Source organism: Nicotiana tabacum, chromosome 9, assembly GCF_000715075.1.
Source record: "Nicotiana tabacum cultivar K326 chromosome 9, ASM71507v2, whole genome shotgun sequence".
Lineage (NCBI taxonomy): Eukaryota > Viridiplantae > Streptophyta > Magnoliopsida > Solanales > Solanaceae > Nicotiana > Nicotiana tabacum.
The window spans coordinates 122,200,651-122,272,739 of NC_134088.1; the positions used below are offsets into that span (position 1 = coordinate 122,200,651).

The window sequence follows — 72,089 nt, forward strand, 5'->3', positions numbered from 1 at the left end:
ATTCAATACACCAAAAGACTCTTACAGACTCAATGGCAACAAATGAACAATCAAAAATGACTGCCAAGTAAAAGAAAACTCTGATCTTTGCGGGAGAATCCAACGACATCACTGTAGTCAAGGCACTTATTCCTGCGGCTGACCCCCAACATCATGGTATATCCTCTCTAAGTCTGCAGATATGTGACGGGCGATGTTCAATGATACTTCTGAAAATCGCTCAGGCGTCATTCCCTGGCAACTCCTGCATGCTCGGGAGGTGTATGTGGCTACCTCGAGGATCAGTACCTTAATGTGCTCCTGAGCCAAAATCGCTCAGGCGTCATTCCCTGGCAACTCCCCCTCCAACTGACTGATCATACTTTGGTAGTGATGTCTTTCTATTTCAAACTCTGTGATATGGCACTCCTTGCTTGACTCAACTTCCCCTATCTGATCCCTCAAACATTGGATTAATGAAGCAAAACCTCTACGTTCATGATCACGGACCACCTTGAACTGGCTTCTCTTTCTTGTTGTTGAGCAGTAGTGATCACTTTTTTCTGTCTAATTTGATCTTTGAGTGCTCGCCTCTCTTATGCGCACTGAGCCTTTTCCCGCTCGAAATTAGCTTGTTGTATGTCCATGGCTATCTCCAGAATGCCTTTATATTCTTGTAAAATGTCACTACGGGGTTGGAACTCTTGTGCCACTCCCCTTTCGGTTTCTTTAACTCTGGCCTCGATCTCCTCCTCCCAATCAAATGCATTCCGTATGGATTTTTCTGGCCTTTGCTCCGGGATAGCCTGGTTGTGAAACCACTCAAGGTATGTGATGCTTAAATCCCCACGTTCACGATCAGCTACCATCTCGTCCAAGTCGGAAAATCGACAATCGAACCAAACCTTTTGTGCATATGACTCCCTTGGAGGTTCCTCTCCCTTGAATTCCCACACGAACGGACGCATGTCCTCAATCGGGGGGGGGGGCTATTTTGCTCTCTCCCTAGCTGGCGCATGACGCGCATGGGTGTGTAGGGTTGGAAACCTCTGAAACCCATGAGTATGAAGAATGGGTGATACGTTGACATATGTATGACCCTAGCAGAAGGGAACTAACAATAGTTCCAAGTGATTCTATTAGCACTCAATGAACCAAGTAATGTCCGCCAGGCCCTCACCCCTTCTGGAAGATTACAACTCGCGGCCATGTATGGGTGACATCCAATGTAATTCAACCAATTGTCATTGAAATTTATTACTATTAGATGATGATAAAGATGCTCTACGAACCACATCTGCAGCAGAATGTTGCATCTCTCGAAGAAATCTTTACCCACTTGGCAGCGAGTCAAAGATCGAAAAATATCTCCCAGAATCATTGGAAGAATTGTATGATCCTCACTACTTTGCAAAAACAAAACTACCACAGCCAATCGAATTCTGACGCGCCCACCACACTCTAGAAAGGCCGTGATCCCCAGAAATAATATCATGAATGCGAAGATTCTTAACTCCCTCCAGGAGTCGTAACTCAATTGGTTGACGAATTCTGTGTCCGAGAAGTTCTCAAACCCTTTATCTTCCCCAAATCTGTCATAGAAATATTCCAACGGAATCCAACATTCGTCCAAGAAAACCATTGGAATTCGACGGAGGCATAATTTTTTCAAAAAGTTGTTCACACCAACTTTTCTCAGAGAAACATGCTTTTCCCACGAAGGTCTCTCCCTAATATGGTAAACCCACCTAGTTCTTCTAATGTAGGCGTCATTTCACAATCTTTGAACCTAAAGACATTGTTCACGGGGTCCCAAAAACCCACTAGGGCCTCGATTAAATCTCTGTTAGGCTTAATTCCCATGATGTTTGTGAGGAACTTGAGGTGCTTAAATACTTTATTTCGTTCCCATGTAGCATAATTAGCCTACCAATTACAGAGACTACTCGGGGTCTTATCTTTGATCAAGAACATAGGAGGTGTCTCGTCCCTTACCCTTTGCTGACTGCTTCTTTGTGGAGAACTCATGGTGAACCTAAGAATAAGATTTAAAAAAGAGGGGTAGGATTTACCAATTTAGGACTCGAACTATTTTTCATTATTTTATTTTTTTGAAATTAGCAAACACAAAGGGAGAAATGATAAAAACAAAGAAGATGGCTATTATTACGAAAACGGCCCTCTGATACTTTTGTGGAAGGCTTAAAGGATGTCTCGACAAAAACGGCCAAACATAGGGATAAAATGATAAAAAGCAGACAAAATAAATAAAAAGGCTATTTTTACGAAAACGACCCTTCGGTGCTCCTGAGAGAGGTTCAAAGGTTGTCTCGATAAATATGACCAGACAAAAATAGACAAAATAACCATTTTTATGAAAACAACCCTTGAGTACTTCCGTGGAAGGTTTAAGGTTGTCTCATAAAAATGACCGAAAAAATCTAGAAAAGATGGCTATTTTTGCAAAAATAGCCTTTCGGTACTTTCGTAGAAGTTTAAAGCTGTCTCGGCAAAAATGGTCGGACATAAGGGCAAAATAGTAGAAGTTAAACAAAGATGGACAAAGTAGCTATTTTACAAAAATGGCCCTTCAGCACTTCTGAGGAAGATTTTAAGGTTGTCTCAGCAAAATGGCCGGACAAAACTAGATAAGATGGCTATTTTTGCGAAAACGACCTTTCGGTACTTCCGTAGAAGGTTTAAAGTTGTCTCGACAAAAATAACTGGACATACGGGCAAAAATGGTTAAAGGATAAGAAAAAAAAAAGAATGGACAAAGCAACTATTTTTACAAAAATGACCATTCAGCACTTCCGAGGAAGATTTTAAGGCTGTCTCGGCAAAACGGCCCGATATGAGGGCAAAACAGTATAAGGTGACCAACAATAGCAATATTTTTTTTCGAAAATTTTATGCACAAGCGTAATTTTTTATGCTTCTTTTTTTTTAAAATGTAGGCCGAACCCAATGGAGGTTTCCTACATATCTCACATCCGGTGAGAATCAAACCCACATAGTTCGGTAAAAACCGACTATGTTCTCTTTCATTTTTATAAAAATTAATCCTTAAAACCATAGAACTAGGCCACATTCTCCCCCTTTTTTTAACGGGCATTTGTACAAAAATCGAAGAATTTCTCTCTTGTTCATTCAACATAATTTATCATAAAGCCGGTCAACATGCAAGCCTCCCAAATAATGTAACAGATAGCACATAACATGAACATATTGGTCTGAACAAGATACCTGTCCTAAAACATAACCCGGCTCATGTGCTGAGCGCTGCTAAGTCAAATGCACATGATGCAAATAAAGCGAACCTACTAGGGATATCCGGCATGAGGTTTGTTCTTCTAGGTTTAAATCATGGTGGAGAAGGTATCTAGACTCGCTTACTCGTGCAGACAACTCGAGCCAAGGAGGGTCAGCGTACCGGTAGCATTGCTTTCCAGCTTAGCTGGTGGTGTTCCCTGCCTAAACCATGTGTGACTAAAATCCTTCACCGGGTGACAAGCACATCAGCTATCTCAAAGAAAGCAGGCTATGTCAAACAAATTCCTAATGTGATTTCAAGAAGACTCAGAGGAGTGCGTGAAAAGATAGTTTATATGTACAGTTCAACAATATCAAAGCGGTAAAAAACGGACAGGTAGCACACTAGGCACAAATAAATCACAATATTTACAAAATTAATAAAGCCAAATAAAAGTCAACATATACAAGATCGAATTCTGGTTGTCCCCAGCAGAGTCGCAAGAGCTTTCACACCCCTTTTCTACCCCCAAAAGATATGTATGTGTTATGGATTATTGGGTTAAAAGAGTTTTGAAGTGACAAATTTGAGTAGGGTTTATTTTAGTTACAGAGTCGCCACTTGGAATTAATTTTTCGGTGTTCCAAGTCACTTTTTATTTGAATCCCTAGTCAAAGGAAGGTTTGACTCTATTATTAACTAGTCTGCAAAAAAAAAAAGCCTGGGTAAGGAATTCTGTTGATCGGAAAGAAGGTGTAAGGCATTCCCTCAGTCTCGTATTTCTAGCACGATCGCTTTATTGACTTAAACTTGGCTTGAATTAATTTTGGACAAAAATGTGTTTTATATGATTTTTATGTTTTACTTATCCACTTTTATTTCTTGATTATTAGAATTATTAAAAAAAATGATTTGGGTAATATTATGTTGTCATAACCACGCCACGTAAGCGAATGCATGATCGAATAACAAAATTTATTAACTTATCATAATTGTGCCTCGCAAGCGAATCCGAAATCATGACAATCAATTATTTGTAGTATTTTTGAGAAATTACTACATTTGAGAAAATTAAGTCTTGAAAATTATTAAAAGTCAACTATCGCGTTACGCAAGCGAATCCGCGATTTTAGCAAAGGATTAACTAAAACTAATGGGTATGGTATGAGATTATTAATTTATCAAACGTTAAACATCATGCTACGCAAGTGAATCCGTGAATGAAAAAGTTAAAATGCGCCTACTAGTTGCTTAGCGCTTTTGAGAAATATTTAACTAATTAATTTAAAAGTTCTTAAATTATTTGGCTAACTGCTCAAGCTAAAGCTTACATGGCTCAAATAATTCAAACTCGCCCATCACAAAGAAGTATTCATATGGAACAAACGACATCCAAAGAATGCTTACATAATCGAGTTGCAGGAATGAATTACAGCCAAAAGGAGCCATTTAAAGTTCTTAGTTTTCAAAGATTCAACAAAAAAGAACACTCCCGCTCCAATCAGGATTTTAACCAAAGGAGTATTTTTCTATGATCACAACTAATGTATTATTAACTACATTCTAGCATTTAACAAAGATTAAAATAAAATAATTAGCTCCATTTTTCTCAAGTATATGTGATATGTGTCTGATATGGTGTAACGACCTGACTTGTCATTTTGTGAATTAGCGTCTCGTTTAGTGACTTAAGGTCCCGAGCAGCTTTGTAATGTGTACTATGACTTGCGTGTGCGGTCGATTTTGGTTTTGGAAGGTTCAGAATTAAATTGGAAGAACAATCCTTAGTTTGAAAGCTTAAATGAAAAGAGTTAACCGGAGTTTGACTTTTGAGAAAACGACTCCGGAATCGGATTTTGATGATGCCAATAGCTTTGTATGGTGATTTCGGACTTAGGCGTATGTCCGGATTTGGATTTTGAAGTTCGTAGGACAATTTGACGCATTTTGGCGAAAATTGGAAAATGGGAGATTTTTAGAAAATTTGACCAGGAATTGACTTTATTGATATCGGGGTCGAAATTCAATTCCGAAAATTGGAACAACTCCATTATGTCATTTAGGACTCATATACAAAATTTGAGATCATTCCGAATTGATTTGATAGGTTTCAGCATCGAATGTAGAATTTGGAATTCGTTAGTTTTTATTAAGCTTGAATTAGGGTGTGATTCATGTTTTAGTGTTGTTTGATGTAATTTGAGGCATCGACTAAGTTCGTATGATATTTTAGGACTTCTTGGTATATTTGGTTGAGGTCCTCAGAGCCTCGGGTGGATTTCGGATGGTTAACGAAATTTAATTTGGATGTTTCATGTTTTAGGATGTTTCGACGTCGTTTCTTCAAGAATAAGTGGCATTACATTAATCAAATGAGCTACAAATTCAGTTTTGATTGAATCATTAGATCCGTATTGAAATTTTAGAGTCCTAGCAAAAAGAATCGTCGAATTCGGACATCGTATGAGAGAGTTATGCCCATTTCAGTGTCGGAAAATATATTTCCCGTCGTCGTCAGTGCCCAGGGTAGCGTGGGGCGCTATCCCTGGTGCTGGGACTTCTGAAGTTCTGGAAACGGCGCCACATGCAGTGCCCCACGCCACATGTGGCGCCACTGACATAAAATCCCCATAAAACAGAGAGTTTTGCCATTTTTGATAAAAACAGAGTCAGGGAGCTCGGTTTGGGCGATTTTCAGAGGCAAATTTCACCACACAACTTTGGGTAAGTGTTCTTGACTCCCTTGTGATTATATTTCATGAATCTATGGTTATATTCATCGTTTAATTCTAGTTTTTATGGAAGAAATTGAGATTTTTGTAAAATCTTTCAAAAACAAAAATTTTAGATTTGGAGGTCGATTCGTTATCGGAATTTGATGAAATTGGTATGGTTGAACTCGTATCGGAATGGGTGTTTGGATTTCATAAAAATTATGTCGGGTTCCAAGAGGCGGGTCCCACGTTGACTTTGGTTGACTTTTTAATGTGAAATTTTAAGTCGGCATTTTATTATCCGTAATTGTTTCCAATAACTTTTAATGAAGTTATAAAATCAATTTGGATAGATTTGAGCTGTCCGGAGGTCAATTCAAGCAAGAAGGCTATTTTGGAATATCATCCTAACTTCAAAAGGTACTATCTTGCCTAACCTTGAGTGAAAAATTACCCCTTAGGCATTGAGTCTTATGTGGAAATTGTATAATTGAAAACCATGTACGCGAGGTGACGAGTACGTACTTGGTTTATATGTGCAAATTATATCGGTTGAAATTCGTAGACGCCCTTATGTATTAAATTGGAAAATTGTTGGAACTTAGTAAATCCTTGATTTGTCATGCCTCAATCCTTGTTTGTCGAGTTTGTATTTTATATGATAATTTATTGTGATTGACACTTGAATTTTTATGTGAATTTCGTGTATTTGTTGATTTGATATTTCTTGGAAATAATCACATTATGGATTGTTTATCTATAAATAATTAAATAATTAAATAATTTTAAATTAAGGCTTTTATATATTTATCAAAAAGTTGGATTAAAGAAGGTGTTGTCCTGTGATGAGTTATTTTCCCATCCTTGTGGTTATTTTTGAGATTTTATATATATTGTGTTGAGCCGTGGACTATCTATTGTGAAATTAATTGACTTTATTATACCTTTGGAATGGTTGTGGCCTACGAGCAATTTGTAAAAATGAGTTGATAATGTTGTGCTGTTGTGATAATATTCTGTGTGAATTGTTGTATGATTTGGATTACTGTTATATGGCGTATAAGGTTGGCATTCCATCGTTGACATTATGCGGGCATAAGGGTGGCATTTCACTGTTGTTATGTGTGTTGGGATATTGTCCGGGCGGAGTGATAAAGGAGGCTATTAAATGGAGCGATAAGGGAGACTATTATATGAGCGATAAGGATAGCTATAGGAGCGATAAGTGTGGCTATTGATATTGTCAGGGCGGAGGGATAAGTGAGGCTATTATAAGAGTAATAAGGGTGGCTATATGAGAGATAAGGGTGGCTGTTGTCAGTGATGATGTAGGCTTATTGTGTTGGTAATTTTTATGTGATGATGTGGGGTTATTGCGTTGGTAATTTTCATGTGATGTTGTGATTTTTCTTGTGTTTATTTTTATATCTTGTGCAACTTGTCTTGTTGTTTCGGTAAACTTGATAATAGTCTGATCTATATTGAAATTGTGAGCATGTGGCTAGCGCCGAGCGGATTATGTTATATCGGATCGGGTTGCACGCCGCAACATGTATGATTAATGTTATATGGGATCGGGTTGCATGCCGCAACAGATATGAAATGTAGGCACGAGGTACCGGGGAAAATATGATGATTTTTATTATTGGCACATGAGTTGTTCGTGCGGTTTTGATAGAAATATGGGCACAAGGTGTCGTAGAAACATGAAAGTGGGTTGAGACCCATGTTATGAAAATATGAAAGTGGGCTGAGACCCGTGTTTTATGATTATGAAATGAGGTGTCATAAAGTGACTTTTATTTGAAAGAATTATATGTGAAAGATTTATATTTGAAGGACTGGATTAATTGGTTGAACTTGTGTTCCTTATTCGTTTGAGCAATAATTATGGTGTTCTTGTTGCCTTGCTGTTTATATCACTGGTTGATTTTTGTTGCTATCACTGCTAGTTATTTTTTAGTACTATTGTATACTGCTATATTGCACAAGTTATTTGACTAGTGAGTATCTTGATTGTACCTCGTCACTACTCTACTGAGGTTAGTCTTGATACTTACTGGTACCGACTGTGGTATACTCATACTACACTTCTGTACATTTTTATATAGAGCCAAGTATTGGAGATATGACTCGGACATAGTTAGTGTGTTGATCGCATGGATTCAAGGTAGTCGCAGTCCCTTGGAGTGTTTCTATTTTATTGTACTGTCAACTCTTATTCGAACAGTATTATATATTCGATCCATGAGATCATTGCATGTATTCATTTAGAGTTCGTGACTCAGTATTACCAGTCTTAGGAGGTTGTTATATTTGAATATTTCCGTTGTTGGTTTTAATTATCAAAAAATAAAAATGGCTTAAAATATAATTATAATCGGCTTACCTAGTCTTAGAGATTAAGTGACATCACGACGCCAGTGGTGGAATTTTGGGTCATGGAAAGTTGGTATCATAGCTCTAGGTTCATTGTTTCTACGAGTCACGAATGAGTTTAGTAGAGTCTTGCGGATCGGTACAGAGACGTCTGTACTTATCTTCGATAGGCTATAGAACTGTTAGGAAATTTTTACTTCTTTCATTCTTGTCGTGCGAATTTGTTGATTCTGGAGTTTGCGCCTTTGTATCTCTATTCTCTCACAGATGGTGAGGACACGTGCTACCGGGTCAGCTGAGCAGACACCCACGTATTCTGCTATGGCCGCAAGAGGTCGGGGCAGAGGAAGGGCATGTGCCACAGCTAGAGCACCTGTCAGAGCAACAGTCGAGGAGCCGCCAGTAGCCCGAAGCTACTGTCGAGGAGCCGCCAGAACCTTTCTTTTTACTTTTCTGAAAACAAATGTTTTAGGATGAAAGGTTGCTGAAGTTTCTTTTATCTTTTCTCTCAAACTTTCTGTATTTTTTTAGTGTAAGATGATGGCTAAGTCTGTAAAGATGAGTTCTTTAAGTAAGAAAAATAAGTAATTTTGGATAGATTTTGGTTCACCAAAAATCTGTCCAAAAGGACTAACTTTTGTGTGCCTAAACAGTCATCTTTTCACTAAATTCTGACACAAAGCAAAGCAGTTGTACCATAAGCATGCTTAAACAATAAAATATCCAACAACCATGTACTTTAAACTCAAGTACTCAACTTTTAAATCCACACGTGACTGAAATTCAGCAAACACTCATACTCAAACCAACAATAAACTAGCAAAGCAGAAACAAGACATAAAATGTAATCAAACTAGGTATTCACACAAACTAAACTAAAGCCAATCGATTTATGAGAATTAACAGTAGACGACTAAAATTAGGAAACGCTGCCTAAAATACAACTTAAATGAACATTGATAAACTATCGAACAATGACTAATAGCAACCTAAACAAACGACTAAGTACCTGATTCAAAAATATTAAGCAACGACTAACATTGAAGAATGCTAATGAAAGTAAATTTGAACAAATGATCACAACTTAAAAATTATTGAAAACGGAAAATTAAACTAAAACTTACACTCGGATGGAAAAGAAAAAGATATTATGAAAAAAATGGGTAAAAGATTAGGGTGCGAGCTTATACCAAAACTCCGGGACATCCGACGTCGAATCGAGCAATGAGACGATGCCGAGGATGCCAAGTGGTGTCTGTCCGACCCCGAGGCGCATGTTTCTTTTTGGCAGATGCTAAACCAATAGATTTTGGCATCTTTCCAAAAGGAAACAAGTGCCTTTGGGTCAAAAATATAAAAGACGGAGAAGCAGCGGCGGTGGCAGAGGCAGTGAGCAGTGGTGGTCGCAACAGTGAGGGTGGTTGGCCGACGGTGGTGGTGCTTTTAGGGGTGAAATTGATAGGAATGGATAGATTTATTTGATATCTATCCATTTATATAGGTGTTATGGTGTGTGGGTGACTAAAACTCGAGAAATGTTAAGGCGGTGGCGACTAAGGGTTTCTCGAATTTATGAAGATTGGCTGGGATTTGGAGGATTTGGTTCATGGATTTTGAAAGAGGAGAGTGAGAGGATGTTGTGGTCTGAATTTGGGGTAGATTAGAGGCGGTTGGACGATAGAGATGGGCGGCGACAGCTAGGTCTTGAGGAAGAGAGGAGAGAGTGAGAAGAGAGAAGAAGAAAAGGGGAAAATGGGGAAATGAGGCGAAATTTTGGGGAACTAGGGGTTTAAATACCTGAGTGGGGGATTAATCTTGAGTCATTGGATCATAGGAGCTTGAACGGCTGAGATTGCATCTCAATAACTTGGCCAAAACGACGTCGTTTTGGGTGTCTTACAAGCCAACCCATTTGGACCGGCATCTAGGCTGCTGGGCTCCGATTCTGGGGCCAATTTTAGCCCAAATCCAGCTAAGAACACAACTTAGCCCACATTCTTATTCTCTTTTAATTAACTATAAACAACTTCTAAATCCTACACATACACACATAATAAACATAAAAAGGAAAGCAAAAGAAAGTGCAAAATTAGGCATTTATAGATATTACCAGTGCATCATTATGCGGTTGCACGATGCCTTCAGCGTCCTCATCATTGAAAGAGATGGTCCCCTCCGGTATATAATCTCGGGTTCATTTTTCCCTTGTGATGGACACCTTAGTGCGCCTTAGCATTGGTCCTTGGGGGACGTCGAATCCACCAATGATCATGTTAATAACGTGCTGAGGTTCCTCTTGTACGGTCTATTTGTTGGAGTCCCTATTCCTGAAGTGATTTTTAGCTCGATCACTCAGAAATTCCCGGAGGTGCCCGTTATTGAATAATCGGGCCACTTCTTCTCTTAGTTTCAGCAGTCCTCGGTCCTGTGGCCATGAGTGCTATAATACTTACACATCAGGTTAGGGTCTCTTTGGGTATGGTCAAACTGCAATGGCTGAGGCCACTTGGTATATTTGATGCGCCCGATGGCATATATGATGCTGGTAGCATCGACATTGAATTTATATTCCGATAATCTCGGTGCCTCCCTAGCCCCGAGTGGCATGTCGAAATTATTTTTGTTCATGAGTCCCCAATAATTTTGGCCTCGATCGTTCCTTTTTTTCATTTCTCGCAGGGTTACGCCCGGATCCGCTACCCCTTTGATCTCCGCTATATAGTTGATATCGATCTTTGTTCGGTCTTTGTTCATGATCGACAACTCTATTAGATATGTCATTTGTTCTGATGGGATAAACGGACCCGAAGGGGGCCCCAAGCTGATCGTTCTCGACTATAATCTTTGATTGGTACCTGTTATGAACATCGGCCCAAGTTATCGTCGGGTATTCTAGCAAATTCTGTTTCAGCTGTTGTGAAGCCAAGGAGCTTTAGGGGTTGAGTCCTTGTGTGAACGCCTGAACGGCCCAATCGTATGCAACTAGAGGAAGGTCCATTCGTTCCATTTGAAACCTCGACACGAGATCCCTAAGCATTTCATTCTCTCTTTGTTTTACTTTGAAAATGTCTGATTTTTTGGTGTCGACCTTAATGGCCCCGACGTGCGATTTTATAAAGGCGTCTGCAAGCATAACAAATAAAATAATAGAATTAAGGGGTAATTTGTGATACCATATCATTACTCCTTTTGACAGGGTTTCTCCGAACTTGTTCAGCAAAACCGACTCAATTTCGTCATCTTCTAAGTTGTTTCCCTTGATGGCACATGTGTAGGAGGTCGCGTGTTCATTTGGATCCGTGGTTCCATTATATTTCGTAATTTCAGGTATACAAAACTTCTTTGGGATTAGCTTCGATACTGCACTCGGGGGAAAAGGCTTTTGGACAAATTTCTTGGAATCCAGGGCCTTGAATATTGGGGGCTCTCCTGGGATTTGATAAACTATGGAGTTATAGGTTTCCACTTTTTTGTTGTTGGCTTCAATTTTCTTCTCCCCCGATTCCACCCGCTTTGTTAGTTCCTCGAGCATCTTTATTATTTCGGGGCTGGTCTCGAGCTTAACTTCACCCAGCCTTTCCGTGATTTGTTCATTTCTTCGGGTGTTTTCCCGGGATGGTTCAGGCTCAACTCTGCTGGGGGCATGACTTTGGTTTTGTAGCTGGGCTATCGCTGCCTGTTAAGCTTGTAAGATTTCAAAGATCACCCGCAGATTGATCTCGTCGTCTTCACCGTCATGCATACCTCGAGTTGTTGATCGGGCCCCACAGCGAACGTTGTTCTCGGGGTCGGTCGGCAGGTTTGCATCGATGACCACATGTGAGTTGGCATCTATTGGGTCTGCAACCGGGACTCCGTTGGGGTCAGCAGGGGGCACCTCGTTGCTAGGTATTATATTGGTGTTTTCACCATGGTGGCCAAACTCGGAATCAACGTGCAAGTGAGCAAATTGAGAGTTTGACATTCTTAAGTTGACCTAGAATTAAAATCTCAAAGAACAAGCGTAAAATATAGTGTGTTATGGAAATTTGCATCAAATTACCACTATTATCCTTAGCTCCACGGTGGGTGCCAAATTGTTTACTCTTAAAAAATGGATAACAATTAAATTTATACGTGGTTTTAAGGATACGTGAGTTAATCCAATACAAATGATTTATGACATTAGATAAGAAATTAAAAGATAAAGTGAATAACCAAACCAATGATGATATTGAATCCGGGCTCGGTTATAGGCTTAACAAGAAGCTCGCCTTCGGTTCCGAACCAATGCTTATGAAAAACTAATGAACCAAAACAAGAACTTTAAACAACCTTTAGAAATCGAGAAAAATAGATGTATATTGCCTTGGTATGCGTGTTATAATGTATTTAATGAATAGTCAGCTTCCCCTTTATATAATAGGGGAGTTTTACCCTAAGTACAACTCTAAAAAAGGTAAAAATCTTCCTTTTTCGCTTATCACTGATCTACCGTTGATACGGGCCGAGATTCACGTCGTGATATCCGATTGTACAAGGATATCACAATGCTTTGTTAATCATGAGTGGTCGCTTGGCAATGCTCTCCGAGGTCTTGGAACTCAAAACAGACCGGGGGGACGTGGTCTCGATGGCCCCGAGGGCTGGTGTTTTGCTCGGGCCTTGATGCGAGAGGCTGTTGGCTTCGATTCCGATTCCTGCAGTTATGTCCTTGCCTCTTTTGTCCCGCCAAGAAATCAGGGTACTCACTACCCTCGGTTTTACCCGTATACACCACGTGTAGAAAAAAAGAAAGTCTAGTGATTCGCTTTAATTTTAAATATAAGTTGTCAATTTCTAAGATACATTCAAATCCTAGGCGTTCTTTTTTTTTGTGATGTAATCTATCGCGACTATATATATTACACAATATAATTTTGTAAATCAGGATACAAAGTCCATATAGTATAATAAAATAGAGAATAGATGAAATATATTTGGAAAACTATGACATGCAAATGTAACTAATATTAGGACTAAAATTATTTAATGTTAAAAGCGAAATATGCCTAAATAAAACAGAATAAATATAGAGAACTCATATGATGGACTCAAATTAATTTGGATTTAAGACATAATTAATCGATGGATTGTGACTGCACCTATTGTGCTGCTAATTTTGACTTTTATTTGACATTTTCAGTCTTCTAACTTTTATACCTAGATTGCCGAACACCAACAAAAAGGGAATATATATAATGTATATAGGTGTGAGTGTTTTGGCCCTTTTTTGGGCATGATCACGTGGTAGGTTAGGTTGGACATGACCAACCAAATTAACTTCACAAGAGGCTATTAAGTCAAAACATCAAAATTTAAATATTGTCGTAAATCTCATTTAAAATAAATGTAGATTTAGAAAGAGATAACAAAAGTAAATTACCTTTGTTGATGTTAAGATGTCTTCAAATGGTTACAACTCCTCCGGTTACTCAATACAGTCAGACCTCTCTATAATAGTATCGCCATATAACAACCATTCACTAAAAAAGTCAAGTTTCTTTTAGAACCAATTTCTATGTTATGTTATGATATGTGTTCTATATAATAGCACTACGCTATAACAACAAAAAATATATGAAACAAACGAGGTTGTTATAGAGAGGTTTGACTGTATCACATAATTTAGTTCTTTTGAACTCTATGTCCGATTCTTAGTAATTTGGATCGTTATTTTAAAATACAGTATTTGTAGCCAAAGTTTTAAAAATGTCTGGGATTATGAATTCATTCTTTCCGAAACCCGATCATAAGATCTAATCATCAGATGGTTACTAATATAGCAAGCTATATTAAAGGTTTCAAATTCAAATATTTGGATATAAATTATGTTCATTTAGTAGTGATATACTACACGAAACAAGTCCTTCTCATCAATATTTTTTTTTTTTGCTATATGTTTAATGTTAGTGTCAAAAGTATTTTTTACAACAAAGAATATTATTTTTTGTTGTTGCGACAAACTCCGAAACAAAAAATCTATGTAACAAGAACGGATATTGTTGCCAAGAATCTAAGTTAATGTAACAAATATGTTGTGCGATAAATTATATTTTGTCAAGAAGTCATATAATTATGGCTTATGAAAATATTTAGCGACAACAACAACTGTTATAGTCCCTTACTTACGATTAATCTACAAATATGTGAGAGTTTTAAACTTTGGGACAACACCCCTCCCGTCTTTTCCCTCTCGGCGCACGATATGTGCTCTTTTCTAACGTGCGCGGTCACCAGAAATGGCCAGAGGAAGGCCAAGGAAGACCATAAACGTCAACCAAGTAGTGGCGGCACAGGCTATTGCAAATAAATTGGAGCTATTGAGGCAAAAACAAAGTTGGTGGACAAAAATGAAGAAACAAAGGACTGGCCAAATCTTCCAACTAGGGATGTTGGGCAATCCTCGTCGCAACATGAGACCCCCCCCCCCCCCGCGGTAATTGTGGGAACCAAGGTGAGTTCTCAATATGAGCAAGCATCTGGAAAAATTAATTTCAAAACTAGGGTTAAGGATTTGGGAAAATCAATTGACGGACATAACACAACTGATGCTACTAAAAATCAATTGGGTACCCAAAATGGACCTAAATCATGGGTTAATATTGTGGGAGGAAACAAATTTGCGGCCAGAGGCATGGCATTGAAATATGTGGCCCCCATAAAAGATCGTAAGAAGGTTATACAATTAACGAAAGCTGATGTAAAATTAGAAACTGAAAAATGGAGGAATGTTATCATCCTGTATGTGGTAGGTGAATCGCCAACCATTGCTGCCCTGAAACGGTTCATTGCCTTCCAATGGAATTTTGCCGCCAAGCAAAAGGTGTATTACCACAATGAGGATTCTTCCTGGTGCGTTTCAATTGCGTTGAAGATATAGATGTTGTGTTGTACTCTGGCCCACATACCATTAACAACAAACTTGTTATTAGGATCTGGACACCTGATTTCAATTTGCATGATGGAATTTTGAAAACTATGCCACCGTGGATAAAATTGCCAAACCTTCCCCTCAATTGCTAGAGTAGTGAGGCATTAAGCAAAATTGCTAGTGGTTTAGGAGTTCCATTGTATGCAGATAATTGTACTACTAACATCTATAGGATATCATATGCCCGCTTGTTGGTGTAAATGGATGTAACAGTACCTCTACCTAAAGTGATTCAAGTAGAGGATCCAAATGGGATACAATTTGGGCAAATTATCTTGTATAATTGGAAGCCCGACTTTTGTGGAGTGTGCTTGCAGGTGGGACATGAATGCCAGAAAAAAAGGCCACAAAAACAGGAAGCAAAGGCTACCAAGCAGACCTACACAAACAGACCCCCACAACAACAGAAATGGCAATACAAAGGGCCAGTGGTAAAAAAATAAGAATAAAGAGAGAGGAAAAGGATAAGAATCCTACACAGCCCCAACAAGTAAGCAAGACAGTTTCTAGCTTGATTACCAGGTTGGAGACCCCAACAGATGATAAAGCACAAGGGGAAGGCTGGAAAGCGGTGAGAGGTAAATCTGCAGTAAAACCATCTCAACCAAACGGAGGACACATAGGGATGCATACAACTAATGGGTTCAACATACTTGAAGGAGGTAGCCAAATGGGACATACATGAGAAGGTCAGAGTAACAAAGGAAGTATTTCTGGTAACAATCCCTACTCTTCCCCACAAGTATGAATCTAATAACATGGAATGTTAGGGGACTGAATAAGCTTTAAAAGCAAAGGGAGTTGAAAAAAGAACATAAAGTTAGTTGCATAGCTATTACTGAGCATAGAGTCAAAGAAGAAAATGCAGAAAGCATAATAAAGAATGTGGCACCTAGGTGGAAATGGTACACTAACTACTTAGCAGGGAACATAAGCAGAATCTGGGTTCTTTGTGATCCAAATGCTATTGAGTTTATAGTAATAGACACACATGTACAACACATTCATGGGAGAATCAAACTCATTGCTTCAAACACTGCATTCCTTTTTACAGTAGTCTATGGGCTACCTACCGTTGAAACAAGAAAAGCACTATGGAATGAACTATCCAATGTACATAATGGAGTTATAGGAGCATGGATAGCTATGTGAGACTATAATGCAGTCCTGCACAAAGAAGATAGAGCATGTGGCAATCCAGTCCAGGACATGAAAATGCGGGATTTCAGAAACTTCCTTCAGAACACTGGCATGAGAGTTGCAATATGTTGGTACGGAATTCACATGGACGAACAATAATGTTTATAGTAGGATTGACAGGGCAATGGTAAATGATGAGTGAATGCTAACAATGCTTGCTCAGGAGGTACTGATAATGGACCCATACTTCTCGGATCATACTCCTCTATCTATCCAGATTATGAATAAACCAACAAGAAGACCAAAGCCTTTTAGATTCTATAATTACATGGCAGAGGATCCTGGCTTTCAAAATATGCTAGAAAAATACTGGTACACTCCAGTACGCAGTGATGAGATGGAAAAGGTTTGGGCAAAACTACAGATAATAAAGTAAAACTGAAACAAATCAGTATTACTACTTTTAGGGGGATGCAAACGAAGCTCAAAGATACCAAAGAACAACTTAAAGAAATACAGGCAAACATGAGAAACATTGGCCATGTTGTTGATCTGTTTGACAAAGAAAAAGAGCTGAAGAATCAATTAGAAAAATGGGGGAACCTGGAAGAAAGCATATACAAACAACAATCCAGAAATCAATGGTTAAAATTAGGGGACTCCAATACAACCTTCTTTCATGCTAGTTTCAAGGATAGGTGTACACAAAATAGGATCATTAGATTAGTGAACCAATTTGGGGATCTGTTGCATACAAAGGACCAGATACAAAAAGAAATTACAAGTTTATATAAAAGCTTACTCGGATCAACAACATCACAATTACCTTCCATAAACCCAACTGTGATACAAAAAGTGCCTATACTACATAGAGACTAACAATTGATGTTTTGATAAAACTAATTACTCCAAAAGAAGTTTACCAAACTCTTTGTGGCATAGATGATTTGAAAGCATCAAGCTGTGATTGATTTAATTCGTACTTTTTCAATAAGTCATGGACGGTGGTAGGATAGGAAATCACTGAAATAGTAATGAAACTTTTTGAAATAAATGAGTTATACCAGCCTATCAATTGTACCTCAATCACTCTTATACCAAAAGTGAAAAATCATATATCTATCAGAGAATATAGACCAATATTCTGTTGTACTGTGGTATAGAAAATTATATCAAAGCTACTCACTAACATGCTGCAAGATGTTATGGATTATTTAGTAGATGGAAGCGAGTCAACCTTTATACCAGGTAGACTAAGAGTAGACAACATCATTCTCAGTCATGAGCTGATAAAAAGGTATGGGAGGAAAGACATATCTCCTAGGTGTGTGATTAAGTTGGATATGCAGAAAATATATGATTCCCTGGAGTGGAGTTTCTTAAAACAAATATTGATTAACATGAACCTCCCCACCAAATTTGTCAATTGGATTATGGTCTGCATAAGTATTGTATCCTACTCTATCCTGATAAATGGGAGTCCCACTAAGCCTTTCCCTGCTAGAAAAGGCCTAAGACAGGGGGACCATCTATCCTCCTTTTTTTTGTTCTAGCTATGGATTACCTGAGCAGACCGATGAAGACCCTCCAACATAAATCCAAACTTCAATTACCATCCAAAATATGAAAGGCTGAGGGTAGTGCAACTAAACTTTGCAGATGACTTACTCCTCTTACGTAGAGGAGATATTACCTCAATACAATTACTTTATGACTGCTTCAGTAATTTCTCTAGAGCTTCAGGACTCAAATCAATTAGAGATAAAAGCTCCATTTATTTTGGAGGGATGGTCCAGGCACTACAACAAGAAGTCCTTGCCTATTTTGGTTTCACAAAAGGGGACCTCCCAATCAAATATTTGGGAGTACCACTGAGTACAAAAATGATGCCTATAACTCAATACTAACCTTTGATATATAAGATGTTAGGGAGAATCACGTCCTAGACTTCAAAGTTCCTCTCCTATGACTCCAACTCATCAGAAGTGTTCTATTTGCCATACAAGTCTACTGGTCGCAGATTTTCATACTACCCAAGAAGGTGCTAAAAATAATTGAAGCTATATGTAGAAGCTTTCTACGGAGTGGAGGGGCAAAGATATCAAAAAGAGCATTACTAACCTGGGAAAAACTATGCTGCCCAAAGATGACAGGAGGATGAAGCATCATGGACATTGCTACATGAAATACATCAGCAATATGCAAATTGATGTGGTTTCTATGCCTTAAGAAGAATAAACTATGGGTAATATGGGTGCACACCTACTATATAAAGAGTGACAGGTATGGGACGCTGAGCCAACACAAGATTCTTGGATTATAAAGAAATATATAGAAGGCAAAGAGAATACTTGAAGATGTAAGGCTGGACAAAAATGATGTGATGCAATTGAAAACATTCTCCATACACAAGATGTACCTCAAGCTTAGGGGTGACTTCCAAAAAGTACCGTGGAGGAAGCTAATATGTAATAATATAGGAGCTCCAAAATGGCTCTTCATCCCGTTTCTGGCATTACATGGCAGATTAAGCACAAATGATAGATTGCACAAGTCGGGGGTGACAAATAAGATGCTATGTACACTATGTAACGAGGAAGAAGAATGTATTTATCACCTATTCTTTGGATGCAAATTCTCTACAGAGGTATGGGGCAAAATACTTAAATGGCATGGTATTTACAGACAACCGATGACTTGGAGCAATGAACAAGTATGGGCAGTCGCACATGCAAAAAAAAGAATGCAAATGGTACAATCTACAGGATGGTTATTGCAGGCTGCGTATACTTCATATGACAAAAGAGGAACATGCATATATTTCAAGTAATACATAGTCAAGCTGATCAACTTGTGCGTGTCCTGATTCAGGAGATTCGCTGTAAGGGATCTATGAAGCCTAGAATGCATAAGAGATTGGAAGAGTTGAATTTCTACCCATAGGTAGGCCTTGGAAAATAGACAAATCAGTTTAGTAGGGTGTACTGATTCTTTTTGACTCTTAGCTTCAGGTAGTTTATATGGCTCACCAAGTCTTGGGGCAGCATGTCCAAGCTTGGTTTCTCATAGAGTTTCAGTATAGATTGTAAATATTTTTACAGGTTATTAATACAAAGAAAATTTGGACGAAAAAAAAAATCTACAAGCAGGTGTAATTTGATAAAAATTATACAATACGTTGAAAGTTGAAATACGACGGTCTTACTTCTTTCTGGGGTCAAAGTAAGCAGAGAAGAAGTCAAGGGTCCGAAAACACGAATCTTCTCAGATGGGGGACCAAAGAGGAAAAACCAAAAAGTTGAAGCACTAAAACAGAATTCTTCAATTTTCACAACTCAAACTCCTTTTATTTACCAAAAAGAAAAACACTTGCAGAAAACTCTCAGCTGAAATTTCATTCACTTCCCATCGAAGAATCACAAAGCTCAAAACAGTAGGAGAATCGATTCTTCGACACTGTTTTCTACATTTGTTTTTATATATACATGTAGCTCTCTCTCTCTCTCTCTAGCTCATCTGGTTCATTCCTCAAACTGCCATCAGGTAAAAACCCTAGTTTTGATCTTTGCTAATTGGAACCGTTCAGTAGTAATTAGAGTAAAAGTTGAGTTACGATTGATTAGTATTATATTTAGCTGTATTTAGTAGATTAAATTTTTTAGATTTTTCCTCGACTTGAAATAGTGAAAAGTTTGTGTTCGACCTTTAAAACACCAAAGCGCACTTATAGAGAAGCAACATTTCAAATTTGGTTAGGAAAACTTAACTGTGGTTGTAATAAATAGTTTTTTTAAAAACCCTTTTTGGGTTCTAAGTGGTTTTAGCTTCTTGTTTAAGAATGGAAATTTGTTGTAGTTTAGGGGATTTAATTGTATAATGAAACAATGGTAGGAATGATTTGTGACGAGGAGCAGTAAATTGTGTGGAAGAGGAATAAAGGGAAGCTCGGTGCACTAAGCTCCCGCTATGCGCAGGGTCCGGGGAAGTGTTGCAACCTTACCTTGCATTTCTGCAAGATGCTGTTTCCGCGGCTTGAACCCGTGACCTCTTAGTCACAGAGCTACAAGGGCGACAAGGGCGACAATGTTCACCGTTGCGCCAAAGCTCCCGTCTATGAGAGGAATAACTGGAAAATTTTACCTAAAAATTCAATATGGTTTAGAAGGGATTTTTTCCTGGAGAATTTCTGAATTAAAGGTTGAAATTTAATTAGAAAAGTTAGGGGGAGGGGGCTGTGTGGTGGTTTCCGCCCTTGCCTGGGACTCCTTGGTTCTGGGGAGTGGACTCCAGCAAGAGGTTCTTCTCATGTAATTTTGCCTGCCAGTTCATGTCCGTAGTGGAGGAAATGAAAGTCGAACTCATGATGCAATCTTCTTGACAAACCAATGGCGTGGATGGATATGAGAAGGATGAAGTTAAGCACTCGACCAATACAAGGGGCTTGCTCTAGAAAGCCACTAGCACCTTCATTAGTTGCTTGTTTCAGTATTGTGTACTACGAACTAATGGTGCCCACATGCTGTTGAGTTATTCTTTTGAAATGTTGCAACTGGGTGGAAGTTGGAAGTGGATATTTCGTGCTCTTCTTTTGTTTTCCCTTTCTTTATGATGTTTAATTGAATGTTGCGACCAAGTCATGGGGCCTTTGATAAGAGTTATGAGTTGCTAGATTTGACTTTTTGCAATTTTGTGTAGTTTGAGCAAGATGGCTAATCCAAATAATGTTGAGCTGGAGGCAGCAAAGTTTCTGCATAAGCTTATTCAAGAGTCTAAAGACGAGCCGACAAAATTGGCTACAAAGCTTTATGTGGTGTGTTTACATCTCTTATGTTGTATGCCTTCCAAAATTTGAGTTGCTTACCTGTATTAAGTTGTACTACTCTTGACTTAGATTTTACAACATATGAGATCCAGCGGGAAGGAGAACTCAATGCCCTATCAAGTAATATCAAGGTATAGTGTCTAAACACTATCCATATATTTAGAGCATTATAGAATTTCTTGCATATTGCCTGCCTTATTTGTTCCCAACCCCTTTATCAATTGTCTCTCTGTTCAGTAACGGTTCTTTCTATCATTGTCTTATTGTACTTTCCAGTTATGGTGGGAAGTATAAATTATCACTGTATAATGATAGTTGCCCATGATATTATGCATTCCTGGCTTAATAAAATGCATCCTAAAGCAGCGATTGGCTGGTTAAAACTAAAGCTACTGAAAAGTGATTGTCATACAGTTCAAAGTTCTCCATACCTATTCTGACTTGCCTGTACGGTTACAGCTCTCTTAACTTTCCTAATTACTGTTTTGTTGATTCAAGGGCCATGGAGACTGTTGTCAAGCAACATGGTCTTGATATTGAGGCTTTAATGTCCTCGCGTCTTCCTATGTCTGCGGGAGTGCAAGTAGGAGAAGCTGCATCATCACAAGTAGCTGGTAAAATGATATTTGTTTCAATTTATGTACTTCAGTAATATCTCAATGCAAGCATTTCAAGCTCATGTTTTGCTGGCTGTTCTTTCATATTTTACGAGTCGAGAGTGTTATTGCAGGATCTTCACAGAGGGCCGGGGTAACTAGAGAATCGAAAGCCAATTTGCTGGGAAACGAGATGGTAAAACCAGATGCATATGCGTCAAACAGTGCAGTTAGTGGTCCAAGCGGCAGTGGACATGGTATTTATCAAGCATCTGCACCACACATAGGTGGTAAGTGCAAAAGGAATTTGTCTGCTTATTTGCAAACATGGCAGATCATTCATATTGTCTGGTGTTGGAAACTAATATTCACCGAATAAAAAAAGAAGATTATAATGTGACAAAACATATGTAGATGGCCAATAAGCCTTTGTTACTTCGCATTTTCTACATTAAATTTATGATGGAGAATGGAGAAGAAACTGAAAAAAACAGATAACCATGTCTCATCGCCAAAAGATTTTAGTAGCTTTCTTCGCGAGCAATTTACTGTTTCTTCTGGATGATGTTATGGAACCACTTTGACGACTGACATTTTTTTGATAAAGCACTTTGACGACTGACATAAAATCAAGGAGAATGCTACTTTGAAAGGGTGGCTTGGCGGTCGAAGAGTTGGGGTACAACTAAGTGTACGAAAGTGCGAACATCTCCATTACTTTTAAAAACAAATTGAGGAGTTAAAGCCTTTGCTTTTGTTGATAAATTGAAACTTGAGAGTCAACAGATGGAGTTCATTAGCTCTTTAGTTCTGGCTTAGTTAGTTATTATAGACGCCAACTAAAGTTTTTTGCAAGCTTAAATGCTATATCTTGTACTCACCGCTTTTGCGTGATGCCTTTTATTGATATCACTTACTTCATCAAAAAGAGAGTCAACGAATAATTGAATTGTTGGACGAGTTCCTATTTTGCATAAGGAGCGAGTGAATGCAAGTTAGCCATTTTTTTGGAGGGTTTGATTATTTTGATAAGGTAAATAATTTTATTGATACTGGGAAATTCCAGAATATAAGTAGTATACCATAAAGTAGAGAACCTAGACCAAAATATTATTTTTCACAAAAGTCACCTAATCATCTATCCAAAAAAGAACCTCGTATTGCACCAAAAAAAAAAATAGAGACACAATGCTACTTCTCACATATACAAAAACATTCTCGACCCCTTCAAAAGCTCTCCTATTCCTCTTCCTCCATAATATCCACGTAGGTGCTAGTGGGGCACCATCTCATGCCTTGAGTATTTTCTCCCTTAAAGCCCGGCTATATAGTTCCTCTTTTACTGTACTCGGCATGACCCACTGTATTGTAAAACAAATTCAGAACCTCCCACCATGGGCAGTACCGCGGTAGCTACTTGACAATGTAATACGAGGTGATGCAGAACATCTACACATATGGCAACAACTGATATATGTGATCCTCATATTCCTTAGGTTTTCGGCTGTCATTATCGTTCTCCTACATGCCAAACACACAAAGAAACACAGTTTTCTGGTCGCCCTAGGTATCCAAATCGATAGATGCGGGAAATCCCTTCATCCCTCACGGCCTCTCCAATAGATTCCTGGTAGTACGATTTGACTGAGAATTGTCCATCCTCCATGTCTCCCATTTCCACATGTCATGCATTTGCAATCTATTCATGTTGTATGTTAATTCTACTAGGTCTTGGTATTCACCCATCTACCAGATCTTGTAGGTTCCTTCTGAATGTGAGATCCTAATGTAAAAAGAATGCAACCCCCCTCATGTACCCTCTCGACTATGTTGATTGCTAATTTTTCCCACTTTGGCGGGGGTGGGGTGGCTAATGGATGCTTGTTATGCCATTTGTACCGGCCATTCCAAGTGTAGGAGCAATGTTAATATTTCCTGTTGAGCTGAGTGAAGAACTTTTCCTATCAGGAGAATGTATTGAAATTTAGTTCTGTTATCCCGTGCAATTTAATGTTGCAAAGTGCTGCTCTATTCAGGTACAGGCGTCAAAGTTCCTGTAATGGTGCCTTCTGCGTCTAATTCATCTCAGCCAGTAGAACCAGGAATTTCAAGTCCAGTGCAGTTTGGAAGTCCTTCAATTGATAATCATGGTTATGCAGCAAAATTCCACAAAGATGGAAGCACGGAACCTTTCTCTGGTTCAACCTCGGTTGATCTTGTTGCCGGCAGAACTGCAGCGGGAAGAGCACTAGAGCATGAAGGAGGATCTAGTATGTTGGGAAATGCTAGCAAGATCAGTCAGGTACTTATTTTCCTTATTTCCACTGTATCCTTTCAAATTAAGCTATATATTTGATGACATTTTTTTCCTTATAGCGAGCTTTTAGTTGTATGACAAAGATTTGTGAATGTGTCATCTGACAACTGCTATTTTTATGATATTCTATGTTTATTTGACATAAATAAGTCTATATTTGTTTTTACGGATTAAAAAAAACACGTGTTTAGTTTTGATGTTGGATTCACAATGTTTCTGCATTTGGTTGCTATTTAATTGCTGCTATACTTGCAACTTCGACCCGATACATTAGTGACAGGAAACACCTTTTTTTTTGGGATAGTTAATGGTAAGGGAGGAAAGTTCTTAGAGAGGCCATGCTACACATGCAGTTTATTATAAGAGAAACTAGCTATTGTAATGCTGGACTTTTTATTTAATTTGGTTCCGACCAGCTGGAAAGGATAATAGGAAAGCCAAGGCAGTTCATCTGGGAAGAGACAGATGGTTGGGGGAACATACCAAAGCATGAAGATCACATTCCTGTGGATTTAGCATCAGCATCATGTAAAATCTTTTTATAGGTGTTTCAAGAGCATCAATGGAATTATCACCAAAACCTGGGCTTCATAAATCTTGTTAAAAGTATCCTCTCTGGTTTTTCAAGTCGCGGAGCATTGGTCCTTTCGCCCAGAATGGCTGGAGTTGGATTCTCCACAAAAAGTGTATCTCCTGTGTGTAGACTTCTTCATAGTTTTTAGGAACATAATGGATTATCTGGTACCAGTTTGCAAAATGTTCGCTTTATATATTTTCCTACTTACAAAATATTTTAAAAAAATGGTTTGGAAGCAAAGGAGAAATCACAGTAACACGAGCATTGCTTAGAGTAAGTCTGGATGTAATAGAAAACAGTTATCCACATCATTTCACATATCCAAGTGTGAAATTTAATTTTTAATGGATTTAGCACAAGCATCAAATTGTGGAAGCTTATTTTCAGGAGGAACTTAGCCAATCTCAATAGGGTGCAAACTGCCTATGTCTTTTGGTGTCATCAGTTTCTTGTTTTTATGATGTTTGGAGATGATGGTAGAATTGTGGTTTTGTGACAACAACTTATTATGGATCTCTTCTGGGTACATATTTTGAACCTCATAACGAGAAGCATATTAGGTCGAACCTTGGCTGGAAGATCTCACTTAGACGCAATATTACTGACTAGGAAATGGATAACCTTTGTTCTTTGTTGCTCCAACTTCATAGTTTCCCCCATTTTCTTTCCAGAGCTCTATAAGGTGGAAACATGAATCTTTAATGTGCAAATGGCGCCATACCCTAATGGACATAAAGAAATCCCCTTCTAAGACACTGTAGCACACAGACACCCCACCCCACCCCTTCACCACCACCATCCGAGAGCCAACCCTGTCGCGACACTACCTCAAAAAGAATCGCCGGGATCTGACACCCCATACGCCGTCACGCGCGGTAGATCTCCGACCACCCCTAGCCCACGCGCCGGCGCGTGACACCTTTCCAGGCCAGATCCCAACTTTTTTCCTTCAGACAGCCTCTTTGCGAGGCTGTTCCGACCTCACCCATCCATCAACCTCCAACTTCCGACCACTTTTGCTATTTCCCGGCGACAGAGGTGTCTTTTTCCGGCCAGATTTCACTCCCTCTCACTTTCTCTTCTTCAGTCAGTCTCCTCGCGAGGCTCTTGGTTTAGCTATGACGGACTCTACAGAGAGAAGCTCCTACTTCTCCCTAGAATCTAGAAAATTGGAAAGCATGTCTTTTAGCAAAGCTGCATCATGGCCAGCTCTCGAACTTGGGGGAAGATGCCAGCGAAAGCTTGACGTAGGGCAGGAGCCACACTTCTCGTTGTCCGAGGAGCACACTCTCAGGCGTAAAGGTTTCTTGGACTCTTGTTTGATTGGGTCTTTCTCCAAATGGGTTGGTTCTCCAGAAGCTGTTAGGAACTGGGTAGCAGAGGCATGGAACGTCAAGGACGGGCTGAAAATATCGCAATTGGGGGACACGCAATATCTTTTTCGATTCGTCGACGAGTCTCAAGCTTCAGAAATTCTTGTCAGAGGAAACAAGTGGTTTGACGGGAATTTCTTAAAGTTAGACAGATGGGTGGAGCACGATGGGTGTCTCGACCCTCGTTTCGCTGGCGAAACATTGGTGGTCAACATGGTGGGTCTCCCGGTGCATCTCTGGTGTCTTGACCTATTCAAAAAGGTTGGGGAAATCTGTGGGGGTTTCATTGATGTCACTTGCAGCTTGCACGATCTCTTGCGCGTAAGGATTGTGGTGAGGAAAGGAGGCAGAATCCCTGTCTCCACTGTGGTGGAAGATGGCTACTTGAGCTACAGGGTTTGGTTGAGCCCTGAATTTCGCCCTATCTTTATGCCTGTGATTTTGGCGGAAGAAAAGGAAAGGTCAAATAGAAGGGAGGGAAGGGGAAATCAGTTTCCGAGGGGAGGGGAGGGCTCACCAGATCAGTGGATTAAGCTGGAAATAGACGGTAGATCGAGAAGTGACGAGAGGTTTGATTTTGGGAGAAGAAGACAAAATTTTAACAGGAGGAAACGACGTGAATGGGTTAGTGATGCGGGCTGGAAAGGTAGAATGGGTCGGTACTCTTTTAACAATCATAGGGTCAGGAAAGATTTCAGCAAGCATAGTCCTGGGCCTCCACACATGGGCCCATCAACTTTTCCCAATTCTATTAGAATCGATCCAAAGGGCCCCAGTTTATATCAAGCTGCGTCCGTTAAGGCTCCTAAACATATGGGAGCAGTCACTCCTCCTTCTGGCAATGATGCCTCACACAGTGTTATTTCTTCACCAAGCACTAGGGACTTGTGCCCCTCTTCGGCCACTGTTCCAGGGGCAGCACCGGCTAAAGCTGGCGGTGTTATTCCACGCCCCCCCGCCTCTGATGGACCCAGCTCCATCGCCCCCTCATCTCCCACTGTGCTTAGATGTGCTGAGGTTACAATACAATCTCCTCCAAGAGAGGCATTAATTCCTGAGGTAGGTGCCTCTCAAAGAAACGACGTGATCCACCCGGCACCCAGAGTTCCTATTACTAGCAATGCTATGGTCTTGCATTCCTCCGGTAGGGGCAAGGAAAAGGTAATTACAGAAGACGCATGTCCAATTTCGTCACGGATTGGAGAAGGGGATATGTCCTTATGGATGGAGGATAAACTATTAAACTTTGGGAAGTTCTTAGGTGTTTCTTTTGAAGGGAAGGAAGATAGGGTGCTAGAACTGTTGAGGGAGATTGAGAAACAACCTTGTTACGAAGGCGCGGGGAGGGAGTTGGGTAAAGGTGTTAATCAAAATAAAATAGGGGATGTAGTGGTGTATCAGAGAAGGGGTCGAGTGTGTGACATGGAGAAAGGGACCTCGGCTAGGGGGGTGGGGAAATGGGGGCTATTGTTGCTTATGGAAGTTAAGATCCTTTCATGGAATGTCAGGGGATGAATGACCCAAACAAAAGGGCCATCATCAAAGTGGGAGTTAGGGAGTGGGGTGCCAACCTAGTTTGTTTTCAGGAGACCAAAATGGAAGTTTTGTCGGATGCGATCCTGAGAAGTGTCTGGGGAGGTAGTTGGGTGAAATATGATTGGGTCCCAGCAGCGGGAAGTGCCGGAGGCATTCTACTTATGTGGGATGATAGAAGCTTGGAGGTAAAGGAGATTAGGAAGGGAGTTTTCTCTTTGGCAGCTCTCGTCAAAGATAGAGTGAGTGGGGTGGAGTGGGGATTTGGGGGAGTGTATGGGCCGGTAGGGGAAGGGTCCAAGGTGTCTTTCTGGGAGGAACTGGCCAATATTATGGGGAATGGGACATTCCATGGGTTCTAGGGGGAGACTTTAACACTATTAGATTCCCGGAGGAGAGATTAGGGTGTAGTGTGATTTCGAGGGCCATGGAGGAGTTTTCTGACTTCATCAATGATCACTTTCTCATTGACCTTCCTCTGTCAGGGGAAAGGTTTACTTGGGCCAGGGCGGAGGATTCCAACTCAAGGTCTAGACTTGATAGATTCCTGACATCTCCCTCATGAGATGAACTGGTGCCGAATGTGCTGCAGATTCCTTTACCCAGGTTGACTCCAGATCATTTGCCTATTTTGCTAGATGGATGCAGAGGGAGGGGGGTGCGTGCTCCTTTCCGATTCGAAAACATGTGGTTGAAAGTGCCAGGATTCGGGGACAAGGTGAAAGAATGGTGGACAGGCTACGGGGTATCAAGGTCACCTTCATACCGTCTTTCGAAGAAACTCAAATTGCTCAAGGGAGATATTATTAGGTGGAATAAGGGGTTTTTTGGGAGGGTAGAGGTTAAAATGAGGGAGCTTATGCATGAATTGGGGGACTTAGAAAGAGGGGAAAGGGCGGGGGAGTTGGATGAATCTGAGAAAGAGAGATTGGGGGAGGTTAAAAGGGAAATAGTCGAGTTAGCAATAGCTCAGGAGACTAGTTGGCGGCAAAAATCAAGGGTGCTCTGGTTAAAGGAGGGGGATTCGAATACCAAGTTTTTCCATAGGGTGGCGGTCACAAATCGAAAGAGAAACTTCATAGAGTCTTTAGTTGTAGATGGGGTGAGGATTGAGGGAGAGGAGGAGGTAAAAGGGGCGATAACGGGGTTTTATGAGAACTTATATAAAGAGGAAGTTAGTTGGAGGCCGACTTTGGGGGGAGTAGAGTTCAACCATATAGGGGAGGGAGACAGCGAGTGGCTAGAAAGGGCTTTCGAGGAGGAGGAGGTGCACGAGGCTGTGTCGTGTTGTGCTGGCGATAAGGCCCCCGGGCCTGATGGTTTCTCTTTGGCTTTCTTTCAGTTCTTCTGGGACACCATCAAGGGGGAGTTGATGGAAGCCATTGAATACTTCCATGCGAATGGTGTTTTCGAGAGAAGTATCAATGCTTCCTTTATTACTATTATGCCTAAGAAAGAAGGTGCATCTTGTATCAGAGACTACATGCCTATTAGTCTCGTGGGGAGCATTTACAAGATTATTTCTAAAGTGCTTTCCAACAGATTTAAGAAGGTACTTGACATGACTGTTTAGTCCTCCCAGAATGCGTTGGAAAAATAGAGAACCCGACTTACTATGCAAGTTGGATCTTGAGAAGGCTTTCGACCATGTCAATTGGGAGTTCCTGGACTTCATTATGATGCGGATGGGGTTTGGGGAAATATGGAGGGGATGGATAAAGTTCTGCATTTCCTCAGTCAGATTCTCTGTCCTGGTTAATGGTAGCCCGTGTGGTTTCTTTGGCAGCTCCAGGGGTCTCAGGCAAGGTGACCCCTATCCCCCATGTTATTCATTCTAGTGATGGATGCTCTGAGCAAGATGATGGATCGTGCGACGGGCGGAGGTTTCTTGAGAGGATTCTCAGCTCCGATTGGAGTGCTCAGTGCCCGAAGAGTCTCACATTTGCTTTTTGCGGATGACACACTGGTTTTCTGTGATGCCGACATGAATCAGTTGACCTACCTGAAGCAGGTCCTGCAGTGGTTTCAGTTAGTATCAGGACTCAAAATCAACATCGGCAAGTGTGAGATTTTCCCGGTAGGTGTGGTTACTAATATTGATGCCTTGTCTGGTGTTCTCAAATGCAAGGTGGGTTCCCTTCCCACTACTTACCTGCGTCTCCCTTTGGGCGCTTCATATAAGGATACTACGGTTTGGAATCCAGTGATCGAACGGGTTGAAAAAAGATTAGCAGGGTGGCAGAAACAGTATTTGTCAAAAGGAGGTAAGGAAGTGCTTATCAAAAGCACTTTATCGAGTATGCCCACCTATTACTTATCACTGTTGCAAGCACCGGTGTGCATCACAAAAAAACTGGAGCGACTTCAAAGGAACTTTCTGTGGGATGCGGCGGATGGAACTAGAAAGTTTCATCTAGTGAATTGGCAGACAGTCACTTCCCCAAAGAAGTGGGGTGGACTTGAAGTGAAAGATCTTAGGGTTTTTAACAGAGCTTTAATGGGGAAGTGGTTGTGGAGATTCGGGGTAGAAGAGCATGCTCTATGGAGGGAGGTCATAGTAGAAAAGTACGACTCAACGGGAGGGGGTTGGAGGACCAAGGCGATCAAAACACCTTTCGGTTGTGGCATGTGGAGGAGTATCATGAAGAATTGGGAAGCATTCAGTGACAACATCACTTACAGGGTGGGAGATGGAAGGAGAATCAACTTTTGGAATCATAGGTGGTGTGGAGAGGATACTCTCAGGGTCTCCTTCCCCCACGTCTTCAGAGTTTCAAACCAGAAAGAACTGATGGTCCAACAGATTCGCAACGAGCTTGAAGGGGTAGTATGGGACCTCTCATTCAGGAGGAACATGCAAGATTGGGAGATTGCGGAGCTCCAAGTTTTGTTGGCGCTGCTATACGGGCAAGACAGGCTTCAGCCATCCTGTGACTCTTGGAGATGGGGCTTGTGTGGCGATGGTTTGTTCACCGTAAAGTCCTTTTACCAGAGTATGTTGGTGAGGGAGGAGACCACTTTTCCATACTCCTCGATCTGGATTCCTAGGGCGCCCACGAAGGTGTGCTTTTTTGCATGGCTAGCGGCAAGGGGAGTGATCTTGACTGCTAAAAATCTCCGAAAGAGGGGAATTACACTTGTTAGTTGGTGCTACATGTGCAAAAGCTCAGGGAAGAAGTTGATCACCTTATGTTGCATTGCCCTGTGTCCTCTGCTTTGTAGAGGGCAATCCTGAATCTTTTTGGTGTTCAATGGGTGATGCCAAGCACTGTAAAGGAAATGTTACATAGCTGGGGCGGTTTTCGGAGAAGAAGAAAGCAGAAGGCGTGGAAGTTCGCCCCGTTAGCTCTCATGTGGGTAGTATGGGGGGAGAGAAATAAGAGAGCTTTTGAGAAGATTGAGTTTCCATTTTCACATCTTAAGAATAGTCTTTTATCTTTGATCGCTTTTTGGTGCACTCATTTAGCCCCTACTTGTATAGAAGATTGGACGTTTTTTGTAGAGAATCATGTTCTGATGTAAATTCTCTACGTCTTTGGTATACTTCGTGTATACGGGAGTTCTCTCCCTTTTGATTAATACAATTTACCTTATTAAAAAAAAAAGGTGGAAACATGATGCAAAAGGTCTTTTCTCTGTTAAAGCATGCTACCAGCAGTTAAAACATTCTCCTATCTTGAAGTGACCTTGGAAATGCATTTGGCGCAACAGAGCACCAATGAAAGTGGGATGTTTTTCGTGGTTGGTAGCTAAGGAAGCTTGTTTTACACATGAAAATCTTCAGAAAAGGGGTATGAAAATATGCAGTAGGTGCTCGCTTTGTGGTAATCAATCAGAGGATATCAATCACCTATTTCTTCTTTGTTCCTTTACCTCACAGATATGGAGCTTCTTTTTTAACACCTTGCACTTGGACAATGGCAATTGTGGTAATCAATCAGAGGATATCAATCACCTATTTCTTCTTTGTTCCTTTTCCTCACAGATATGGAGCTTCTCTTTTAACACCTTGCACTTGGACAATGCCATTGACAAAAAAGGAGTTACATTTAGGTGGTTTAGGAAAGGCAAAGAGGAAAACTTGGAAAACCATCTCTTCAGTGGTCTGGTGGACTATTTGGAAAGAAAGGAATGCAAGTGTTTTCGAAAGCAAATTGGAATCTTTAATTAGCATTAAATACAGCTGTATTTCTTTACTCTTTTTTGTTGGGTATAACATGGCTATTGCAAATGACATTGGGGCCATGGTTGCTTTTTTGAGCTCATTACGTAACGCGCGATGTAGCTTCCACTTGTAACTGTTTCACAGCACTTACTTGATGCTGCTATCAATATACTACCTTTAACAATAAAAAACAAAACAAAATAACGGGTTCTGCTCCTCTGGTAATATTTTCTACCTAATAAGTCCTCTGTTTTCAGTAAAGATTCTCTAAACGTGATATCTAGTTCCAATAGATGCTTATCTAAGTAATGCAAAACAGAGTTGAGTAGCTAAGTCCCTGCGACTACTTTGTACCTTGTTATTGGGATAAAACTAATACTGTTTTTGGAAATGAGTGCACCTCCTCCTTTTCTAGATTCAGTTAGATTTTTTTTTTCCTTTTAGAGATTTGCTGTATTAAATGAACGCTCGCATAGATTATCTGCTGAATTATTGTTTTTGTTTATTCAATTTATGCTCATACATGAAGAAAACCATTCCGATTTTGCGTTTTCTAAGTAATTCATTCTGCAGTATAAAGTGAAAGCTGTCATTGTTTGGTATAAGGTCAAAACGTCTTCTTAAATATTGGATTGGGACTGTTTGCATGGAGCGACATGGATAGTGAGGATTCAAAGAGCTGACCTTATCTAGTTTGGGGTTAAGGCATAGTTGGTGTTATATACACTATAAAGTCAAAACCTTGTACTATTGAAACAAGAAAGATTTCATCTGCTCAGCTTATTCTTATGCACACACAGTCTGTTTCCTGACATCATATTGGAAAATAGCTTGCTGAATTATAGAACCTCAATGAAAAACAACTCTGGTTGTATTTAGTTGGTTATTCTTTTTCAGCAGTATTTGTTTTCTCTGTATGCTTCATCTTTGCCTTAATTTGTTTGTGTCTACAGGGGGGCATGCCTAACAATGTCCCGGAGAAGAGTATGCTTAGAAGTGAAACTATCAGAGATGCAGGGAAGTTACCTGTTGCGGCTCAGGCTCCTGTATCTGCCATGCCTTTCAAAGAACATCATTTGAAACAGCTTAGAGCACAATGTCTTGTGTTTTTGGCTTTTAGGTATGTAGAACGATGGATTTGGTTTTTGCGTTAGTCATTTTGCAAAGAAATTTTTGCGTCCAGCTACCACAGTTTTCAATATCCTTCCCACTTGTAGGAATGGTTTAATGCCTAAGAAGCTTCATCTTGAAATTGCGCTTGGCAACTTCTATCCCAAAGAAGGTATCTACTGCTTGATATCTCTCTTTTATACTAGTCTGATTAAGTCATAACCTGTGTCATGTGCTATTATGCTGTGTTCTATAGATGTAAATCACAGAGAATTGGTTGACCATACAGGAAGGGAGCAACTGCTTACTGACCAAAGCAGTGCATCTGAAGTCACACGGCCATTAGGAGGAGCTGGCGAAACTGACAGGCTTTCTTCTGGGCCTACGTCCTCTGGAGTTCTTGCTGATACAAATCCGTCAATGGAGGCTGAGAATGCTAACTTGATGGAAGATAAAAGTAGTCAGCTTGATCCTTCTGAGCATGCGGACGAAAGGAGGCCTCAAAGAAAGATGAGAATGATTCAGGATGCTGAAGTGCCCATCCGGGATGCTACAGAATCACAGGCATCTGCTCTTAGAGGAGTACCAATTGATTCAAAACCCTTAGGTCCCAATAATCATGAGCATGCTCTCGCAAATACTGAACAACCAGGAATGTTTCCCCAAGCTTCCTCTGTTACGGGCACAAGCATGCAAATGAAGCCTGATCTTAGTGGTTGGAGTGGAACTGAGGCGTCAAAGGTATCACCACCTGCCTCTGCCAATACCCATGAATCTGGTCTGCTAATGAAAGATTGTGCTGCTGATAGCAATGCTCAAGGAAATCGACATGCTGATAGTAACTTGCCTAGTTTACCCTTGAGGCAACAGTGGAAATCTGTTCCTGGAGCAATTAATCAGAGTCCTATAATGATGCAAGTGAAGGATTCAAATATAATGCTGAAAAATCTGTCACAAGGTCTGAATAACATTTCTCGATACGAATTTCATCTCTTATCAATTTCATTAAAAATTTGCCTTTTTTCCCTTTTATGGATTTGGTTTTGGGGCTTTGGGAATCTAGGTAAGACAAACTTCTTCCGATAACTTATATGCAATATGCCTCTTTTCTTTTCTTCCCTTTTTTGCTATTGTGGTGTGGTGTCAAACTTCATCTAGGGGACTGATTTTTCAGTGTGTTGACTATACGTACATACTTATATAGTTATATTTGCACGTATATTTATATGACTAGTTATTGTTCTAACATCTGCACATTAAGTCCATTTACAGTGCAAGAAACAGATCAAGAGGATGAAAATATTTCAGCATCCACAGATAGGTTACTATCTCCAAGGCATACAATGATGGAGAAATGGATTTTGGATCGGCAGAAAAGGAAACATCTTAGTGAACAGAAATGGTCGGAGAAACAGCAAAAAACGGAAAAAAGAATTGCTTCTTGTGCAGCGAAGTTGAAGGTTTGCTATTGAAAATCCTTCTTCCCTTATAGGATGCAATGCTCTTATCAGTATTTTGTATAGACCGGATATTCGGTTAGCTTGTTAACGCTGATTGTATTGGTAGCTGTCTAAGGCCTTCTTCTGGTGAAACTTGATTCCATATTAGCTTCTTCATGTGAGTTCGGTAGATAAGATCTCTAATTTTCCATTCAAAAAGTGGTCTGAACTTCCAAGTGGGAATGAATTTAGTTGGCTTTGTTCCCCATCATGGTCATCACGATATTTTGTGATACCTTGAAATGAAAAATCTCTCTTTATTCTGTTCTCTGTTCACTTTCCTTTTTTTCTGATTTTGATTTGTTTTATTCTTTCATGGGTTGGTGCATCAGGGTGGGGGGTGGGTGGGTTTGCAGTAATTAAATGTACTGTTTGCTCAATGGCCCATGACTCATAGAATCCTCATGTTATGTCAGGCTTTCTTCTTTGGCTTGACAGAATTTTCATTCACCTAAAACCACCTACATGTGTAAGCACTAAGCAGTGCATCAACCTTTTTTTGGGGGTTGGGGGTCTTACCTTGTCAATGGAACTTGTTACTTAGCTGGTGCCTTCTGTGAGTAAAGCAATGGAACTTTCTGAATATTCTTGTGTTATGCCCTTTGCTCGAGAGTTCTAGTTGCTAATACTTTTAAAATTTGGGTGAATTGCATACTGTGCTTTCAAGTTGATTGGTCTTTTATGCATCGATTATGTTCCCCCAAAAAAGAGAAATAAATAGGAGGTGTAGACAAACACAGATAGGGACATGGTCAGGATTCACCTATGAGATCTTTTCAAAACAAAAAAGATCATATTGCCCATTTTAAGTACAAGAATGGTGTAAATAGTGAATACACATCAGATGTAAGTTCCATGTAGTACAATAATATGCTTTCCAGCTTCATTCTAACCATTTGGGTGTCATCATGTTTCTTTTATTACGCTGCATAGACGGACTGTGTTTGAAGAGAAAGAGCCGCAAGCGTTTCCCTCTAAAAGGAAGTAGTTTTCAAGTGCCAAATTGCTCAAAACTAAACCTATTTTTCCTTAGAATAATAGATATTCTCTCAATCGTTAAATCTCCCGTTTCCATTCAGTTGTCGAGCTACACTTCTGGGGACTTAAACAGAAAAGACTGCACTTTGAGAACTAAAGTTGTCTATCTCCTTCACTGTTATTCCACGGTTCTCAATAACCAAAGCAACTACCCACCATTTAGTCTGTGTAGATGAAAAAAAACTGTATGGTTGGTTATTCTTCTTCCTTAGCTGCAAAATGGTAAATTAAACTGCATGTTGAGTGCCCAATGATGTCATTGATGCCGAGATAATAACCAAATTGAAGCTGGCATTTATGATTTTCCTGTTGCATTGTTTTTCGTTTTTATTGATCTTGAGTGTGTCTATGAAAGGATATCACTGCACCTTGCATCAGCTGTTTTTGATCTGTCAGAACCATTTGATGATCTCCTCTTCCAGCGTCTGATACACGTGCTTGTGACAATCATAAGCATCTTTAATGTCCATAGATTGCTATAACCTTATTTATGTACAATGGCTCTTACATCCCAGTTAAGTTTCATTGCTCGATGTGATAAATACTCATCTTCATTTATGTGGCAGGAATCGGTGAGCTCCTCTGAGGATATCTCTGCAAAAACAAAAAGTGTCATTGAGCTGAAAAAGCTTCAATTGCTGGAGCTGCAGCGCCGTCTACGGAGGTGATTGATCTAGTTCAACTTACTTTTTTATACATATCTAGATGTATTCCACATTGTTCCTACTCCCTTATTTTCTAACTTTGCCTCCACTAGTGGATATCTTATTTTCTACGAAGGGTGTCACATAGTCAACAAATTTGATATTTCTACGGTGAATTATTTGCAAGTTTAATATGTATCAATGTACCACATTGTTACTTCTGCCTTGCTTTCTAATTTTGCCTCTCCTAATAGATACCTACATTTCAAGGAAGTATGACAAGCTGTCAACCATTTTGCAAATTTATAGCGTTCACTTCGAGTGTTGCAAGTTTGATCTTTAGAGATATGATATAATTTTTTAATTCTCATTTAATACAAGACCTCATTTAACTAATTCGAAGATTTTTGAATGAAAATTGGCACTCTGAGGTATTATTAATTTGTGGATTCAAAAAGATTAAGTTACATAGTAGCTGAGATTTATAATAATATAAATCTGAAAAGAACCAGCTGAGTAGTTGGGTCCTAGATGATTTTAGTTTCTACTGGATCTTATAAAAATATTCTCAATAAGAGCTGCGCAGTGGTTTCAAATGCTTGTGTGTATGGTACTCATAGTATATGAACATGTTCTTCCTTAAGCTGGTGTCTAAAATGCTTATGTGGTTACAAATTTGCAGTCTGTGAACATTTTCTTGTATGTATACTAGACTCCGGCGGTTCTCCAGAGAGCTCTGGTGGTCTCATGCTCCTCCTCTCCCCTATGGTAGCCAAGATTATTTATATTGTTTAGAACTGTTTAGGCTTTTCCTATGTCACCCGTCATTGCTTAACATTATCTGTTCAGTTCTTGTGACCTTGTGACAATTTTTTGGCAGTGAAATTCTCAACGATTTTTTCAAACCAATAGCAGCTGACATAGAGCGCTTAAAATCAATCAAGAAACACAGAATTGGGAGGAAATCAAAGCAACTTGAAAGATATGAACAAAAAATGAAGGAAGAGCGTCAAAAAAGAATTCGTGAGAGACAGAAGGAGTTCTTCAGTGAGATTGAAGTTCATAGGTATGCAATTACTGTCCTCCTTGGGGTTAATCGTGTGACTTTTTTTCTGGTCAAATTAATTGTGTGACTTTGCTCCTTTAACAGTAAATGATTAATGACTTCTTTTCTGATTTTCTTATTTTTTGTTTTCTTGGAATTAACCTGAACTCCAGGGAAAGATTGGAAGATGTATTCAAAATGAAGAGAGAACGTTGGAAAGGTTTCAATAAGTATGCTAAAGAGTTCCATAAAAGGAAGGAACGGATACATCGTGAGAAGATTGACAGAATCCAGCGTGAGAAAATTAATTTGCTGAAAATCAATGATGTTGAGGGATACCTTAGAATGGTTCAGGTATGGTATGACTAAATTTCTCTCTGCACTGCCCTCTGTTCCACTTATCCTGATAAATACTTTCACATTGCTTGTAGGACGCAAAGTCGGATCGTGTTAAACAACTACTAAAAGAGACGGAAAAGTACCTCCAACAGCTTGGATCCAAATTAAAGGACGCTAAGTCAATAGCAAGAAAATTTGATACCGACATGGGTGACAATAGAAACACTGGTGTGGTTGAGGAGGATGAGATTGACTTCGGTGATGAGGATGAAACAGATCAGGCTAAGGTTCTTTCAGATATTGTCATATATGGTTAAATGCACATATTGCTAGCTGGCATGCTCATTGTTATATGCTTGTTTTGTGTCATTTCCTGATTTGCTTATATGTTAAAATTTTTTTCTGCAGCATTACTTGGAAAGCAATGAAAAATACTATATGATGGCACATAGGTAATTTCTGCTTATATAAACTCTTACATGGTCTTGAAGGACTTAACGCCATAGATTCTTTAGTTTTATTTGAATCTTCATTCTTTTGACTTTCCATGATTCAACTTTGTTATCTGTTCAATGTCAGTATTCAATCTCTCTGGTTGAGATGCTAAATAAGTAAATTTATTTTCTGCAGTGTAAAGGAGACCATTGCAGAGCAGCCTACTTCTCTCAAAGGTGGAAAATTAAGGGAGTAAGTTTTTTAATGTCAGAATTAATTATATTGCGTATCTATGTTTGTGAGTGAATTTTTTAAATTATTTAATTTCCACTCGCAGATATTTCCTGTTTCCTTCATCTAGAGTATGTTTAATCTCAATTTTTCTTGCAGGTACCAAATGAATGGATTACGATGGTTGGTTTCGCTCTACAATAACCATTTGAATGGAATTTTAGCTGATGAGATGGGACTCGGTAAAACTGTTCAGGTACATTAATATGTAATTACTTTAGTGGTTACTCTTACTTGATTCCTAGTTTATTAAACTCTAGTTCTCCTTTTGAAGTTCACTTTAATTCCATAGTTATTTTCTCTTGAATTTTGGAGTATCTCATGGAGACAATTTTGTAGGTTATATCCCTAATGTGTTACCTGATGGAAGCCAAAAATGACAGAGGACCTTTTCTGGTGGTAGTGCCATCCTCTGTCCTGCCTGGATGGGAGTCAGAGATAAACTTTTGGGCACCAGATATGCTCAAAATAGTTTATTCTGGACCACCAGAAGAGCGGAGGAAGCTTTTCAAGTATGTCATATCAATTAAGTCATATTGTTGTCTAGCAATTCTACTATTATTTTGTTACTTCCATTGTATTCATGCTGCAAATATTGGGGTAACTTGTCATTGCAGGGAAAGAATAGTTCATCAAAAGTTCAATGTTCTTTTGACAACATATGAGTATTTGATGAACAAACATGATCGGCCAAAACTAAGCAAAATACATTGGCACTATATCATAATTGATGAAGGCCATCGCATAAAAAATGCTTCTTGCAAGTTGAATGCTGATCTCAAGCACTATCGCAGTAATCATAGGTTGCTGTTGACGGGAACTCCTCTTCAGGTTTATATTGTCTGTGAGATTTTTATTTCTTACATCCTGTGGGTTGAGAAGACATGCTCTTCTGGCATATAATATGACATACTAATTGTTTTTTTTGTGTGCGCTGATGTGATCTGAAAGTATTTATTATTTCGTCCATGTAGAACAATCTTGAGGAGCTCTGGGCACTCCTTAACTTCCTTTTGCCAAATATCTTCAACTCATCAGAAGACTTCTCACAATGGTTTAACAAACCATTTGAGAGTAATGGTGACAACTCTGCTGATGAGGTATGTTTCTTACCGTTTCCAGTCGGAAGTACGATTTCCTTGTTGCTTAAGTTATTCTTTATATTTTGTTGATCCAATTACTTTGCTTTCTTCTGCTGCTAGGCTTTGCTCTCCGAGGAGGAAAATCTTTTGATCATAAATCGTCTGCACCAAGTTCTGCGTCCGTTTGTACTTAGGAGATTGAAACACAAGGTATATCTCTTCATCCGTACTGTGCACTTGCCCTACTCGACTGGTTATCCAATCTCAAGCTATGTGTATCAAATTCCATCTTTGGAGGATCCGTATCATGCTTTTGTTTTTTCTTAAAAATCAAATGTTTTTTTGATGCCACACCTATGATGTATTATATTTATGAAAGGCATCATGCCTCCCAAAAATCTAACCAACTGTATACAAGTGGAATCCAACTGTACACTAAAATTATAAAAGAAACAAAAGAGAATTTTTGACCCTTGATAACCTACTTTCAATTTCCTCAAAAGTTTTTCCATATCTCTCTCCATAATACCCAAAATGATGCAAAAATCGTGTGTTTTCCAAAATTACCTACGTCCAGCTTCCAGCTTGCTCTAACTCCAACTCTTCAGCGCGCCCGTGACTATGTTGGGTAACACCAATTGGATTTTAAATTGCAAACATCAATGACGTTAGCTGCCAGGAAAAATCACAATGTTTTAGTGGATGGTTCTCATCCTCCCCATGCTTACACCACCAACAATAATACATCTTCTTAACAATAATTTTTCTCTTATTAATTTTTTGTTGTACCATCAAGTTATACTTAGTGCCCCTCTACGTGACCAAGAAAAAGGAGGAAACAGAAAGAGGGATCTAAATAGTGTTGCTTTAATTAGATAGGGATAACAACCCATTTCCTCCACTATTGTGGACACTTAACACCCCCGCACGCCCAAGACGGGACATCTAGAGCTTGGACAACACAAAACAGGGCCCATCCTTGGATAAAACAAGAATAAGAATGGGTCTGGCTCTAATACCATGAGAAGAAATGGACCTTGAGCCTAACTCAAGCCAACACTAGCTCGTGAGATGGGAGTGTTTCTTTTTGTTTTTGTATAGAGGTCTCCCTATCTATGTATCGCCAATCACCATCTTAGTGCTTAGTTTTCTTTTAATCAAAATGAAATAAAAAAATAGCTCATGAAATGAGGATTGGCTAAGACCATATAAGGAGACAACATCCCATTTCCTCAACCAATGTGGGACACCTAACACTGGCTATCATGAGTATTGCTACACCTGAATCTCAAACAAGTTGGAGTCGTCTATGCGAATGTTTATATCGATCAGTTTATGTGGGCTTGTTTATCCATTACATGATAATTTTAGGACTTCTCTAAATTTGGACAGCGACTTTTTAAATCAGACTTATCCCTACATTGTACATCCATTTTGTAGATACTTTGGGTGGTAGATGCCCGATATCCATCCCATTTTTACATTTTGGATCTTAAAATTGTTTTATAGAATAAATGTTATTGTAGACAAGCCACTTTGTTTTTTTAGTGAGACCTGGCCTACTTAGGTGATGCTACATGATTGAGGCTTTATTCTCCTATGGGGAACAACGGATCCTGCATGTCAGAAGAGTGCAATCTCATATCCTATTGCCTTGTGGAGCAGAGTCTCTGCCATTACTTCTTGTGATGAGAGATACATTCCAAATTTATGATTTTGTTATAAGGAAAAAAAGAAATTTATGATTTATTATCTTTATCCAAAAGATAGGAGATGTTTTATGGAACATGCTTTTTATTTTTGTTGGTATCTTCTAATTGCATAGCACGCCGTAGCACTCCTCGGTTTCACATTTTATATTTTAATTTTGATGTGTTACATCCTCATCTATCATAGCATTCTCTCGGTAAACTACAGCTAGATACTAACATTTTCTGCCCTTACAAAAGAATTCCAGTTCAGCCATCTAAAAAAAAAGAATCCAGTCCAGTCTTACTTTTAACTTTATTTTTCTTGTAACGACTAAACTTTTCTTGAAAAGTAAGGTAATCTTATATATAAACAAGCACAAAGGATGTGCTGTAACAGCTGAACAGTATTTACAGAAGTAAAAAACAGCAAAGACTTTTGCCCCTTCTTATGACGGCTAAACTTGTAGTGCATATATCATGTTATCTAAAATACTTAGTACTTACCCTTTACAATTTTCTCCATAGCTCAAGCTTTTGTTAGGCTCTCTCACTAATTTCATCCATTAACACAATTTCATCTCCACATAACATGCTCCTTTTAACCTCATTTTGTATACTATTAGTTAACTCATCCATAAGACCATAACTAGGTGAAAAAATTGCAGGCTCAGGGCAGATCCTTTGTGAACCCACGGTCATTTGGAACCCCGTATCTCCTTCCACTATTTTCACACTTGTGACGACTTCTTATGCATCCTTTATTGCTCTTTTATATTTTATATGAATTCTTTTCTTCTCCAAAACAATAATTCGGAGGGTGTCTAATATGACTGGCAACAAGTCTTATTGCACACATGATGAAACTTAGATATTTGGCATAGTGTTGTTCCTTATGTTGCTAAGAGAAATGTAGAGTCTGCTGTTTTAATCATTCTTTCAGGTTCTTGATAGTGCAAGAAAACAAACAATTATTTCATACTGTATGTGCTGCCATATTGCTAACAAATCTATCTTATGTGACCAAAAAATGCTTCCTAAGACTCGTCTGGCATTCAATTTCTGGCAGTGTTGAGAGCTTATGCCTATGTCTTTTCAAATGCTTGTCTTAGGTTGAGAATGAATTACCTGAAAAGATTGAAAGGCTTGTTAGATGTGAAGCTTCTTCATATCAGAAGCTTTTGATGAAGCGAGTGGAAGAAAACCTTGGTGCATTCGGAACTTCAAAGGTTTAACCTCTCTTCTGTTATTTGAGTTCAATGATTCATGCTCAACAATATTGTTTAATTCTTTGTTGAGATAAATTAAGCATAGCTAAGATCTATTGCAGCTCATAGACTTTATGCATATAAGTAGAAATTGTGCTTGTATATGTTCATGTCAGTGTCCAAAAGGATTCGTACCCTTTATTCGGTACTTGTATTTCTTTTGCGTTATTAATTTCCTTGGCTATATGAGGTTGAACATCTGCTTGTAGTTCTACGGTTAGAAATGAACATATGTGCTTACTCAGAAGTCATATTGGTGCATATTATGAACAAACTCTTTTGATTTATCAAAATAAGAAAAGAAAAAGAAACTATGCTTATTCAGGTATTATGTTCTTACCTTTGACCACATTCTTCCTTTTTTAGGCTCGCTCAGTCCACAATTCTGTTATGGAGCTACGCAATATTTGTAATCATCCGTATCTTAGCCAGCTTCATGTGGAGGAGGTATGGCTCTCCCTCTTGTATTAGTATCTTTATGATCTTGAAATTGATGTGAAGTGCAGGTATAACTGGAAAATATCATGCCTGTGCTTCTGCTACTGCTTTTGATTTGAGAACATATATTTTGAGCTCGTTTTTTATCTTCAGAAGTTGCTGAAAGGTGGGGAGTTGTCCCTTTTGGTTATCTGATCATTTTGTTTTATATGTCAGATTCACGAGTTAATTCCTAAGCATTATCTGCCGAACATTGTGAGGATTTGTGGGAAGCTTGAGATGTTGGACAGACTACTGCCGAAACTTAAGGCAACAGATCATCGGGTACAAAATTGCATGTTTGCATTACAAATTTGTTTTCTGAAGAATCTTAATTTCTAAATCACTCTTTGAGGTTGTGGATATTCATGTGCTTTTAAGCCTTCTTTACATCTGGTAATATCCGGCCTTATAATTTCTTCTTTCTCCTTGTTCTTTAGCTGCTGACACTGTTTTTGTCATTTTTAATTTATTTACTTGGGGGCCTTGACTTCATTGTCCATTGAAAGGATTCTGATGCTTTCCATTTTGTTAATCACAATTTCTTTGAGGGATGAGGCTGCAAGGGTTAAGGAAATGAAATTTATTCCTCTTTCATGCTGTTCTTTTTGGTCGTTTTGCAGGTCTTGCTTTTCTCAACTATGACCAGGCTGCTTGATGTAATGGAGGATTATCTCTGCTGGAAGGAATATAAGTACCTTCGCTTGGATGGACATACGTCTGGGGGCGATAGAGGTGCCCTTATTGATGGATTTAATCAGCCAAATTCTCCATTCTTTATATTTCTGTTGAGGTAATTGGCTTAACTTAGACTGCCTTAGATTCACTGTTTTGTTGAGTTTAAAGCATGTACTAGTCATTCATTTTGTCCTTACCTTGATCACTGGCCCGAAGTTTTGCAAAATTGAAAATTTGGCGAACACTTAATTTTAGTTTTCTGTGAGTCTTGATACTAAAGAAAACAAAAAACTTTATTAACTACCAAAAGTAGATTAATAAAATGTACTTCACTTTCATGGACAACGTTCCAAACTGGACCATTGTATATACTGGTTATTGGAGTATGGTTTAAATTGTTTCTAGGAAAAAATCTTGTAGGTTGTTTGTAGGACTTGTTTTGATGTTCCTTCTAGGTATCACCGTATCAGCTTGTTTTTTTTCCTGCTTTCGTTATTCAAGCAAGCATTTTCGCTTGGACTAATCTATTCTTAAATGGTGCCAGTATTCGTGCTGGGGGAGTTGGAGTGAATCTTCAAGCTGCTGATACAGTGATACTTTTTGACACGGATTGGAATCCTCAGGCAAAACTCAAACTTACTCTTTTGAGGATTTTTTATATTTTGATTCTGTGGCTTTTGCTTACTGCTCTCCTGGTTTGCTGCTTTTAGGTTGATCTCCAAGCACAGGCAAGGGCTCATAGGATTGGTCAAAAGAAGGATGTTCTTGTTCTTCGATTGGAAACGGTAAATGCTTTCTCACTTCTGTCAGATTTTCTATTCATGCAGTTGCAGATTCATTCTTTTATAAAATGATTAATGAAACTCTTTCTTAAGATTGTTGTCTGCTGTTTTGTGGATCACATGGGTCATTCTGATTTATTTACATTGGTTAGCATTGTTAGCACGCAATTTCTTAAGATGTATATTTAGTTCAGTATCCCGTCATTTCTGGGTACTAGCACCATTCATGCCCCATGTAATTTTCGTTCTCCAGTTTAGTGGCCGAACTGTGTTTGTGAAGCGGGATAAGACTTTGTTCTAGGACATGTATGGAAACTGGATATGATTTTATTAAAGTGTCTTTTATTTTTTAGTCCTTGCATGTTTGTTAGACGAAGCCAGTTCTTCTTTTAGTGGCCGTTCATCTGTAATTGTACTATAATTCACCTTGTCTCTGCTTTCTTTCATTTCTACTCTGGGTTGACTGGTTGAGAGGCAACAGTCTTTTTAGCAATGCAGAGAACTCACTCTTAGCTTTTAAAACTTCAAATGTGAAGCTTAAGAAGCTTTGCCAGCATTTTGAATAGATGCTTGCCCTTTCCATGGGGGGATGGGCTGGCATTAGCCTGCTCCAGAGAAGGAAAAAGCATCAAAATAGGGAAAAGCATGTTATCTAGGTAGCCAAAGCTACAGTTACTTCGTTTTTCTTTTTGCCCTTTTTCTGCGATTGGGTAAAACAATTAAGCAGTCCTTAAACAATCATTATCTAGATAAGTGATTTTTCTTGCGAAAGCAATCAAAATTCTGTTGGACTTGACTTCATTAATTGCAGCATTCTTTGAATTCCTGATAGAGTAGCGTGAATGCGATTTTGGTTTCTTCAGAACTCCATGTTCAGATTATCTTGAACATTGAATGTTCTTCTAGAGCTTCTCAATGATACTTATTACTGCTAATATATAAGATAGAATGGAAAGATGAATTGAAGGTCTGCCCCCAGAGCTGTGAGCGCCCAAGGCTTTGGAAGGGTCAAATCTTATTAACCATATGTGACATTAATTCTTACCGCAATTTATGAATCAATACTGTAAATAATTTGTTGATCCAAATGTTCATTTCACAATTGTACCTACGGTATCTCTAAGTTCTCCATTTCTACAACCTTGTTGAATTAGGTCCAAACCGTTGAGGAACAAGTTAGAGCTGCTGCGGAGCACAAACTTGGAGTCGCTAACCAAAGCATTACTGCTGGATTCTTTGATAATAACACAAGGTCTTTTGAAGGAAGTTTTAAGAATTGGAAAATCTGCTCAACACTTTGACTACTTTGGTGAATATATTGTGCTTATAAACGTATTTTAACTTGGTTGTAGTGCGGAGGACCGAAGGGAATACTTGGAGTCCCTCTTGCGTGAAAGCAAAAAAGAGGAAGCTGCACCCGTTCTTGATGATGATTCTTTGAATGATCTTATAGCGCGAAGGTAAAATAGTAGCAGCAAATGCGCTCTTATTCTGCTGTGAATTCATTGATTACATTAAAATTATTTCCAGTGACTTGCGTAATATGACATTTCTTACACCAGAAGAGCAAATTATGCTGTGTTATGATTTATCTAGTTCATTCCAGGCAATATGGCACTGAAACTGCATCTCAAAGCCACATCACTCTTAGGACCAATATTTCATTTGTCAGAAAAGCGGCATTTGAAGCTCAATGCTGACTACCATTTTGTCCCTTTCCCCCTTTTTTCTTCTTTCATTGTTGGGAGCTGGAGGTTATATTTGCTGGCTAGTCGTCAATTCATTTTTATTCTATGACACCGGTGCTATATTTCTAATGTATTTGACATGTATTTGCAAGAACTATTTGGCCTACTCGCTATCAGGTGCATAACTCTGATATCTCTACTCCCCATGTGCAGTGAGCCAGAGATTGATATATTTGAATCAATTGATAGGAGAAGGCGTGAAGAAGAGATGGTAATCATGCCAATACTTTATTCCAGGCTATTTAATTCTCTCATTTTCTGGATGGATATATCCTGCTAATCCGGTTGAAAAGTTATTCATCCAATTAGTTTATCATCATTTTATTAATTCACGCTTGGTAATGCAGGAAGTCTGGAAGAAGTTGTGTTCAGAAAGTGGAAGTTCAGAGCTCATTCCTCCTTTGCCCTCTCGGCTTCTTACTGATGAAGACTTGAAACCATTTTATGAAGCAATGAAAATAAATGATAAGCCAGCTGTGGCTCCTAACCCTGGGTTAAAACGGAAGGGTGAGAGTCTTGGGGGCCTTGATATCCAACATTATGGACGTGGAAAAAGAACAAGAGAGGTTGGTTATACTTTTGGAGACTGCAGGCACTTGCAACCATATCTTTTATCAATGCTTATACTATCTGTAAAATAATTTATTATCCATTAATTTGTTCATTTTATTTCTTCTTCCTTAGGTTCGCTCATATGAAGAGCAATGGACAGAAGAGGAATTTGAGAAAATGTGCCTTGCTGAGTCTCCTCAATCACCTATTCTAAGGGAAGAAATTCAGGAAAAGAAATTCTTTCCAGTCTCTGGCAGTTGTCCTGCCCCTGTTGCCATTAGTGAAATACAAACACCAGCACTGGATCAACCTCCTCCCCAGCAGCCTGCGCAAGAACTTCCCCAACAGCTTGCCCAAGAACTTCCCCAACAGCCTGCACAAGAGCTTCCCCAACAACTTCTTGGGCCCATAGTTCAACAAAGCCCTGTGACCGTGACTCCGCCATCTAAACGGGGCCGGGGAAGGCCAAGGAGGACAGCAATAGTAACTGAAATCTCACCGTCCCCTGTCGTTCTTTCAGCAACTGCAGCTGTAAAGGTGGATAGCATATCCGTTGCAGAAAATACTTCTACCAGTCAGGCAACTTCTGGGCCTGTTTCTGTGTCCATTCCTTGTGCTTCCTCTGTGGAAAGTACCAGTGCAACTATCCTAGAGAGTGCTGCAGCTGTTGCTCCTAGCCATCAGGCAATTGTTCCTTCTGTTGCTTCTCTGTCTGGTCCTCCTTGTCCTCCTACAAGTGGGCAGGGTAGGGGACGAGGTAGAGGGCGAGGGCGAGGTCGAGGGCGAGGTAGGAAGGTCGAAAATGGAGAAGCTCCAGGGCGTAGAGGGAAACGACAGAGTGTTACAACAGAGGCGTTTCTCTCCCCTCCAACTCAAGCAATAAGTGAGCCTGTCTCGGCAGCACAAGGTGTGAGTGTTTTGAGCTCTTCAAGTCACCATATGCCTCCAACACCTCCCTCAATGGGGAAGCCTGATCTGGTGCCACAGGTAGTGGCAGGTTTGGGTTCAAAAGAACTTGGTCATGCTCCTGCATCCGTGAGAGATGCTAATAAGGAACTGAATTCAGTTTCTATGATGCCTCTTGCATCATCTTCCACTAGCAAGGAAGTAATCTCTGTTTCAACTGTTCCTGTTATTCCATCATCTACTTCCAGCCAGGACCCTAGTTCAATTTCACCTGCAGTCCATTCATCCTCAAAAAACCATTCAGAAGACAATCTTTCCTTCTCTGCTGCCCAGACCGAAGCTACTCAGCAAGCTAATGCAATTTCAGTTGTGCCTCATACTTCACCTTCGGCTGGCACGGAACCAAGTTCTGCGTCACCTGTTCCTCTTCTTTCGTTAACTTCCAAGGACTCCGGTTCAGTTTTACCTGCTCCTGTTCCTGCATCATCTTCTGCATGCATGGAACTAAGTTCAGTTTGCCCTGTTCCTGCTGTTGCATCCTCCTGTTCCAGCATGGGTCCAACTTCGTCAGCACCTGCTCCTCTTCTTTTAGCATCTAATGCAACAGGCAAATTAGATTCCGGATCAGATAAGGGGACATTTTCTTTCTCTTCTGCTATTTCAGGTCATGATGATTCTTTATGTGATTCTTCTATCTTGAAGAATATTGGTCAAGGAGATTCTGGTGTAGGAACTGGTCATATTTCTGATCTAGTGCCTTTGCCTGCAATTTCATCGGTTTCACAGTATAGCACTCCTCCCACTGCAGCTAAGCCAGGTAGAGGACGAGGACGCAAGCCTCAAACTGGAAGTGAGCCACCACGGCGCAGGGGGAAGAGACATGATTTGATCACCACAACTGTTACTGAAGGGTTAGGTGCTCAGGATCCAAGATCAATTGAACCCCCACAAAAGAGAACCAGGTTATCCGTTGGGAGGAAGCCCACTACAAGAAGCAAGCGTGAGAATGAAGCTCAACAAGTAGTTGTAGACCAGTCGGTTGCATCTCAAAGGACTCCAGATTTTTCTGGTGGACAAATCCAAGATATGGTCCGTAGTGAAATTGATCCACAGAACAATGCTATCAACCGAGATGCATCTCAATCCCATGCTATTCTGGTTCCTGGTCAGGTGGGTGATAATGTAAACCCGGATATTGATACTGCTGAAAAGGTTCTCGATGATGCTCAGAGAAAGGCAACTGTGATCCAATCTGTTGCACCTCGAAGTTGCTCTGGTCCTCCTATTGAGCTGCAGATTAACATGGTCAACTCTGGCGATTCTCCTGCTCAGGTTGGTGTATCTGCTGAAGAGGTTTATACTGCTAATGTAAATTTTGTAACTGCTATGACTAAAAAGGTTCTCCAGGAAGTGCAGGAACAAACAGCCATTGTCCAGTCAGATGCATCTCAAATGATTCCAGATCCTAGTGCAAGACCAATCCCTCAAGCTATGGTGCGTTCTGAAGTTGAGCTACATAGCAATGCTATCAAATCCGACACATCACAATCCAGTGGTCGTGTTGCTGAATGGGTAGATACTGTTAATATAAGCCGTGGAGCTGCTACAACTAAGGAGGTTCTCAGTGAGGATCAACAAATAATGAAAGTTCAGTCAGCTGCATCTCAGACGCCTTCAGTTCACTCTGTTGGGAAAATCCCTGAAGATATAGTGTGTAATGAAGTTCAGCCGCAGTCTGATGCTATCCAAACAGATCCATCGCAATCCCATGTTACTCTTTCCTCTGCACGGGTGGACAATGTCAAGGAAAAAGAAAATGCTATGACGAGAGAGGTGCCCTTGGTAACTCCACTATCAGAGGCCAAAGAAGAGAGATATTCGAGAAGTAAATATGACAGCCCTCCAATTTTACGTGTATCTTCTTGTGATGAGTTGGCTGTATCAACTTCAGGATCAAGGGCTCAGGTTAGTGATTGTCTGGCTGAGAAGAGTGAAGGTGATTCTAAGGGTGAAGGTGCTGAAAAGAGTGAAACTAATTCTAAAGGTGAAGGTGGTAAAATTGAGGCTATGAATGACAAATGTGAGAGTGATTGTAAGAATGAAAATGATGAAAAGGGAGCTGGGAGATGCATGAAGGTTGGTGAATCACAGGCATCATCTCTAAGTTATGTCGAATCTACATTAGTTCAAATCCATGCAAGCAATTGCACGAATGCTGCTCTACTCGATAAGGGGGGTTCATGCAAAACTTCACTGGCAGGTAAGAGTGGGTCAAACATGGCTGCAGAAAAAGATGTTGACCTGCTACAGACGGAGGATCTTTCTCTTGATAAATCATTTGTTAGTAAAACTGAGGTAGCCAGCATTGAGAGTCGTGATGGTGGTGGACTCACAAAAGAAAAGGACACAGGAGACACCATAGAGGAGGAGACTGTTGTTTCACCTGCAGTGGGGACTGATAGTCAAAATATGAAGGGAATCACATCCTTTGGATCTCCATCTACCGAGACAGAAGCTTTAGTTGATGTTCATCAGGAAGGCAAACTTGAAGTATCGGGAGAAGGAACACATTCTGATAAAGTTGTAATGGCCGAGGTTTGTGAACCAGACAAGTTATCAGTTAAAGCTTCACTGGAGATAACTAAAGATTTAAGTAGGGTGGAGGAGGAAAAATCTTTGACTCCAGAAACTTTTGAGAAGCAAGCTAATGTTGCAGACTCCCTTACAGAAAAATGTGAGAGCGATCTTGCAGCGCAAGGTCCAGATATGAAAGATTCGGATGTAAGTGAAGTTGCACCAAGCCCTAGAAATGAGTCCCAATCCAGTTTAACTGTTGGCACATCACAAAGGGAACCTGAACAACAAGCAATTGCTGAAGCAAACTTGCACCCAGGTATTTGTAGCAAGGACTATTCTTTATCTATTTCGGATAATCAATCTGATAAAGAGTTTGAAAGACAAGCAAATTTATTCCAGTACACCTTGTGAATCTGATATGACACCTGTTGATAATTTTGTAGAGACTTTGCGAAGCACGGAATCTGGTGCTAGGGAGGAATCCCTTTCACTTAGGATTGCTTCAAATCCCGAAGCTGTTGAGGCTCCAAAAGAAACATTTTGCAGCAACCATGACACGAATTGTGTAGCTGAATTACAGGGTAACATGAGTTCTGATGTAAAGGAAGATCTTTCTAATTCTGAAACTAATGTGTCTCAACTATGTCCAGCTGTTGGGTCATCTGAAAATCACCCAGAATTAAAACAGGTTATGGTGGAAGACATGCGAACTAAAATTTGTGAGGAGTCTGCTTCACATGAAGTTGATGATATTGTACTGCCTCAAACGGAGAAAGCTGGTGTTCAGTGCCGTGATGATTTGTCTGTTGAGACAATCGAGAGCAGAAGATCTGAAGATAATGTAGATGTTTTAAATGGTGAACTAAAAAAACCTCCATCCAGCACAATTGCTGGAACATCTGAAAAGGTAGCAGATCTGCTGTTAGTTGCTGAGGAAAACACAGTAAGGATAAATGATGGTTCAATAGATTCAGGTCACGTGGCAGAAAAGTCCGAGGATATATCAATCCAAGATCTTACTGTTGAAGGTCAAGCGACCAAGGGAAGTGATGCTGCCGAAGATACTTCAACATCAAATTCTACATTTAATGAACCTCAACACAGTGCTGGCACATCTAAAAATGAAGTGGAATCTCAATTTTCTGCCTTAGAAAAAATAGAAAAGATGTATAGCGAGTCAGTGGCATCGGGTGAGGTAATAGCTCCCAAACCTCCGATAAAAAAGTCTCAGAGTTTGCATGTCCAAGACCTGGTGGACAAAGGATTTGATGCCACTGGAGATGTTTTAAAATCTAAGTCTGAACTAAATGAAGCTCAACCTGGTGGAACATCTCAAATAGGGGTAGAGTTACAGTTGGTTGTGGAAGAGAACTCAGAGACGAGGAATAAGGAGGATGGTTTACCTGATGCTACAGCTGTTAAGCCCACTGAGAATTTGGGTATCCAAGATCCTGCACATCAAGAAGCCGAGAACCAACGATCTGATGCAACTGAAGAGTTTTCAACATTAAATGTTGAACTTAATGAATCTCAACCAGAAGCAGCAGATGGAACTTCTGAAAGAGTGGTGGAGTCTAATTCAGTTTCCAAACAAGACATGGAAATTCATGAGGAGGTTCCTACCGGGGATGATACAGCTGAGAATGCTGCAGTAGGGAAGTCTAAAAATTTTCCCTCGATAGATGTTGCTGTTGAAGGAAAAGGGAATAAAGAATCTGATGTAACAGATGAAATTTCCAATTCTGAACTCAGTGAACCTAAATCCAGTCAATCCACAATTAATGTGGAAACACATTTAATTTGTGATGAGTCGGGAATGACTGACAAGGAGGTGGCTCCACTTGAAGTTGAAGTAGTTGAAACTCCATGCAGAGATTTTCCTGGTGGTTCTGGCAGAGACTTGGAAGTTGAAGGACAAGAAGAAAAGAAGTCTACTGCAAGTAAAAATGTTTCTAACCCTGAGAGTGAAGAGCCTAAAGGCAGTCCAGGTGCTAGAGCCGCTGATAATGGGGCAGAATCACAATTGGTCGCTGAGAGGATCTCCGAGACAGCTCTGAGCAAGGAGGTCTTTTCAGGTATAGTGAGCTCAAATCTGAAGTTTCTATGTGTGCAGCACCGAATTCTGCTAGTAGCACTTTCAAATTGTTTCTCTTCCGTATTAATAGTTTCTCTTCCTGCTTCAGGCAAAGAAGAGAACTCCAGTATCAAGCAAGGTGGAGATGAAAACATGTCAACTGCAACAGAGTATGTTGATGAAGAATTGTCATCTGCTACAGGGGCTGGTGATGATAAAACTGTGTCCACTGCAGTTACTGATGCTTGATCTGGCATTTCTCCTGTATTGCAGGTAATGTGTTGTTCTTGCTTTAACAATGTTTCAGAACTTGGATACTTTGACCATGTGTTCCTGTTTTTGTTTTATTATGTACATTGTTATTCGATTGAGGGCAGATAGCTATTCTTTTTATTGCTGTTATTGATTACTGCCTGGTTGGATTACTTACTATGTACAAAAGGGCTGTATCAAAAGTTCAATCAATTAGGCATCTTAATATCACATGTTGCAAATTCCTTACTATTAAGTTCCTTTTCTGTATGGTTTACTGTACGTAAAAGTTTATAGGCTGAATCACCTCTTAGGCAGAATAATGTCATTTGTTTTCCAATCTTCATTCCTTTCTTGTCTCATATGCCTTAGCTATGTAGGATTTCTATTTTGCCTCGAGGGTCTGCTTTGCTTGTCTGTTTCTTAATGCTCGGGCTGTTTTACAAATCTTGCATCTGCAGCAGAAATAGTCATGCTAGTGGTTTTTACCAAGTTCAGAACAGCAACGAATAGTGCTTTAAAATGTTGTCATTGTTGGGATCTTATATCACTAATTTCAGGCGGAGTGGAAATAAGTTCCTTAGGCTTCCTGCAGCTAGTCTTTTCTTTAAAATGGTTTTTGCCTCTTTTTATCCCTCTGGGGATATCTGATAAAAAAGGTTTTACCTCCTTTTTTTCGTGATATAGTAAACTTTAATCCCCAAACATTTACCCAGGAGTGCAGCAGTGACCCATTTCTACTTTCCTCCATTTTGCGACTCTGATCACAACCATATGATTGGAAGTGGAGGTAGCACTAGGCTACCACTCCTCTGTCCCTTACGTCGTTTACCATTTTAAACCCTTGTCGAGCTCTTAGTTATTTTTATTTATTTATTTATTTTGTATGTGTGCCGGCAGTAAAGGTGGATTTTTGCATCTTATTTAAAATGCTTATGAAAAGGTTACGTCTTAACAATCTTGGGAGGATAGGGATTGATATAAACTAGCAACAGTACCTCGAGGATTTCCAGTTCTTCATGCGGATCTCCAGACGTAAGTTGTGGCAATTCTGTCATGATTTATAACTCTTTTGTTTTTTTTCATCTACTTTTTCTTTTTGCTCAAGTCAGAGAAAAGACACCAGTGGGCAAAGCCTATTATTATGGTTTCATGAACTTCCATCACTCCTACATACTGTGACGACAGTTAGGGAGAGAGTTGAATTGTCTCTTTATCCGTTCGATGCAGGATTGATTCATAAGGTGTTTTCAATTGGGCTAGGTTTAGGGGTGGGCTTGTTTATTGTTTAAAATGTGCATTCATCTTTGTTGTCAACGAGATACTAAGTACCTTTTCGCTGTAACAGGTGATGGATGAGCAGGACTGGCATCGCTGGCATCACTGGAATCTGCATCTTCAAAGCGGATGATTCAGGTCAAAGGTTTAAAGTTAGATAGTATGTGAACTGGTAGTGTATACTCCCTATTTGCTGTAAATTATATATGTAGTTATTAGCTCATTCCTCCGTCCCTGGGTGTATGTACGCGATATAACCTGGTCCAAAATCTCTGGCAGCTCACAGCTGTATCGATATTATTTCCGCTATAGTCAGAAGCTCCTCTTTCTGGCCAAGTTTCTCTCTCACAGGCCATTGACTTTAGGATTGCACCTGAATTGTCTATAGTCGTCTATTTACCTTCTTATCAATTTGTTTTTCCACTTTCTATGTCACGCTTCAACTTTTTGCTTATATAATCTGTGAAGTTTAATGGAAAGTGCTAATGAATTAGTACCAAAAGAGCAGCTGTTCCCAACAGAAACAGAGGCTGTTAGGTTGCACACTTGGCTACCTCAATCAACAGCCAAACGTAACTGACTAAATAAACCAAAAGGTATGCAAACTGGTCATTGCCTGCGTTGATTTATAAGTCTATGCAAGCCTCAAGTACAACAAAAAATAACACTGGAATTCTTGAAATAAGAAAACTACACTTGAAGTTGAAAGGTTTTCTTCATTATATTATACTAACTTGTGTTAGCTTAGCAGACTTTACAAAAACCAATTCAACTTATATGGAGATAAAGGGAATTTTGGCCTGTAGTTGAGGTATAAACGTCGAAATTTTTCAGCAATTTATTTTATCATGTTCCAATACAATTCTTCTAATGCCATTATCTTAGTTTTTACAAGTATTAAAGAATTAATATTTGCTTATCTAATTATATCTAGAGTTTGAAGTGAGATTTGTACGTGTAACTCAAAACACATAAAAGCACAACCATTCGGAGTAATTTGGAATGTCCGAAAACATCATTGATGATCATCGCACAAGAGTAAGTGTTTTTTCTAAATGGATTGAAAGAATATCTGCATATGAAAACCTTCTTCCTCCTTTTAAATTGGATTACTAGTGTCTTTTTTAAAATGATCGATCCAAGTTTAGTTGGTTTACGAATAACTATATTTTAAAATAAGGATTTAAAGTTGGAATTGTTGAAACAGTTGTTTTAAAAACAGTTGTTTGGAGTTGTATTTCAAGTGAAGTTTATCCAATCTTCTATTTAAAAATATATCTTCAATTTCCACTATAGATTTCTGATTATCATAGACTTTTTTTCTCTTTTATATTACGATAAAAAAAAAAAAAAAAAACTAATACCCGAATGAAATTTCATTTCTTAAAAGCGTTGTCCAAACGGGTATGAGTTTGCCACAACTCATTCGGTTAAAGTAACGAGGACTCCGGATTGAAGTAATAAGATTGTTGAATCTTCAAAACAACTTCGGTATATCTTTTCTGATGGTCGCTTACTTAGCTTTTAAGTATACATGCTTAGAGTTCACTTCTTCACCTGTACTCTAGCTAGTTGAATAGAGAATGAATATATGCAATGACTTCTATTGGAACGGTATAAGATATAGGCTTAATAGGAATAAATACATAATAAAGTTGATATTTACATGCGTTTACCGACGGTTTAATGAGCCGAGGGTCTATTGAAAATAACCTCTCAGCTAGAGGCGGATTTGGGATTTAAATCCTATGGGTTCAACTTTTAAACTTTTTAACATTGAACCTATTATATTTTTAAAGTTTATGGGTTCAGTTGAACCCATTAGTTGTTCACTACATCCACCTCTGCTCTCTACCTTCACAAGGTAGGGGTAAGGTCCGCGTATACACTACCTTCCCATACTAGGGGTGCTTATCGGGCGGATAATTATGCTTAGCGGTCATCGGATTACAAAATGTAGTAATCCGCTAGCCATCCAAAAAGATAACGGGCGGATCAGTATCGGATTAACGATTATCGAGCAGTCTATCGGCTAAACCTTTGAACAATCCTAGTCATGTGAATACCGAACGGCCAAAATGCATAGTTCACTAACTTTTATGCACAGAAAGCTCAAACTGAAACAAGGATAAAACCAGCTGAACCAACACAAAAGCAGCCTGCACCAGAGGACACCACCAAGCCAATAGCCAATGTTGTTCGTACGCAGCTGCAGAAATCAAACACTGATTCTATAACAGTTGGGAAACAACACCACGCTCGTATAGGCACAATAAAGACAAAGTTGATTCTGATACAAAGACCCAAACTTCTGCTGCGGCCGTGGAACAGTGGCAAACTCCCCACTATTATACCCTGCCTCATTACCCTGTTTATCAAGTTAGAGATTCCTATGATCATCAACCTGGCAGTTCTATTGAGAATTAGAAATTAGGGATTTAGCTATTTACGTTTTTAATAGTACTTTATATATATATATATATATATATATATATATATATATATATATATAAGGGTAAAAGTGTAAATATAAAAATTCTTAACGGTTTACGATTTATCAAATAAGAAAATTGAGTAATTCGTCCCCAAACCGTTAAGCCATTAATTATAAAATCTCAATTTGTTCACCATCCATTACCCCGATAATCCGATACCAATAAGTCCAATCAGTTCGGTTCGGTTCGGTTTTGAACAGCTCATCTAACCCAGACCCCATGATGTGATATAATACTAGGCATGTTGTTGTTGTTGTTACCAACGGTTTAAGTGCATTTAGCGGCGGTTTCAGTGTATTTAGCGGCAGTTTACATGCATTTAGCGGCAGTTTAGCTGCAATTTACGTGCGTTTAATGGCAATAAATAAATAAATAAATAAATAAAAGGAAAATTACAAGCTATGTCCATTTATAAATAGCTTATTACAAAAAATGGTCAATTCATTAAATATTACTAATATTAGTTAATTAGCTATTTGTAGCAAAAAAAGCTTAACTTTTTGCTTTCTTTTGCGTGCGTGTTATTAGAATAGATTGAGTACATCTTAAGGAGTTTGAATATCAATTTTGGGATGATTTGGCAGAGTTTTGAGGTGGTTTGAATTGAAAATTCAAAGTAGAATATGAAACATGAAAAAAATGATAAGTGTATCGTACTGTGTATCATTTGTGTATCTTATTTGTATCATATGTATATCCATGTATACCTCTGTGTGTGATACATGCGTGATACATGTGTCGTAGAAGAATTTTTTGAACTCGATTTTAACTATGAGTTTTGATACCAAACCAGTCGAAATCACCTCAAATCTTCCTCAAAATTTGCATATTGACTAATCTATATGATTTCAATGAATTTCAACCATACCCATTGGAAAATGTCCCTTTTTGTTAGATTTTTGAAATCTTGTATATATATTTTTTCGTATTTCATCACCTTTTTTGCTATCTTATCCATAAATTTTTTTTCCGTCTTGTATCTAATAATGTTGCTGATCACGCTTGAAAATATGGAAGGAGATTTTTGCGTGTGATTCTTGGAGAAAAAAAGCCTTATTTATTTGAGTTTTCAATTTTTATATGTGCTTGACTAGTTTTTGTAAGTTTATGATTAATGGCCAGATGTTGGTAAGTTGAAATTTATTTGGGACATTTATGTAAGATTCCCGAATAAAACTGAAATTGCTGCGTAAAACTGAAACAATAGCTTCGCAGTATTATTTATTGAACGGTGGTTTTGGCAACTTTATAATAATAAAATAAACAAATAAATAAAATAAGTGATACATAAATAAGAATCGATAAATAACAGACATAATAATAATAATATTAGCAAAAATATGAATACTGAAAATGATAAAACTATAATTTATGATATGAAAAGAAAACACAGTCAAATTACAACATCTGAACACATTTTGCACACCTAAAATAAACCATTTTATCTCGCGTCGACGTCTTTGTTGACCATGTAATCATTTTCTAAAGTTGGAACCTGAAATGATTAAAACAATAATACTATGAAATTGGGATCAAACTGGCCTAAAACAATGTATATATATTAGAGAAGTTAGAGTTGTACCTAGGACTCAGAGAGATCAGAGATCAAAGATATATATGTTTGGAAATAATGGGACAATGCTTAGACAAGAAAGGTGTAAACAAGAAAAATATTATTAAATTAAGAATTAAACATAAAATAATTATGTAAGAAATAAACAAAAAGAGACACACTCTTCCTAAATGATAACTTCACACTGCCACCCTCGTGTATTCTAGGGAATGGGAAAGGATGTCTCATTGCTCTCAACCCTATGCCTTATAAATTTGTCCTAATTATAATAACTTTTTGAAACACAAATCCCAAAATATATTGCAAAAATAATAAAGAAAAATAGAGATAGAAGAAAGAAAGAAGAAAGCCAAAAAAGGTAAGTGATGAATGTTTTCCCAAAAATATTTTACTTGAATTAAATGATATATTAAATATTTTATGGGAGTTCGGGGGCAGGGGCGTACACAAAATTACTTTTTATAAGCGGGGTCGTATTTATATAAATAAAAAAATAATAAGTATTATTTAATATCATTTTCCTACAAGTTGAAAGTTTTGACCCAATAGTTTAGTTGAATATTATTGCAAAGTGAGGTATAAGTTCAATTTTTCTTGGCCTCAAATTTTTAACAAAAATGCCCGTTCAAATATGTTCAAAAAATAGAATATCTAAGTCCAACTTCAAACCTATGATCTTTACAAATTCAAATATGAGCTTGACCAGTGGATCAAGAAATACTCTTTGCTAGAAAACGGTGTCATTACTATATATATTGCTTCATTTTTTCAAGAATATTAGTATAAATATTTAATATTTCTTTTCGGCGAAGCGGGGTCGGATAACACCGCTTCCACCCATTTGCGTCGGCCCCTGAGGGGGGAGGGGGGCGTGAGGGAAAACACTTTACCCTCAGATATATTTATATCAAATTATATTAATTTTTATGATTAAGTGATGTTGATTAATATTTATAAATATATCCTTTTCATCATGTTATTTATTTTTTATGAACATAAATTAAAATTAATTAATTCTCCTTAAAGACTCCCCTTCATTCACGAATTACGTAGTATTATTATGAGGGAAGAAGGAAGCACACTGAAATATATAATTTTTATATGGGAAAAAGGTCGACCTTTCTTCAGGTATATCATTAAATTGTTCCTCGTCATTTTGTTTTCTCTGAAACGGTAAAAGTGAAATTTCGGAAGAAATTAGATATATACTTCAAAATATCAATTATAGTTTGTTCAAACAATTCAAATTAATTTAATATTTCTGTATTTATTTGTTATATTGGAAAATAGATTGTTGCAACTTGATGCCTTGAACTTATTTGCGCGACAAGGGAAAATAGAAGCATGGGTTGAGAAACTAAAGTAAGATAATAAAGTTTTTAATTATTTTGTGAAAACTTAAAAAGATTTATTTGATGTCATCCTCATGTTTTAAGATAACGCCACATAAGTAAAAACTTTTGAATCATATCATCCTACACTCAAATATATATATTTACAAAAACTATTTCAATGATTTGTAACAAATACTTTTTTTATTAAAGTGATGATTAATCATTTCATCAATCTTATCTAAGTAAAAAAAGTTTGACATACTAAAACTATATAGAACCTTTTTACTATATCATTTTTGCATATTTTGGTTGAGTTTATTCCATTTTCACCTATTTGAGTGAATTTTCTGAATTATGACATCCAAAATGGCAGATGGGAAGTGCCGACTTTTGAACGCGAAAGAAAGTCCAATTCATTGTGGGAGTGGCAAAAGTACAAAGTCTTTCACCAAGATTCTTAAATTTATTTATTTATTTATTTTTGCCCTTTAGTTCTTATTTTTCAGTTTCATTTACAAAAACAATCGGCTCAATAATGCTTTGAACCTCTTCGGTTAATACCTTTATCATGTCTTGAGTATCTTAGTTTACCTATCTTTATATTATCTCTAAGTCTCTTTGGTTATCTAAAAAAGATTGGGTGAAAATCATTTACATCCCCCAAGTTTGTTTTAAAAATTAAATTCATCTTCCAACTTTGAACAATAATCATTCTACTCCTTATATCAAAGGTGACTTCTTAAAATGCCTATTTTACCCTCTACAACTTTTATCTCTTATTTTTAATCTTTAATATAATAATTTTTTTATTTTAATTTATGTTATCGACTTTTCTATAGACAAATTAAAAAAACTTTTTCGAAACTAAAAAAAGAGAGAAGTAGTAGTCAAGCATATAAGTTAATGATATTCATCGTGAAATAAATGAGAAAATTTATAATATATAATTTACTTGTATCCGTAATTTTTTCTAATAGCAATCCAAACTCAATCTATTTACAAAATTGAGAAAAGAGAGTGAGAATTTAATAAATTATACAATGCAGGAAATAAAAAAAATAGTGGGCAAAAAATAGAGGTAAGTTTTATAATAAATTTGCAAAAATTATCTATTTACACTTTACTTGAACTTTAATTATAATTAGAAAGAAATCTAGTAATAACAATCAAAACTCAAAAATTTATATACACATAGAGAATAATAAAAATAGTTGAGCCTAAAATCTCACACACACACCGACATACGTTATATGTATTTAAATATACATAATATTAAAATAATAACAATAATAAAGTAGCAATATATTTTGTAATAAATTCATAATATAATTATTTTATTTATAATGTTAGTGAACTTAGATTAAATTATATAATAGATATAATATTTTTAACTTATGAATAAATACATGCATTAAAAATATCTAAATTATATAAAAAAAGGTATTACATATATGGAGAGTTGAAAATATCAAGGGTAAAATAGACATTGTGTAAGATAAAATGATGAAAATGACAATTGTTCAAAGTTGAAGGATGAGTTTAATTTTTAGAGTAAACTTGGGGGATGTAAACGATTTTCACCCAAAAAGATTAGATATTTCTATTTTATTTTTAAAATAAAGGGTACGGAGTAACAAAGGAAAAAGAAGAAATTAAATGAATTAGAAAAAGTGAAGAGAAAAATTAGAGAAGATAATTATAGAATTTGATTCCACTGATTTGGGGATATGGATTCGGTTTTACCTTTTCTTTAATCTTTCATTATTCATTATGTGTTGTTATATATAGCCCTTCTTAGTTTTTACGAAAAACACAATCTATACATTAAATGTCAAAAAATTTAAATTTTGTTGCGCATACACACATAGAGACGCCATCATTTTTCTTGATTTTTTTTTCTCTTTCTTTACGTATCATTTAACAAAATAAACTTATACTATCACAAAATCAAGTATCCCTAGAAGACTAAAAACTCTTAAGTAGTGGAAAAAACATATTGTAGATCTTATTGTAAGTAATAAAATAGATGTATTTGGATTTGAAAACTAAAAGGAATCTTAACATATTGCATATCTAATTAATTTTCACTAGTATATATATTCACAAGCTATTTTTAATTTAAATGGTTGGTTGAGCAACTATTTAAATTAATTCTTCTATCTCCTGTCTCTGTGAATTTGTACAATACATTAGGTCAAGAGTAAGAAAACATGCATGTTCCTTTTATAAAGACACGTTCCTACTATTGAAAACTAAGTATAGACTGTTATGTCAAACTTTTAATTTGACAGAGAATGTCTCTACATTTCATGTCTATGAATAGCTTCTCATAAATCATGCATTTAATCCCATTTTCCGAAACTGGAATTTGTGATCCCACCATATATGTGTATTTAAAGAAGCTCCATTTTGCTCCAATTGAAATAAAATTAAAACAAAAACAGCAATTACATATCAATTATTCTAAGCAAGTTACAAACTATTATTATAACTAGCTATATGAACAATTACGTCTTATCTCAGTCCAATATTATATGAAATAAAAATAAAAATACTAACTTAAAAGTTTTTATATTTTTTTACTAGCATATGAGTCTCTAACAGCAGGACTAAGCGACCACGCTAAATTAAATAAAAAAACGAAGAAGAAGAAGGAATATTATAAGTAGTTCAGCATGTAGACCAAATTATCTGCTTCCTCGAATTTTTTTACTAAATATCTATATATTATATTAAAAGTACGAAGGTTCTTAGCGAAATATCGTTTGTCTTTTTTACCCTTTTAAAATATAGTTCACATTGGACAAAATAGTCATTATATTATTTTCCTAATATTTAGGAATAGTCATTTAATTATTTTTCTAATATGTAGGAGTAGTCATTTAATTATTTTCCTAATATTTAGGAGTTTAATTTTTTAATTCTAGAATTCCTGCACTTTTCAATCCAAATTAGGAAAGTTTCGTCCACTTTTTAAGGGTTTGTTTTCTTAATAAAGTTTTTGCTTTTAACTCCATTCAAATTTAGGAGTATTATATTAAAGGGAAAAAACATTTAAAAAAAAAAAGAAAAAGAAAATTTGAAAGGAAACATGTGAAAGATCTCATGTATGTCAACGACGGAATTTTGTTCTTATTTTCAGCTTTTGTTTCATTCACTTATTTATTTTAGTGTTTGTGCAATTCGTATAGCATTAAACATCCAATTAAGAATTTAAATAATTTTGTAATTTATTGACTTCAAAATATTAAATATCAATAATAATAAAACTAGGATTGAAATAGCTCTTAAAATAGTACATGTATATATGATACAAGAATAAATGTTATTTTTTTTAACTAAAAGTAATAATAGTAATAATGTATTAATAAATACGTATAGAATATACAAATAATGTATTTGATATTATTTATTATTTTCTAGAAGCATCTATACTATATTAAAAGTACGAAGGCCCTTAACAAAATACTGTTCGTTTTTTTTTTTTACCCTTTTAAAATAGTATTCACAATAGACAAAATTATAATTTAATTTATATTTTTCTAATATTTAGGACTTTGAAATCAACTAAAATTTTCGTTATTAAATTTTTACTTATTTTGACTTAAAATTATTGTCTTAATTATATTTAAACTACTATCCTTTTGTGTATGAACTATGTATTATGTAAGACTTTTTCGTTTCCTTATAGTTTCTCACGGCAATTTCTATATAAAATATGTTTAGACATTCATTCTTCTTATAGGAACTTATTCTTATAAGGAGAAACTTCTATAGATTGTAACTATTAAAAGCAAGAGGTATGTACTAAATTAAATATTTTTTAATTATTGAATGTAATTTTGAAATATTATTCAAAAATTAATTAAGAGAAATATAATTGTTTGATAAGTAATGGAGTTAAAAAAACAATCTATATTTTCTAAGTTATTTTAACAGTACAAAGCCCCAATGGAAAAACAAAACAAAAAAATTGAATTAACTAATTAGAAAAAATCTTATTCAATTCTTTTCAAAATCTTCATGTAAGTAAAATTAATTTTTAAGTTGATAAAACTCCTAAGTTACATAAATTTATTTCCACAAGAAGAGCATTAGCTGTGAAAAAAATTAGAAAATAGAGAAAAATTAGCTATATCATAGTATTATTTGTTACTTGTTTTCAGTATTTAATAGCAAAAATAACAATACTTTTCATCATATATTCCTACATAAGTCATCAAAAATCACAATAAAGCATATAAGAATTTTTACAGGATAATACTCCTTATTTATTGAAGTAGCTAAATTAGATCAGCATTTATCAATTTTAGGAAATTATATTTTCTTTTAATTTTTTTAATAGCTCAAACACATTATTTAATAATATTTATTTAATTTTGTAAGATCGTATATTCACTTATATATAGGGTACACACGCAAAACGCGTATCCTAAGACTAGTATGTATTAATACTGTGAGGAAATAAATAAGTAGAAAAAAATGACACCACTTGGCATAAATTGTCTTTTGGTGCGTTGGTTATGTGCCTGATTTTGCTCTAAGAGATTAGAGATTCGAACCTCAACTAGCATTTATTTTTTGCAAATATTTGTGAGAGCCTTTTGTGGTTAAAAAATGTGATTAAGACCTTTTCTAACTTATGATTCAACAAAACCAATGGACTAAGGTTATTTCTTGTCTAAACGTACGATAGTTAAAGTTATTTATTCTCGTTCTTATATAAATTTTAATACCGCTTACAAAATTCATGCGTCCATGTTTATGATGTGTACTACACTTTCACAATTGAATAGAATTTTTACATCAATTTTTTTGATAATTGACTTATTTATTATGAATAATTATGATTAGTTACTCCCTTCGTTCACTTTTAATTGTCAAGTATTCTAAAAATAAATTTCCAATTTTACTTGTCACTTTTTTCATATCAAGAAAAAAATAATTTATTTTTCCTGTTTTGCATTAATTACTTATTCCAAATTAATTAAGACTATATACCAATTAATATGGGTATCATGGTAAAATATGTACTTTATTTATTATTTCTTAAGGGGCGTGCAAAGTCAATAGTAGATAAGTAAAAGTTAACGAATAGATTATATTTTAAATGATTTAATGGTGTAATTTTTGTTACAAGATCTGCTACTGGAAATTTACAGCAGTTTACGAGGAAAGGTTTCACTCGACCACAATGTTACCATCAATTTGCGCTAATGTTTCACTACTTTTTCCTACTATTAATTATTTATTCATATTTAAAATTCTTTGACTATTGTCTCTTGTCTTGGTAAATTCACCTTGCTGTGAAAGTTGCATTTACTGTCCCCAACCGTCACGTTAAAGTTTTGTTACTATTTTTACAAATAGATTAAAATATTATTATTCGTGCATGCATGGGATGGAAATTTCCAAATGAATAGAAACAATGTTGCTCCAATCCTCATGAATATTTTACCTTTTACTTTTAAAATTTTTAAATTTTGTTTTTTTAATGGGACAAGTTAGGATAGACTGTCTACATCACCCCTTGAGGTGCGACTTTTATCGGGACCCTATGTAAATGCGGGATATTTAATGCACCGGGTTGCTCAATGGAACAAGACGATGGCAAATTTAGGCCAAAATTATGGTGTACGTGAACATATAATTTTTTTCGTTAAATTATGTATTTTATGTACATAGTTTCAAGAACTTATCTAATATTATTTGACCGATCGCATGCTCCAAAAATACTGAATGGTGCACTCATTTGAATATTGAGTTATTTTATCAAACGAAGAGGGATTAATTTCCAATAAATACTTTTTTTTTAATAATGTACTCATATTTTAAAAATCCTAAATCCGACTATCGGACAAGCTGACCAGGTAAAATGTTAGAGCAGCAAATATTCAAATAATTAAGTAATGGAGAGAAAAACATGTCCACACACTACCTGTCTGGTTGGTTTGCTTATGGATCCTCAACACTTCTTCTAGGGTTGTCTCATATTTTTTTGGCATTGCACTGATTTCAAGAACAAGAATTCCCTACTACCAATTGGATGTTCATTTAGTAGAAAATAGTGGTACACAAATGCGGAACTAGCATTTTAAATTTATGATTTCTAAATTTTAAAACAGATAGCTTATTGAATTATGAATAAATTATTTATATATATTAAGTTGATTATTAACACAAATACAAAAGCTTAAATTAAATTAAAGTTACCAAGTCCGTAATCGAACCCGTAAATCGAACTATAGCTTCCACCCCTGGTGGCGTAGATTTCTTTTTTAAAGAAAAATTTAGTGTCTCTTTCACAACGCTCTTACCTCAAAAATATTTTTACAATATCGATCGAATTACCTAAAAGATAACTATAATAAAGTGGACTATTTACTATAACATATTAAAGTATATGTACTGATACATTAATTGAAAAATTTCTTACATTGTTAATATATATTTAATTAAATCCACTATATTAATGATATGGGTAGGGGTAGGGCTGCTTATCGGGCGGATTGGGCGGTTATTTACTCTTAACGATTTGGCTTATCGGTTATCGGCTTTTAAATGTATTAATCCGCTAGCCACCCGATAAGATATCGGGCGGATTGGTATCGGTTTAGCTCTTATCGGGCGGTTTATCGGATTGTTTGCTGACCGCTGTGACTCAAAATAAAATTCATATGCTCAGCAGACTACATTCCAGTCTATAGAATATGGCACCTAAGAAGAGAGCTAAATAGAAGAAATATAGAGCTACATTCTAGCGTATTTCCCAGTAGAATCATCTCTGGGGATGAGCCTATTAACAACTTATAACTATCAGAAGAAATAGAAGAGAACACTGGGTATAACACATGACATCAAAATTATCTAATAGTAACTAACTGGAATAGTAAATTATAACTAAATGTCTAATAGTAAATTAGTAATAGATAGAGTACTGGAAGTGGAAGAAGGGTTTTTGATTATTTAATATATATATGGATAAAAATAAATTTTATATATATATATATATATATTCTTAACGGGTTAACGGATTATCTGTTAAGAAAATTGAATAATCCGCTCCCAAACCGATAAGCCGTTAATAAAAAAATTTCAATTCGTTCCCCGTCCGTTAAACCGTTAAACCGATACCAATAAGCCATTAAGCTTCGGTTTTCGGTTTCGGTTCGGTTTTGAACACCCCTAGGTAGGGGCTTGTTGGTTTCATGTAATCAATTGGTTAATCCACAAATCACTTAGATGAGTTAATTACGTTTATAATTGACTAAAACCGACATAAGTGTGAAGTTCAAACTTTGGTTACTTAAATGGCTTTAGAAACTAATGCAAGAGAAGGTAGCACTCAAGTCACACCTACTAATTCCTTCTTTTGACACACAACTTGTTACTTTCTTTGTGCCATCTGATATAAATGCTTAAAAATAGTCATCTTTTTACCTTTTGAAAATAGTAATAGTACAAATTATGAGCAGGTGAATATCATGTGAAAAACATTCAATGCAAAAAAAATCAATAGACATTCCTACTTCTGCATACAAATAGCTATGAGGTGGATAGATGCAATGGATTTAATTAAACTTATACACACTTAACGGTTGTCTGGTAAGGTGTGCAAGAATAATACTGAATATGGTGTATTAGTAATGATGAAATTATTTATATTGGGATAATTAGTTATGCCGGAGATTAGTTATTATCGAATGTTGGTTTGGTGTATCAAAAATAATATGCATTGCATAATCTTTTTTATAAATTATTTGTTTACAAAAATATCTCCCACATTCTTTTTTGAAAAGGATTTGAAAATAGTTTTGAAAGGATAGTTCTGTCTTTATATATATATATATATATATGCTTATTCATGTATTAAAAATTATGGTATTGCTAATTTAGTGATTCCACTTTATCGGCAATGACTAATATTATTTTTTAGGTGATAAAATCTTTTTTTTTGTACTGTCGGTAGTTGTTAAACTCAGACATCGAATGTTATCATTTCTCAGGCATAAAAAGTTCTTTAAAAGAATGAACAGTTCAAAACTGTTTTAGTCACTGTTTGAAAGCTCTCTCATATAGAGATTTCATTGTCCTTTGTACAAATAAAAATGATGGAAATTGTTTCAAGTCCTGTACGTCATCATGTTTATACATATAACCTTTTCTTACAAAAAGCCTAATTCATAGCTACCTTTTGTTTGTTTTTTTCTGGTTTTCGAGATTTCATAATTAAGGGTGTTCTGAAACATCCATCTTGTCCACATCCTTTTCCGTTTTTAAAATTAAATAAAAATTAAATCCATTTTCCTACTCCACAATTCTATAATTCCATCAAATGGCTAAGCTATAAATGCATTATAAAAGTGGAGCCTACAACTACCAAGAAGTGTGATTATATGGTTTGAATTTTTTTAACCCTTAATTAAATTTTTTGAATTCGAGCGTTGAGAATGAAAATTTTGATAGGGAAGGTTTTATACCGGGCATTTGCACAAATGGCCTATTTTCAGGCCGCTATATATTCTGTGATGTTATCCCAATAAGCTAAATTTGTATGCAAAAAAACAAATTCATCTAGCTATTTTTAAAGATGAAATTTAATTCTTTGAGCTAACATAGTTAAAATTTAAAAAGCAACCTCAAAAAAGGTCATAGCCGCAAAGGTGTCAAAATAGCACAGGCTAACCAGTTTTCGAACTGGTAATTAAATAATTGTTAGCGTTTACGAATTCATTGAAAAGTACCAATTGTTTTGCTGAAATACGGAAAGTTCCAGCATAATATGTTGGATTATGGAGCTCCTGCGCATAAACTTTCAGCATATTATATTGGAACTCCAGTACACGGAAAGCTCCAGCATAATATCGGGATTATGAAGCTCCTGCATATAAACTTCTAGCATATTATGACGGAACTCCAGTACATTATAAAATTCCTGCATATTATGCTGGAAGCTCGTATGTAAAAAATGCGAATTTCAACATATTATGCTGGAATATTTTCGGATTTTTAAGAGTGACTTTATTCAGATTTTATCTTTACATGAAAAGTGACTAAATTTCGATTACATTTGAAACTATGGCTATTTTTCAATTATCAGATGTAAATATGAATATTTCTGATTTTCTTTTTCCCCCAAAGGTGGGTTAGAGGAGCTTAAGGTGGTTCTTTTAAGCTAGCGTTTGGCCATAGATTCTCAAATTTATTTTGAAAATTCTGATTTGGGTGAAGTTTGATTTGAAGATGAAAATGTGTTTGGACATGATTTTTCAAAACATATTTCACTTTTTATTTGAAAAAACATGAAACATGACTTATACCTACAAGTTTCAAAAACTATCACAAATACCCAATAGTACCAAACAAACAAACTTGCTATCTTGTATATACATAACCTTCATTACTGAGATTACACATAGGAAGTCATTACTCATATTACACATAGGAAGTCATTACTCAGATTACAATTATGCCTACACCACAACGTACAACTAAATAATTAGCATCACCGTTTCATGCATTAGAGTACAACATAACAAATAAAAATAACAGTTAGCTCAATTTTTCTTTAAGTCGTTAAACCATTCGACTTGATTTTTTTCGGTCATATGAACGAATATTTTGCGAAAGCTGGGTTAAGCAAGAAAGGCACTGCTGGTGAAAATTTTTCGTGAGCTAAACCATGTTTTTGCAAGACAAATTGCAAGTGGGTAGTCACAGCTTCCTCAGAGTAGATATCAATCTCAATTTCTTTCGAGAGCAGATACAAAGAAAGAAGCAGGAACAAGAGCAGAAATTGAGGTAATTATTTAAATGTGGGCTCTTTTACAAACTATAAAAGTTTGGGGTAATATTTAAAAATTTTAAAAAAATATAATGATCATGTTTTGGCCCAAAATCAGCAATTGAGGTGATTTTGAGATTTGAAATTTGGGATTTGGGATCTTGCCAAAATGTGGGCAAATATGTATTTGCCAAATAAATTCCAAATTTATTTTGACAAAACTCATGGCCAAACGGGTCCTAAATCTCTTTGCCGAAAAATCACACTTAATATACAAAGTCTCTCTCCGTATATACACATATATAATAGATATGTAATCCCTTGGAAAACATCCTACCTACACTACTAGCCATAAGGTGCAAATATTTGCAATGTACCCCCTTAGAAGATTATATCCAAATTTAGATTAGTCTGATATCATTGATGTTTGAATACCGGAAACAATTTTTTGACTTTTACGAGGTAAAAAGTAAGGTTTGTGTATATACTAGTATCTTTTTCAGATCCCACTTATAAGATTACAGTAGATTGTTATTGGTGTTGAAAACTTACAAACAGAAAAGTGCAGTCTACATATATATCTAAGGGTTTTTGAAAGGAGGGATATTATCTAGGTAAAGAACAAACAAGAGGGACATTCAATAAACTAGAAACAAGTACTATAAAAAAGTTGCAATATAGTAAAAGCCATCTATCTATTTATCTATGGTGGTCAGTGAGAGCAGCCAAATATTTCCAAGTATTTATTGTTCAATGTACTGTTGCCTTTGCCAAACTCCATAACCTGTTGTTTCTTCTTTTTCTCTCAATTGCCAGTAGTTTTATCAAATATTCCTAAAGAACAATGCACGTGTGTACATCTCTATCTCTCCCTTTTTTACTTTGTGGATTTTTTAGTTATGTTGTGGTCCTAAGACTATTTCTCAAGTTGTATATATATATATATATATATATATATATATATATATATATATATATATAACAATCTCAATCAATGAAAATTATATGACAATTTCTGTTAGGGTTCAGGCATATCATAGGATTCAATATTTGATGATGAGATGGAAAATATCACCATTAATTGTTTCATAAATATTTACCTAAACTTTGGGTCTCTAGCTGTTCGTTTAGTAGCCAAATCCATCGGATCAAATATGAATCAAATAATATAATAATGGTCGATTGGTGTAAGTTTATTATTTCGGACGGAAATGGTTCAACATAACTCTTTACTATTGACCCGATTATGCATTGATATGGCAAATTATAATTCTTTTGTAATTTTAGGTTTACAATATAAGGGATCAGAAAATAAAACACAAAAGATATTTGCAGGGTCATTTTTTTGTTTCAAATTATAAAAAAATATAATGAACCATTTATTCTCCGAGATAGAAAATTTGATTATGTAGTATATTATAAATATTGAAGGGAAGCCTTGACGTAACAAGTAAAGTTGTTGCCATGTGATCAGGAGGCCACGAGTTCGAGCCGTGGAAACATCCTCTTGCAGAAATACAAGGTAAGACTGCGTACGATAGACCCTTGTGGTCCGGTCCTTCTCCGGACCCGCGCATAGCGGGAGCTTAGTACACCGGGTTGCCCTTTTAGTATATTATAAATATTATTTTAATTAGATGATCTTTTCACACTTGAGGATGTCATCCAAATATAATCGAGATTTTTGTAAAATTATTTTCATTCAAATGATAGATGATTATTTCTGGGGAACTAATGAAGCTTTAATTCGGAAAATAACTTCCAACAGTAAAATCTTGCAACACATGAGATGATTTTGAGTTTTTAAACTTAAATTTTAATTTTTTTCTCAAATTTAAAAGTAATGCCATCTTAGTATTAGTACAACTATAAGTAATGATTGCTTAGTTGAGTTGACAATAGTAGTAGCAAAGACGAGCCAGGCAAACACACGTATGGTTTAACACGTGCACCCAAACAGGAGGAGAATGGAAAAGGCAGAAAGGTTAAAAGTGAACAGTAAGTTGGATCCATGTAATAAAGAATACAGTAAAAAGGAAAAAGAAAGGTCTCAATAATATTATAAACAGTTACACTTCGCTGCCCTTTGTTTTTTTATTTTTTGTTCGGCATTTATTTTGAAATTCGATTATATATTTTGTACCGAGAAATTTTACTTTGAGGATAAATAGTTTTCTACTAAACGCGACATCATATTTAGGGTCAAATATGAAATTTCTAATTAAAAATAATAGATTATTTACTATTCAATAACAACCTTAATGTCACTTTTTTGGCTTAGTGTATAATAATAGTGGAAGTAATCTTCTTTTTAGGTCGAGTAACCATAGCTTTCTTCATCAATTTCTTTGATTTAATTAGTGTTGTAATGGCATATCTTTATTACATCTCAAGAATATTTATTTAGTAAGTATTGTGTAATACATTTACATATTTATTAGTACTACTAAAGGGTTGACGTCATGTGCATCGCCAAAATACAGTTTTAACACCATCAAGCTAAATTGATCTGTTATAATATGTACGTACTCCTTTTTATAACAAGCTTTAACGATGACTTGAAAAAATAGAGTTTAACTTCTAACAATAGCCTAGAAGATAATTACCGGTATCATACACAATGAGCGAGACTAATAAACTAAAAATAAGATCGGTGATCTGCTACGACATGTTAGTCTTACAATAATGTTTATACTTAAAAATAAATTATTTTAAATAATATATATATATATATATATATATATATATATATATATATATATATATATATATATATTATAATCAGTTAAATTATACTAATTTTTATTTGGACACAGTAGTGTAGATAAAATACAATATGGAGTACGAGATATTCCGTATTTATACAGATGTATGATTTAGGCAGTCTATCCTAATACAAATATCAATAATAATTTCAAGCTCGAACTAGTCATCTATAAATCACATAAATGGTTCAAAATTAAGGACACACCTTAAGGGGTGTAATTTACGGCAGTCTGTTCTGACACAAATATTAATATCTGATTTTACTGTTCGAACCGATGACCTATAAATCACACAAAAATAACTTTATCATAGATAAATGAAACATATTAGTAATAAAGTGTGAACAGTAGTGCAAAGGCAACTGAGATGTGAATGAATTTAAACAGAGTGAAGTGTAAGAGGTTGATCCAAAGGTTGTAGGGTCGACACTTAAATCAGACACCCTTAGGGTTCGTTTGGCATGCGGAATAACGTGGGAAAAGGTAAGGAATTAAATTTATACTATGTTGATAAATTTATACCATCAATCAAATATGATATAAATTTAATTCCAAACTTAATGCTGAATATATCA

At 37.0% G+C, this 72,089-nt stretch overlaps 1 protein-coding gene across 7 annotated transcripts; it reads left to right on the plus strand.

Moving 5' to 3' along the window:
• The first annotated feature begins 19,774 nt into the window (after window positions 1-19,774).
• LOC107818563 (uncharacterized) lies at window positions 19,775-53,991 on the plus strand. 7 transcript variants are annotated; one of them, XR_001655453.2, is made up of 37 exons: window positions 19,775-19,960; window positions 21,113-21,227; window positions 21,309-21,370; window positions 21,738-21,853; window positions 21,970-22,125; window positions 23,872-24,137; window positions 32,754-32,920; window positions 33,018-33,082; window positions 33,200-33,868; window positions 34,183-34,370; window positions 36,014-36,111; window positions 36,972-37,157; window positions 37,310-37,490; window positions 37,568-37,762; window positions 37,884-37,927; window positions 38,106-38,162; window positions 38,301-38,397; window positions 38,541-38,713; window positions 38,819-39,032; window positions 39,176-39,301; window positions 39,404-39,493; window positions 42,084-42,200; window positions 42,606-42,686; window positions 42,894-43,001; window positions 43,340-43,509; window positions 43,939-44,017; window positions 44,105-44,179; window positions 45,331-45,428; window positions 45,529-45,636; window positions 46,078-46,135; window positions 46,272-46,490; window positions 46,609-48,714; window positions 48,790-50,275; window positions 50,403-52,034; window positions 52,143-52,306; window positions 53,229-53,320; window positions 53,634-53,991. XR_001655453.2 is itself a non-coding variant. In XM_016644601.2 (37 exons), exons 2-36 carry the CDS (start codon window positions 21,123-21,125, stop codon window positions 52,280-52,282), a joined length of 9,663 nt encoding a protein of 3,220 aa, XP_016500087.2. In that variant the 5' UTR covers window positions 19,775-19,960; window positions 21,113-21,122; the 3' UTR covers window positions 52,283-52,306; window positions 53,634-53,991. The 7 variants fall into 7 exon arrangements, 5 of the variants coding, with proteins under 5 accessions (XP_016500087.2, XP_075078267.1, XP_016500085.2 ...); XR_012695066.1 differs by having other exon boundaries at window positions 48,799-50,275; XM_016644601.2 differs by lacking the exon at window positions 53,229-53,320 and having other exon boundaries at window positions 50,403-50,540; window positions 50,610-52,034.
• The last annotated feature ends 18,098 nt before the right edge of the window (window positions 53,992-72,089 follow it).

Excerpts from the sequence above, each read along its gene's own strand:
- LOC107818563 (XM_016644599.2), top strand. The coding sequence starts at position 21,123 with ATGGCTAATCCAAATAATGTTGAGCTGGAGGCAGCAAAGTTTCTGCAT. Across the intron at positions 33,869-34,182 it reads GCTGAAAAATCTGTCACAAG|TGCAAGAAACAGATCAAGAG; the intron begins GTCTGAATAACA and ends GTCCATTTACAG. Across the intron at positions 39,302-39,403 it reads GTGACAACTCTGCTGATGAG|GCTTTGCTCTCCGAGGAGGA; the intron begins GTATGTTTCTTA and ends TTCTGCTGCTAG.